Source organism: Phyllostomus discolor, chromosome 12, assembly GCF_004126475.2.
Source record: "Phyllostomus discolor isolate MPI-MPIP mPhyDis1 chromosome 12, mPhyDis1.pri.v3, whole genome shotgun sequence".
In the NCBI taxonomy this organism is placed as follows: Eukaryota; Metazoa; Chordata; class Mammalia; order Chiroptera; family Phyllostomidae; genus Phyllostomus; species Phyllostomus discolor.
In genome coordinates this window covers 73,401,551-73,462,498 of record NC_040914.2, presented here as the reverse complement: position 1 = coordinate 73,462,498, position 60,948 = coordinate 73,401,551, and the positions used below count along the sequence as shown (strand labels likewise).

Genomic DNA, 60,948 nt, shown 5'->3' with positions numbered 1-60,948 from the left:
GGAGAGGAAAGAGGGGGAAGAGGGAGGAGGGAGATGCAAGGTAGAGGAGTGAAAAGTAGGGAAGGAGAAGGGAAGGGGAAGGATGGGAGGAGGAAGACAGTGTAGAGAAGAGGAAGGAGCTGGGGATGAGGATGAAGAAAGGAAAGGAGGAGGGGAGAAAGGAGGAGGGGGACCCACAAGAAGGGGAGGGGAGGAGGAGGAAGGAGAGAGTAGAGAAGGGCAGTGGGAGGAGGAAGAGGACTTGGGGAGGAGGCAGTGGGGAAAGAAAGAGTTGGGGCAGTGGGAGAACGGGGTTGGGGTTGGGAGGAGTGGAGCGGGAGGGCGAGGGAGAAGAGAAAAGGAGGGAGGAGGGAGAGGGAGGAGCAATAAGCCCCTTCTTTAGCCCCCACTGCGAAGTTGCGCAACCCACCTGAGCTGAGATTGGCCACCAAGGAGTAGGGATGCCCCGCCCCCAAATCTAGGGGACCAATGATGAAGGGGGGGCGTGTCGGCCGCGGTTTGAGCGACGAATGGTTGGAGGGGGCCCGGGCTGTGCGGCCGGGGGGCGGTGCGGCGCGGCCTTGGTCCAGGAGCGCGCCTGGACGCTCTCGCAGCTGCCGGGGCGCTGGAGCTTGGAGCTTGCCACTCCGTGTCTCTCTAGCCGCTGTTGTCGTCCGCCGCAGCCTCTCTCTAGCTTTCCGCGCTACCCCGCAGTGCTCCGAACCCTGCGACTGGCCCAGGGCGTGCTCAGTTTCTCTGGACAGAGTGTCCCCGCGGCCCCGCGGCGATGGCCACCAAGATCGACAAAGAGGCTTGCCGGGAGGCGTACAACCTGGTGCGCGACGACAGCTCGGCCGTCATCTGGTGAGGAACTTTCCATTGCTCTCCAGGCCCCGCTTCCCGAGCTCGCGAGGGGCTGGTGCACTGAGCCGTCTTCCAGATGGGACGGATTAAGGGTCATCCTGTGCTGTCTTCCGCAGCCTTAACCCAGGACAGCGTGGAAAGCCAGCGCTGGCTTTTCCCCAGCCAGAGCATCTTTTAGATTGTCCTGCTGGAAGCTCGGCACCATGCAGCTACCAACGCTGATGTGTGTGTGTGTTTTTTCTTCTCCCAATCCAAAGGGTGACTTTTAAATATGACGGCTCCACCATCGTCCCAGGCGAGCAGGGAGAGGAATATCAGGACTTCATCCAACAGTGCACAGGTAGGAGACATGCCCTTTGGGGGAATTCCTGAATTTTTGGGAAATTGTCTACCTCTTGGGGAGGAGCCTGTCGCCACCTTTTGTGCCTCTGACCCTGGAGGAACCAGTTTTGAGCATTTTAAAGCCTCATAAAGCCTTCTCCCTTCTGGACATTCAGAACAACCAGAAGTGACTTCCTGGCTTTTTGTTTCTCATTAGCTTTTCCAGGCGGGACAGCTCCTTTGCCCCCTGCGGATCACTGGTTTTCCACAGTGAACTCACAAGGTTCCAAATGCCAGTGTTCAGCCCTCCAACCTTCTTGCCCTTTGGTCTGTCAGTGAGCCAAGATAAAAATCCTGGAGCTTACTGCAAGAGAAACAAATGATCAGCTGCATCCTCCTTCCAGCCATAATCATGTCAGTGTTCCATATACATATTATTTGAAGAATATAGAACCAGGTGTGAAAGAGTACGCTCCATATGATCCCATTTGTGTGAAGCTGTAGAAAAGGCAATGCAAATCTGTGGTGTGGAAAGTCAGAATAGTGGTCATAGTTTGGAGTAGATAGCCACTGACATGGCTGGGGGCACATGGAAGGCTGGGGTGGGGGTGGAAAGGTCCTGTATTTTCATCCGGGGGGGTATTACACAAGTGTGCACATATGTAAGAAATCATTAAGCAAAATACTTAAGATGTTTAAACTCTGTGCACTTTCCTGGTGTGTGTTGAACCATTAAAAGGAAAGAGCACGTGGTATGTATAACCATAAACCCCTCAAAAGAAGCAAAGGCAAAGCATTGCTGGTGATAGGACCTTTAAAAGCTGAGTTTGGCGAGCGGGTTCTCTCTGGCCTCTGCTCTCTACCTTGGAAACAGATATATTCAGACAAAGACAGTGCAGCCTGAAGGTTTGGGTGGGGACTCCGAGTCAGCCTGGTGGGTGGGTTTGAATCCCCAAGTGGCCATTTCCTAGCTGTGTGGCTCAGGGCAAGTCGCTTCACCTCTCAGCCCCTCAGTTTCCTCACCTGTAATCTTGGAGGGCTGTTATAAGTGAGTCGGTGTGTGCCAAATGCTCAGGACCGTGTCCATGCAAATTACACGGTTATTTGTGAAATAAATAAAAGTACAAAATTGTGCCAAGAACCACATGGCTGCTCCTTTCCTTAACTGCTCCCTTAATCAAACGATATTTTGCATTTAATCTAATTCAAAGAATATTTATGAAGTATATGCTATATATGCTATATGCTATAGGGTGGCACTGGGGTTTTTTAAAAAAATGCTTTTCTGACTAAAATGTCTCCCTGAGAGCTGCCTCTAGACATTCACTCATTGCTTTTGTAAAGGATTCATTTCTAATACCAGTTGCATAAAATGCTCTGACAACTCACATTTCATAAGGCGCACAGGGCCTCTTGTGGAGAGGTGGTGGGATTGGGATTTGGGCCCAGGACCCTGGCTCCGGACTTCTATCCTCCCACCACCCTGGTGAATGCTTTTGCAAGTGGAATAAGTGCAAGCTCTTGACTTTTCCCATATTTTCCCCATAATTTGGAGATTCAGCAGTATTTTTTGCCTTGCCGGCTCTGAAGCTTTGTCTCACAGGCCAGCTTCCCTCCTCCCTGAACTTGAGGACAGTCAAGTAGCAATTTCTTTCCTCTCGTTGGCCATCCATCACCCCACCCCCCATCAGAATGGGTTCCACCTCTGAAGCTATTGTTTCCTCCACCAAGTAGGAGAAGGTGACCTGGGGAAGACAGACCATCCGGTCAGTGGATTCCTAAGAGACGCTCCTGGGCGGTGGGCCTGCAGGGCTGGAAAGGCTTGCTTGGGTCAGAGAACACTTCCTTCCTCCCTTGGGCTTTGTGGTTTTCTACTCTGACCCTTCCCCCAAGCAGGGGGATGGGAGTGGGGAGTGTCTGGCCGGGGGAGCTAAAAATGCTTTCCCTGCTGCTTGTTGATCTTATGAATGGACCATGGAATCTGAAGGCTCCGTCTGCTTTGGCTGGAAGGCTGCCTTCCTTCCTCACCCATCTGTTGGACAAATATATAGGCGAGTATGGGTTCTGTGTCTGCTCTTGTTCCTCTTGGAGAAGCGTGTTCCCTCCCACTGTTGTGTCCTCATAACCCAGTGACAAAGGAATTGGAACACCAACTAGGAACTTTATACCTCGGTCGCTGCACTTGGCATGCCTTGCTACTGAGATTTGTTGCCCTTCCACAGATGTGTAGACCAAGGCCTAGAGAGATTAAGTGACTCGCCCGAGATCACACAGCTAACCTGGCTCCAAGGCCCATGCTCCTGGCCTCTTCGCTCTAAGGAAGTGGTTTAGATTCTCATCTCCAAGCCATGAGGCTTCCTAAGTGGTACAGCAGGTTCTCATTGGGGCTTGTGTGATTGCTTGCAGTTACAAAAGACATGTTTACCCACTTTTGCGATGCAGGGAGGGCTCTTTGTGGCCCTAAGTAGACTTCCTGTTTCCAAACATCTCACAAGGCGCACAAAGGATGGGGAAGTCTGGAAAGCATACCCAGCCTCTGTCTCCATGGCTCCGGGACTGTAGGGGTAGGAGTAGGGGATTTCTGCCCGGGCTCTCTCCCCTCCCTGACAGTCCCTCCTGGGCCATTATCTCTCAAACACCCCCCTTCTCCTTCCCTTCCTCCTCTGGCTACTGACTTCCTTCTTCCGTCCTTCCCCACCCAGCATTTTCTAGGATAGAATATACCTGTCCCGCCTCCTGCTCTCATTGCTCCTTAGCTCCCAGCCTGCTCTCTCCTTGTCCATTGCAGCTGTTTCCTGGAAGGCTACTGATCTGGAAAGTGGCTGGGCCCTCCTCTGCTCTGCTGACAGGATTTGGACCCTCTGTGGCCCCGCCCTGGCTTTGCTGGAGTGTAGGCGCACCTGGCCCCTCCTGTGCCAGTTGTTCCAACACCATGTCTACTTTTGCTTCTGCCCTATGCTTCAGTCTGTGTGGGTGGTCAGTGGTCAGAGATCTTTCAGGTCCTGTGAGAGAAGCCCTATGCAAATTAGCTTAAGCCAAAACCCCCCACAAAAAAGTAAAAACACCCCCCCCCCCACACACAAAACTTGTCTGTAGCTTCTGTGGTTGGAAAGCCCAGGGGAAGTGCTAGCTGCAGGTGAGGTTGCCTGAACTCAGGCCCCTCTCCTCCTCCTCCCAGCTCTGCCTTCCTCTTTTATTGCCCTTCTTGCAGTCAGGAGCCTAGTTTTTCCCTGAGTGGTGATACAGATGGCCGCCAGCTGCCCCAGCTTCCAGGCCATCCCAACGGGGGAAGAGAGCCGCTTTGCCAATGATTTCAGAAGTCTCCAGGCTGACAAACTCTCCTTGGCATGGCTGGGTTCCTGTGCCCATCCTGAGCCAACCCCTGGGACTCTGGCTGGCTAGGCTTGGATCAGTGCCCACCCCTGGAGTGGGTGAGGGGCAGCCCCACCCAACACCAAAATCAGGAGACAGAGTGGGGGAGAGTGGTGTCCTAAGGGAAGGTCAGGGTGGTAGGTGCGTACTGCTTCTAGAAGAGGGGCAAACCGAAAGCAAGTCTATTGCCCCTCACCCCACCATTTTATTGCAAGTCTCTTAGCCCTTGCTCTTTCTTATCTTATGTTCACTCTACCCTCCCCACCTCCCATTGCTGGGTTAACTCTAACACAAATCTCCAATCAAGTCACTCCTCTGCTCATTAAGCTTCTATGACTCCTTTCTGCCCATTGAAGTAAAGCAGGCTGTCTGATTGCTGTTCCAACCAGTTTGTCTCAACCCATATCTCCTGCCCAATAGCTCCCCACACCCTTCTGTGTGCACCCGCAGCCTCAGACTAACACTCCCAGCCTCCAGGACTTCAATTTTGGAGATTCCCTCCAGGTGGAATTCTTCTTCTCCAGCTCAGCCCAACTAAACAGGATTCAGCCACCTACCCAGTCCAGGGTGAGCCCTTTTATTTCAACAGCCAGGACACTTTGTGGTCAGAAAAGCTCTAGTTTCACATCCCAGCTCTGCTTCTTGCAGGCTGTGTGTGGTCTTGGGCCAGGACATCCCTTCCTCTGTGCATCGGTTTGCTGGCCTGTAAAATGGGGATCCTGACAGTCCTTGTCTCTGAGGGTGGCTGGGAGGGCTAGAAATATTACATCTAAAATGACAGCACAGGCCCCTGGTGTACATTGACTATCGTTACTGTTATTTTGTGTCACTGATTTTACTCTTACTGCTCTTATGATGACATTGTGCTTTCTCATGCCCCAGCTCAGCACACAGTAGGTGCTCCATCCTCCTAGGCTGGCTGGCATGCAGTAGGCATCAGGCCCCATGTAGGCACGCATTAGACATTTGCCCCCAGTGCACAGGCAGTGGCTGCTTAGTGCCCGGTAAGAGGTGGTTAGCATAGTGATTGAAGGTTTGGGCTGCACTGGACGGCCTGGGTTCCAATACTTGCCAGCTGTGTTATCCAGAGCGGGTGAGTGACCCACTTGGACATCCCTTCTGCTATAATGTGGTCATTAGGAGGAGTAAGGAGGCAATTCTGTGGTACCTAGGACAGAGTTATGCTCCATAAATGTTAAATACTACGGTTGTTATCTTACTGGTGGAATTTAATCAATGTTGAAGTGGTGTATGTGGTCTGAGAGCACCAGAAAGGTGGGAGGGTGAGGAGATGGTGGGGAGGAGATGGGTCAAACTGCTGGAGGGTCTCTGGTTCCTCTGACAGAGCCACCGGGAGGCAGGAGGAGCCAGCGTTCCGCTGACAGAGGTCGCAGAAAAGGAGCCATTTAGCAGACTGACTGGACACACGATCTCTCCGACTGAAGCAGAAAGGGCTTACAGACCACATACGTGTGACGAGGCAGTGGCTGGGCTACCTATGAAATCATGTTTTATTTTTGCGCCTTAATATAATACCTGTTCCTTGTAGAATATTCAGAAGCCAAGACTAAGAGAAAGGAGGAGAATAAAAATCGGATATAATTCAGATATAGCCATAGTTTCACTATGTGAAATTTGTTCACTTGTTTGCTCATTCCTTCCTTCATTCTTTTCTTCCTTTCTCCGCCCCCTTCTTATCTCCTTCCTTCCCATGGGCATGACTAGCTGCTCTGAAGGGCACTGTTTACAGGCACTGAGAACAGCAAAGCAGAGAAGGCCCCTGTCCTCATGGAGCTGATACTTTATGGTCATCACCCAGCTTTTAAAGTGACTGTTGCCTCATATAAATGTAACACTGTTTAACCGGTCCTCTATTGATGGACCCCAACGTACTCTGTTGTAAGCAGTTTTATTTTGGAAAAAATCCTGGCATCTGGGAATGAATCCAGTTTTCTGTTGATGCAAATTTTAGAGCTGATGGGTTGTGAGCGTCAGAGGTGGAGCCAGGGTGTCTTGCCTTGACTTGTACCCTTGCTGTGCTGTGTGACCTTAGGCAAATCTCTCAGATTCTCTGTTTCCTTGTCTGGAAGACGGGGATTATGATTGCAAATAATGCCCAGGTTATGGTGAGGATAAACTGACATACTACATATAAAACTTGCAGGGTGGTTCCTGGTATAGAGTCGGTGCTCGATGAATGTGGTTATTGCTAATGCAGCACCTTCTTGGAAGGTGTTGCACCTCAATGGATAGGTTGAAAGAAACTTGATGTATGGGGTGGTTACCAGAGAAGGGGTGTTCATAGAGGCTAATGTCAGCACGAAGTTTTATTTGGGGTAGATGCCCTGTGATGTTGGCCAGGCGATGATGGTCTGGGTGCAGATAATATTCCTGTGATGCTCTGGTAAGCCTGGAGTGTTCAGCTCAACCATCACTCCACACACAGAGAGGTGTGGAGGTTGATGTTTTTGTCTGTTCAGCATCCCATATTTTAGGGGAAACTTCTCCCTCTTATTTTGCAATAATCCTGCTCAGCCAATGTAGTTCCAGGATGTCTGACTGATCCTCCCCACTGGGAGGGCACATGACCAAGACCTGGACAATGAGAGTAATCTATCCGCTCTGTTAACTGATTGGTTCAGGATTGGGTCCATGTGACTCCAGTTGAGCCAGATTCATCTTTGGATAGAGTTAGTCAGAAAGAATCTATCTTTCTCTGGGGTTAAGACCTATAAGCATAAAAGGCTTAGTACTTACTGGACCCATCTGCCGTTTGGAGAGGGAACCTGTCTGAGAACTCAGGGACAGAGCCAAAGGTGGGGAATGGAGACCAGATGACATGGCTTAAACCCTTGGTTCCAGCCATTGGAGTTTTTTTTGAGCCAGCTGAATTTTTTTCCTTGAGCCAGTTTGACTGAGTTCTTTATCATTTCCATCTAAAAGAGTCCTGGCCATAGTTCCTAGGGTAGGCAGCTGGTAACAGGCTAAGAAAGGAGACTCCAGATTGGGCAAGGAATCCAAAGCCTTTCGTGTGAGAGCTGACTGAGGAAATTGGCATATTTAAGCTGGAGGAGTGATACTTCAGGGGACACGAGTGTTGCCTTCAGCTGTCTGCAGTGCTGTCATTTGAATGACATGAGCTTCTTCTACCCAGTGTGGTAGAGGAGAACCAAATAGTAAATATTTCAGGGGTAGATTTGGGGTTCACAAGCAGGAGAATTGTCCTTAAGTTAGAATGGGCTGTCCCTGGTGGTAGTGAGGCCCCCCTCGTGGAAATGATGTCAGGAGAGGTCGCTCAGCCACGTGACATAGATGTTTAAGAAAGGGATTAAAAGAGGCCCTCCTTGACTGTGCACTCGCTTCTCTCGCACAGCCCCTCCTCTGGTCTATGCTACCTCAGGAAGAGTAACAAAAGCCATTAACTTGGGCCTGGGCAATTTCCCTTTTGGATGGGAAGAGCCTGACCAGGCACTGAGAGTGGCAGTGGGATGGGTCCTAAGAAGAATGGGGGAGTGTTTACTGTTAAGGGAAAAATTACTTGTTCTGATACTTGTTGAAGAATGGTAAGGCAGACTTAATTCAGGGGGACTGTTGTGATCGGTGTAGGGACCACTGCAATGAGGTTTTGCAGTAGGGAAGAAAAATTAGGCTCAACTCAATTTGACAAGGAAAGGTGGGAATTTATACTCAAGGAGCAGGTTGGGGGGGTCAGGAGATGGAAAATTACCAAGAGGAAACATCAGGGGTAAAGGCGCTCTGGCTAAACTGACCAACCTAACACGATTCTTGCTGAAGGTAGGCCAGAGTGATCAGAAATACAGAGGATGGTGGAGAATGGAGAACATGCTTAGGTATCACAGGTGATTGATCAGATATGGAACGTGGAGGATTTTGGCTACACTGAGTTGAGGAGGATTGTTGCTAAAATCAGATAATGCAGAGACAAACACAACCACACAAGCCCACAAGTTGAAACTTCTTGAAAAAGCTCCGAAAAGCCAGCCTAGAGTTTGGTCAAGCTGAGAATCTTTGCCATGACTAAAAGAAGGGGGGTGGGATTCCATGTTCCGTGACAAATAGACGCGCTCTCCATGGCACTGCATGCATTGTACAACACACGTGCAATGGGCAGCCTGTGTATTGTGCTGCTCTGCGCTAGGATTTTTTGCCCCTGGCTTCACATACACGTATGGATTTCAGAAATTTGAGTGAGAAGGGAAGGGGAGAAATCCTCTTATGAGTCTAAGGGAATATGAGGTGAAAAGAAAGCTTTAAATCCATGGCAGTGCTTTGGACATTGTAAGGTGCTAAATAGTCTGTCAGTGGTGCATTTAACAAACATTGCTATTGCATGGGCTTTCTTCAAGGAACAATGTTGGGTTATGACTTTTACGTAGAACCCCAAAGGGCTATTGAGCCATTGCCTTCATCATTTTCTGCAACGTTCAGTCTTCCATTGCCTTCTTTCCACACACCTGTTCCTGGGAGGTCCGGAGTCCCACTGCGTGGTCTGTGTCGTAAGGTGCACAGGCTTGGGACAGCTCTTTTCTGGATTGCCTCTTGGTGACATTTGTGTCTGCTTTTGAGTTTGTACCCAGACATGCCGTGGGAAAGTTGCTAGCTGTCTATCTTCCCAGTAGGAGGGTGTCTCTTGTTCAGAAAAAGTGTTCAATTAGTTGAATTGAATTGAGTTTTTAATCCTTGAAAATCTTTAGGAGTTAACACTAACTTTTTGAAAGTATTGCTTGTGGGTTGTACAGATATTACGTCCACATGCTTACCTCCCCTCCTTTCTTTACCTCCTTATTCGGAGTCTGGCAGAAATAAGGTCTGCTTGAGTGTGGCTGGTAGGGTAATAATATGGATGTAATAATTTATAGTTTTAATTTGAACATTTCACCTAAAATGTCATATGGTGTGCTTGAGTATGATATTGTTATATTACAGAATTGCATGCTTATGATTTTGTCATAAAAGATTTTGTAATGAAAAAGCAGTGTTATTTGTGCCGGACCCAGTATTTTGATATACCCTCACACCCAGAGCATGGAATCCCACGAATAGGTCTTTGTTATCTTCTGGTTGCTAAATTTAGTGGCAATCCCTTTGTCTTTATTCCACTTTACCTCCCTCAGGAATTTGTCAGTGACCTGGACTTACTGGAGATATAATTTCCTTCCCTCTGCTCCTGCCCTGCGGAGCTTCCCTCTGCGTCTCTCATCGCTCATTCCTCGTTCTCACTTCCTTCTGCTGGTTCTCCTTTCCCTTCCTGCCCCGCCAGTGTAGGTGTGTCCCAGGGCTCCACCCCCGCTCATGGTGTTTCCTTCTCCAGGACCTTTGTTGAGTGCCTACTGTGTGCCAAGCCCTTTGCTGAATTCTGAGCGGGGCACTTTCCCTGACTCCGGTGAACGTGCAGTCCAGGCCCATGGTGGCTCTCTAAAGCAGACATCAGGTTGCACCAACTTCTCTCCCCATAAGGACTTTTTGTAACTTTCGTCCATAAGGTCCAAATGCTTAGAGATGACATGGATGCCCCTTATGGCAGGATGCTATGAGGCAAAATGGTTTCTAGTGCTTGACGTGACCAATGTCACTTTCATTTTAAGAAGTTTCTTCTAGTGACTTGAAATCATCTCAGGGTGTGTGGGCTTTGGAATATGCAGTTCCTTTTTTTTTAAGATTTTATTTATTTATTTTTAGAGAGAGAAGAAGAAAGGGATAAGACAGGGAGTGAAACATTGATGGGTGAGAGAGAAACATAGAATTGGTTGCCTCTTGCACAGGCCCAGCTGGTGACCTGGCCTGCCACCCAGGCACGCGCCCTAGCCAGGAATCAAACCAGCGACCCTTCAGTTCACAGGCCAGCACTCAATCCGCTGAGCCTCCCCAGCCATAGCGGAATATGAGTTCTTAACAAGCATGTGCTCATTGGCTACTAGCCTTCTGTGTTCCCAGAGGCTCGATATACCAAGCCCCTGTCCCATTTTGGGCTGTGGTGATCCACCATCTTGCCACTGCCCAAGTTGTCTGTAAGTTCTGTTTGGTTTAACTCTGGAGTTGTCAGGCTCTTTCTTCGGTCTCTTGGCTGTGTCCTGCTCTGGAGTTTTCCAGTGCACCTGGGGAAATTTCCCCAACAGATGATCATCAGCTACCTCCACCCCTCACGAAGGCACATCCCCAACACCTAAGGTTCTGACCTCAGGGATGACCTAATGCTAGGCAGTATGAGGATGCTGTGCATGTGTTACCTCTAACATCTTTTTTTTCCATGAGGGATATGGGTGGACTGAGTGCAATGACACCCGTAAGTGGGAGTTGTCCCCATTTTACTGATGAGAAAGCTGATGATTTCCTTAGAGAGTCAAAATTAACTGGCTTGAGATGGCACAGTAAGTGGGAAAATGGGACTTTGAACCCAGATCTGATTGAGGTTCCCAGCTTTACCCCTGTTCTGTGCTGCTCCCACCCACCTGTTTTTTTTTATCCTCACCCAAGGATATATTTGTTGATTTTAGAGAGAGGGGAAGGTGGAGAGAGAGGAACGTTGATCAGTTTTCTCCTGTATGTGCCCCGACTGGGAATTGAACCATTAGCCTTTTGGTGTATGGGACAATGCTCCAATCACCTGAGCCACCCAGCTAGGGACCCTCCCCCTTTCATATGATTTGCGGATCTGCACTGTCCTCATCCATTTTGCTTTCCTGGAGAACTTCTATATATCCATCAAAGCCCAGTGTAAATGCCCCGTCAGCTCAGATGCCTTCCTTGCCTTTGTGATGCCACCACATTGTGCAGTGCTTGTGTGTTTATCTGTTTCTTCAATTCCATGGGGAGATCCTGGACAGAGGGACTTTGTCATTATGGTCACCTTGGTGGAGAATCCTTACCTCTTATGGCTAACCAGTCCCAATCTCTTTTTGGTCAGGGGGTGTGTTGCTCCCCTGTGTGGGCCCAAGCTGTGGGCTGTAGCACTTTCAAATTTCTCAAGTTACATGCACGTGAGTATTCCTGTATCTGTTTGTCATCTGTCTTCCTGCTGGAGTGAGCTCCTGGGGTGAGGGCTGGGACAGAATCCGGGTCTGCTTGGTTCTCCGCTGTACAGTCAGCACCTAGAACAGCACCTGGCATTCTCCCCCAAGGCATTTGTTGGGTTGATGGATGTGCATACATGAGTGAACGCCAGTCCCCTGATACAGGCCCCTCCCCTAGGCTCCCTGGCTGATGTCCGCCCCCGCTGGCCTGTGGCCATGGTCTCCTGCCCAGAGCCATTGTGTGGTTGTATTCCTCACCGATTTGATTTTATGTGTTTGGCTTTTCAGATTCAGTCCAGTGGCCACAACAGGGACAGGTCCCCAGAGGCCCGTGTTTGAAGGTGCTGTGACGTCAGCATTTTGTATTTTATTTTTTCAGTCCATGTTGAAATTAACCTGCTTTAGATCCTATGTTAGTTTTGGACTTAGTTTATGGTCATCTATCTCATTTTTTTCTTGTGCACTTATTCTTATTTTATCTTCTATGCATTTGTGTAATCTTCTTTGCTGATAATAGATGATAATAATACTTTAAAAAATAATGGTGAACTCTGAACCTTTAATGTGCCAGCCATTGTGCTGGGTCATTGTATGAGTTTCCAATGGCTGCTGCGACAAATGTTCACAAATTTGGTGGCTTAAAACAACATAATCTTATCATCTTATAGCTTGGGAGGTCAGAAGCCCAAAATCAGTTTCTCAGGGCTAAGACCGAGGAGTCAGCAGGGCTGGTTCGTCCTGGAGGCTTGTGGGGAGAGTCCGTTTCCTTGCCCTTTTCGGTTTCTAGAGTAAACCGGCATCCCTTGGCTCACGGCCCCCCACCCCCCGCCCCACCATCATCCAGGTCAGCAGCGCTATCTCGGTGGTTCCGATTCTCCTACTGCCCTTTTTTCCCTTTGAAGATGCTTGTGGGTCTGCCTTTGAGATCCTCCAGGATCATCTCTCCATGTTGGGATCATGAACTGAGTTACATCTCCACAGTCCCTTTTGCCTTGCCAGTCCTGTCACTGGTTCTGGAGATCAGGGTGCGGGCATCTTTGGGGCCAGCGTTTTGCCAGCTCCTATCATCTAGTCATGATTTCATTTAATCTACACTGTAACCAGTGTGGTCGGCCCTGTTGTTACTCCCATTTCATAGACGGGAAAATCAAGGCTCAGAGACGGGAAGGCACTGGCCCAGGGTGGTGCGGAGGCTGAGCAGTGTGCCTCACCCAGTACCTGACCACCCCTCCTGACACCCTGCTGCTTTCTGACCCTTCAGCTGAAATTCTTTTGAAACAAGGAGGGAAGACCACAGGCAAGCTCTTTTTCCTGTTTTTCCAGTTTTATTGAGAAATAATTGACGTACATCATTGTATATCTTTAAGGTACAGCATGATGGTTTAATTTGCACATAGTATTGTGAAGTGATTACCATAATAGGTTCAGCTCACATTCATCATCTGATACAGATACACTAAAAAGAAAGGGAAAAATAATTTCTCCTGGTGATGAGAACTGTTAAGATCTACTCTCCTAAGAACTTTCTACACGCTCTTTTCTTGACCGCTAAGGGACAGCCCTAGGTCTGTGCCTCTGGCTGGCATCACGTTAGTGGGAATACACAGCTCAGAGGTAATTTTTCTGCCTTTGTTGAAGTGGAAATCCTGGGATGGTCTCCGGGGAGCAGCACTCTGTAATTCAAACACCTTCATCCCTCCCAGTGTGAAATACTGACTTCACTACTTTGGTCTGAAAGGATCTCCCTTGGAGTCATCTCATCTGACCTGGAAGTGGCTTTCTTCTCTTTTTGGCTGTAACTCCACTCTGGCTACAGAATGGAGCATATTGTTCATGGTTTGCAGATGAAGGAAGGTGCTGACTCAGGCAGGCCAGGGGCCCCTCTGGGTCACGCTGGGGCTTCTGGGGAGGAGTGAGAAGCACCAGCCCCTGTGTGAGCCCAGGCGCCCCGTGCCCCTGGCCTCTGCCGGCCGGACAGAGGAGGGCCTGTGTTCTGTCTTGCAGGCTGAACTGGATGCCACTGGCTCTGTTCCTGATTTGGTAAAACCTACTGCCATGTGTCTGATTCCAGGAAAGTGACCTACTCTCTTCTTTGGTGATTTGTAATTGCTCATTCATCCAACAAATTTAAAATGAGGACCTACTGTGTGTCAGGAACTCTGGGTCCTGGGAAATTAAGGGATCTAAGTCACAGAATTTACATTCTGTTGGAAGTGCAGGGACAGGTAGTAGACAAGCCAGCCAGTCAGATCATTTCAGGAGATGAGCATCATAAAGAAAACAAAATGAAACAATGGGCTACAGACCGACTGCAGGGAAGCCACCGTTAGCAAGCGTGGTCCAGGGAGGAAAGGGAGGGGATGCCAAGGAGAGGCCTGACTGAGAAGGACACAGATATGCAGGTATCTGGGTGATGAGTGGGCCCAGCAAAACCCTCAAGTCATATATATGGTAATTGTCTGGTGTCCAGAATGTATATAAAGAGCTCTTACTGCCCAACAATAACAAGACGACAACCCAATTAAAAACGGGCAAGGGATTTGAATATCCCCAAAGAAGATGTACAAATAGTCAATAAACACATGAAAATGTGCTCAGCGTCATGAGTAGTAGGGAGATGCCAATCGATCCCCAGTGAGAGAATGTGTCCAACACTCTAGGAGGCTGTAATTACTGGTGTTGGGGGGCATGTAGAGAATCGGAACCCTCTGGTCGGGGTGGAAAATGGTACAGCGGCTGTGGCAAGTCAGTTTCTGGAAAGGTGAAGCCTAGTAATTCTGCTCCTTAGTAGACACACCCTAGGGAAACGTGTCCACAGAAAATCTTGCACATGAGAGCTCACAGCAGTGTTATTTACAATAGCCCCAAACTAGAAACCCCCCAAATGTCCATCAGCTGATGAATGGATAAACAAAATGTGGTCTGTCTGCACAATGGAATATTACTCAGTCATGAAAAGGAACGAGGTACTGATTCATCCACGCTACAACATGGATGAACCTTAAAACCATCATGCTTGGTGAAAGAGGCCAGACATGAAAGGTATGGTTCCTTCACACATTGTATGGTTCCATTTACTCGAAGTCTCCAGAACAAGCAATCCATGGAGATAAAAAGCAGGTTAGTTAGTGGTTGCCAGGGGCGGGGACGGGAGGTGAGGAGTGGCGGCAAATGGGTACGGGGTCTCATTTTGGGGCGATGAAGTGCCGTGGAACTGGACGGCAATGATGGTCGCACAGCTTGTGAATGCACTAAAAACCAATGAATGGTACATGTAAAGGGTATAATTCGCAAAAGGGATGAATTTTATGGTATGTAAATAAAATCTCAATCTTTAAAATGTAAAGAGAAGGGGTGAGCAGGGGGCAGAGGTCAAGAAGGCCCGTGATACCAAGTGTACAGGGTCGGGGGTGGGGCAGGCAAGGTGCAGAGCATGGCCGGCTCCACAGGCCATGGTGAGGACTCTGGATTTTATGGAGCAGCATGCGTATTATCCCCACTACTTGTGTTCTGTGGCCTTCTAGAATTTCACCTTTGTCCTTTCTGCAGTTATTCCCTAGGTCAGCATTTTTAGTTCTGTCACTTGCCCCTCCCTGTCAGACCTGCCTGCCCTGAAGCCCCACTGCCCCCTGGCACCACATGCTCTGCATAGTCTCCATTGTGTGCACTCTCGTTTCCCCGCGCTACCATTTGCTCCGCGATAGTTACCATCATCCTTGTCAGCATCCCTGTCTGGCGTTTTTGATCACTTGTCTTGTTCTGAGGGCTTTACACCATCTACTGTTTCCGATGAGGACTGACATCCAGGTACAGCATGGTTCCCTTGGCTGTGTTTCCATCTTCCCGTCCAGCCCGGTGCAGAGCTGGTGCCGAGGATCTCTTTCATTGCCTTAATCCCCTGCGTCAGAAATGAGTACTTAAAGAAGACTTGAAGGGCCCTGGCCAGGTAGCTTAGTCGGTTAGAGCATCGTCCCAGTACCCCAAGGTTGTGGGTTCAATCCCCATTTAGAGCATGTACAAAAATTAACCAATAAATGCATAAAAAGTGGAATAACAAATCAGTGTTTCTCTCTCTCAAATCATTAAATAATAAAAGAAAAGAGGAGATTCTGTCTTGGATATTAGTGTGGGTTGATAAATAAGTGAATCAATAGAGTAAAATGAGTCAGCTGTACTTGTGTGGGCACACTCAAGGGCTGGGAATGTCATTAGCAGCCAGAGGGGTGGCAAGCTGTCTGTGCGTGTGTCCCCAGCACTCAGGGAGCCTGAGGCAGAGATGGAGAAGCCACCCTCCAGCCCAGAGAACCGAGGATCTGAGGGGGGCAGGGCAGCTGGGACAAGAACCCAGTCTGGCGGTTCCCTCGGGCTGCTCAGGGCTGGAGTGTGCTTTGCCCCCCTGCGCATCGTACTCGGCGAGGTGAGCGTGAAAGGTCAAGAACCCCCACGTAATGCAGACATTGCTGATTCTAGGAACACCCCGTTGTCGCTCTGCCCTTCCCACACGCTTTCATTTGTAACGGACAGATTTGTCCAGTCCAGTTATGTGTTACCTGTCTGCCCACCTCTGCTCTTCCCTGCAAGTGGAAGCCGCACCTTTAAAGTCCAGGAAATTTGTTTTTCAATCCTTATGTGAAGATATGTTTATTGATTTTAGAGAGGGGGACATAGAAAGAGAGAGAGAAAAAAACATCATTCTGCGAGAGAAGCATCAATCGGTCCCCTCCCGAATGTGCCCCCCCTGGGGATCGGACCCACAGCCTTTTGGTGCACGGGGCAACGCCCATCCAGCTGAGCCACGCTGCCTGGGCTGGCTTTATTCTCATAAAATGGCATCTCCCACTGAACTGAATGCAGCCAAAAACTGGGGACTGAAAAGTGGCTACAGGAGATGGAGCAAAGGCTCTTCGTCTACTCGGGAAATGTTTTTGAGCGTGGCCAGTGTGTCAGGCGCCATTGTGGGCACTCGGATACAGTCGGGACAAGGTGCCCGCTGTCCTGGAGTAGGGGTGCGCAGGCTGGAGGAGCCCTCGGGGAAGTCATTTTAAGCCTTTAAACTCTTATTTTACACACAGTAATGATAAGCTAATTTATATGCCTTCCCTGCAGCCTGTGGCAAGTCAAAAATGGAAGGGTTGGTGGAGGCAGGCGCTCTGAACTTGTCCACAGAAGCTGTTGCTTTTGTCTGTGTAGTTCTGTCAGAGTCTCACCCAAGTTGTAATATGAGCCCCCTGTGTACTTACCCTGTTAGCTGATGAACTCCAAGCCACCCTTCAAGTCCCAGGTCAAACATCACCTCCTCTGTGAAGCCTGCCCTGATCACCAAGCCCCAGGCAGAGTAAATTTCCGTCCGTCTTAATGTTCTTATTCACCCTGTGCTCTCATTGCTACGGCACTGACTACATTGTGCTCACATACTTTTTTTTTTCCAGGCTGGATTTTGTGTGCGTATGTTTATATACATGTTTTAATCCCATCCAAGGATATATCCATTGATTCCAGAGAAAGGAGGGGAGATAGAGAACCCTTGATTGGTTGCCTCCCGCATGTGCCCTGACAGGAGACAGAAGCCGCAACCTAGGTGTGTGCCCTGACCACTTTATGGGACGATGCTCCAGCCAACTTATCTGCACCCGTGGGCTAGATGGCATACTTCTGAGCACAGAGACTGTGTCTCTGGACCGCAGATTGTCGATACACATTTGTCAGATTACTAACTGTCAGCAACAGAAAACGGCAAAATTATGAAAAGCAGATGCAAGAATGCAGAGCAGCGCACACCAGGGGCATTTCCTGCGCAGGCCGCCTGACCCTGACTCCACCAGTGTCCCCAGAGTGTCTCACTGTAGACGCTGCAGGGAGGGACTCAGAGCCTCCAGCACCCGGTACGGCCTCTGATCTCCAAGTCAGAAGGTGGAGTCGCATAGAACACACTGACTGCCATTTAAGGAAGTAAAAGTCATCATTGAAAAAAAGGTTCTGGTGCTTTGTCACTGGGGGGAAACCACTGGCTGTCCGGTAGTCTGGGGATCCAGATCAGCCCGCCCCCTGAGGGTTCCACTGGGGTAATCGTCTTTCTTCTCCTCCAGCTGGCCTGTACTCCGTTTTCTGGTGTTCTTGGTCAAACTAGGGAAGCTGGGTCATTCCACATTTAATGTGAATTCAGTGAGGGAGGGGTCGTTTGTGAAGCCTATGCTTTGAGGATGGGTGGAAAAAGTATCAAACTGCACGTACAGTGTGGTCTCGGCGCAGACTGTGTGTGTGCGCAAGTATGCAGAGAACGTAGGTCATGTCAGCCAGCAAACTCTCTGTTTGTCCTCTCTGAGGAAGGGACACACCAAGATGTACACGGGGCTGTTGTCCCTGGGATGAGTTGTCTTTATTTTGTATACTCTTTTATTTTTTCAAAACATGTTTTGAGTGGGACAGGAGGGTTTTTTGTTGTTTTATCTGTTGGGGCAAACAATACGAGTCACTTTGAAAAAGAGCGAGTGCTATGGGCCTTTTCGATCATTGGTAGCTCTCCCTCCAGGAGAGAAAGCCAGAAAGCAGGCTCCTGTCACCCTCCGGCTGTGGTCCCCTGGGCAGGGTGGGGGTGCACCCAACAAGACTCCTGGGTCCTCTTTGTCCCTGAGAGGAAGGACATTTTCTGCTTCTGAAGTCCCCCTCCTGTCCTGTGGTCCCTGCCTGGGCCCCCCCAAGTGCAGCCTGCTGGAAGTGAGCGCTGTGTGGCTACCGCCCCGCGGTCGCCTGGCCCTGGGTGGCAGGATGTTAGAATGCTCTCCCATTTCCTTTCATACCTCCTCCAGGGAGCTCACTTGGTGGAAGCTGACAGCTCAGCTTTTTGGTGTGTGGGTTGTTTTCTCCTTGCTGAGCCGTGTCTGCATAACTTCTTAGTGAGACTGTATAAGGTCAGGTCAGCGTTAGAGCAACCACAGGCTTACAGAGCCCGGGGACAGTTTCCTCCCCGTTCTCCTTCCCCCTTTCTTTGTCTTGCTCTGAAGGTCAGTGTTAGATGGAAATTATGAAATGATTACTTCTCTCTCTCACTCTCTCTTTCTTTTCTGTTGACCAGCAGATATTTATCAGGCTCCTACAAGGCGTTTCGTACACGGTGCGATGTAACAGGAACTAGAAAATGTGAAAGTAGTTAGAAAGGCCAAAAGGACATGCATCAAAATGTTTACGGGGTTCTGTGGGTGGTAAGACCCTTATTTTCTCTTACTCATACTTCTAATTATTTTATACTCAGGATGTGTTTTGTGAGTAACAAAAAAAATTGTTCAAAGTATTTGTGAAGGTGTGAAAAGCTTGCACACCACTTGGCCCATTGCAGACACTTGGTCTCTGGGCTTTGTCCTTCTCCAGCCAGGGCTGGCTTAGGGGGCGGGCAGAGGGGAAGACTAGGTCCTTTTTGAGAGAAGGCAGGGCCCTCGATCAGTGTGGATCCCATTTCTTTTTTCTTACTTTTTTTGAGAGAGGGGAAGGAAGGGAGAAAGAGAGGAAGAGAAACATTGATGTGTGAGAGAAGCATCAGTCAGTTACCTCTTGCACACTCCCAACTGGGGACCCGGCCTGCAACCCAGGCATGTGCCCTGACTGGGAATCGAACCAGTGACCTTTTGGTTCACAGGCTGGTGCTCAAGCCGCTGAGCCATACCAGCCAGGACAGGATCCCGTTTTGAGGTCACCCTGATGAGAATAATGGCAAGGTTTGGGCAGAATGTGCCCCTTAGGGATTCCCGGAGTCTGGGAGATGTGAAAGGTGGCAGGGGAGGCGAGGGAGGTCCCTGAAAGGTTGGTGTGGATTATATGCCATGATAGTTTTTGGGAAAGCATTGAAGCATCTCATCCTGGTGGCCTTGGTGATTCCAGAGAAATCTGACTCCCCCTTTTCTCCTTGCTATTCTCACGCCCTTTTGTGGTCACCTCCCCTCTTTGTGTTATTGTTTCTTCCCGTGGTCCCTTGTATAAGGGTTTAGCGTCAGCTCCTGCCTTCGCTGTCTCTCTTCCTAAATTCCTCCCTCCTGTCTGGTCTTAGACAGAGTGCAGGAGGAGGGAGGAGAGGGGGAAAGAGGCACAGATGGTGGGGAGGTGAGGTGGTGGGGAGGCACGAGAGAAAGAAGGAAAATGTAGGGTCTTGGAGGGAGGGGGTTAGAGGAGAGCTAGAGGGAGGAAGGGGCTGCAGGGGAGAGAACTCAACACCGTGGCAGCTGGTGCTTGTGAGCCCTTACTCTGTGCCAGGCAGTGCTGAGGACTTTACCTGTGATGACTTCATGCTGCGTGTTAACTTAGTAAACAAAGGTGAGGGGCTTGGAAGGGAGAAGTAGGACATTGAACCGACTGGGCCCAGCCTAGGGTTTCTAAGGGGTCCTTGAAGCTGGTGGGATGGGCTGGTCCAGGAGCTCCTTCAGGCTGATAACCCTTCATTGCCTGTGATGAGGCTGCATAGGCTACCCAAAGGGTCAAGTTCTTTTGAGGTTGGAGTTTTATGAGCATCATGTGAGGACCCATCTTTTCATGAATGAGACTCTCATGGGGTGGGAAGGGGAGGGTGCCCACAGCCTCAAATCAGGGACACTCAACGTGCAGTCAGCCTGGACTGTGAGCTCTTGGCGCTGGCCATCCTCAGAGACACGGCCCCTGACCTCGCTTTGTCATTGGTTGACACTTTTCCTAGGTGAGGCTCCATGGGATTTTGGGATGCCTTTGCAAATCCTTGTTAATGACAGCTTATGTCAAATAGATGATTTTACCCAGTGCCATGGTTCAGCAGCTTTTTTCTTTTTTTTTTTTTAGAGAGAGAGCGGGAGAGCGGGAGAGGGAGAAACATCAATTTGTTGTTCCACTTATTTATGCATTCACTGGTTGTTTCTTGTATGTGTCCTGACCAGGGATTGAACCTGCAACCTTAGCATATCAGGATGATGCTCTAACTAACTGAGCTACCCAGCCAGGGCCTCAGTTGCTCTTTTTCTAAATATGCTCTGCTCTTTCTTGGGCTGTGGGATTTGGGCAGAGAGAGAGTCTCTTGGGGGACAGTCCTGATGGTCTTTAATGGTAAGATACTCAGGAACCACACCTAATATGTCTAACTCTGTAAATTACAATGTTGAGAACTAGGCCACACAGGAAGCTCCTTTACATGATCACTTCCTTAAAGTGAAAGGTGTGCAGCTGGGGAGGAAGCGGGTGGAGGCTGAACTTTGAGCACTTCAGCTTTTCTGCCCACGAGGCCTTTTGCCTCACCCTCTTGCCCTGCTAGGCGTGGAGCAAGTTCATGCTACAAGCCTGGTGGTTCCTCTCCTCTTCCTCTGGGTCAGTGCTTCTCAAGGTTTGGGGGCAGCAGGATGCCCCTGGGAGCTCGTTTAAACTCAGTCCACAGGCCTCAGTCATGGAGTGTGTGAATTCACGTTCGGATGTGTCCTTGGGCTTGCTGGTTTGGAGGGCCACACGTTGAGAACTTCTTCAGACGTAACCAGGTCTATACCGGGCAGGGGAGGAATCATCTGGCTCTTTTGCACTTCACCTCTCTGAGCCGTAGTTTCTTCGCCTGTAAAATGGGACTGTGAGCAGTGCTAAAATGTGCAAATACATGTAAGTGCCTAGCACATGGTATGTGCTCAGTAAATACTGGCCTCTATTATCTTCAGGACCCTCCTCCGTCTTATCTGTACCCTCTGTGCTTAGCTGGGCTTGGCACATAGTAGGCCCTCAAGAAATACATTATGAGTGACTAAATGGCTGTGTGCTCCCTGAAGAGCTGCTGCTTTGAAACCCAGAGCAGAAAGCCTGTGAAGAAGGCAGAGGCTAGTGCGCTCCGTGTCAGGCTCAGCAGGTTGGAGGCCACTGCAGACCTCGGAGAGCAGTTTCACTGGAGAGGTGGGGTAGGAGGAAGAGAGCAACCATCCCATCCGCCAAGACCTGCACAGCCCATTTCTTCCATTTAATCCTCACAAGTTCCTCATGAGGCAGGTATGTGACCCAGAGAGTCACATATCAGATGAGGAAGCAGAGACTTACAGACATTCCAAGTCACAGAGCCGGTACAAAGTGGAGGAGAACTCCTAAGGGGTTTTGGACCTTGGACTCAACCTGGATGCCATAGAGCTGAAGTGGGAGGGTGAGCAGCCCCGGAGCAGCAGGCGCAGGCAGCCGCGCTGAGGCCTCTGACAGCTGGGCTTGGGGTGTCTGCTCCTGGTGTGTGTGTTTGCGCTTCTCCCATTGGGGTCACCCAGACCTGCACCCTCAACTCCTGAACCTCTTCTGAAAAGAGATGCCATTGGCCCTGTTGGGGACTGAGTGACACAATGAGGGTGACAGCAACCTCAAGTGTCAACTGTCTCCTGGCCAGTTTTGCCATCTTAGTGCACAAACACATACACGGAAGCACACACATGCACACATCCAGACATGTGCACACGCAGGGGCACACGCACACAGACGTGCACAAGCACACCATATACATGCATGGTGAGGTGTTGCTATGCTTTTCTCAGTTGGTGTGCCCCCATTTTCTGGGGTGGGAGAGTAACACTAGCAGGCGATAAATGAGGGGGGTGCCATGTTTGCCATTTCTGGTGTGGTGCCGTGGCTGTGCATGCGTGCTTGCTCTGCTACTTTGTCCAGAAGAGGGAAGGCCTTCCCCACAGTGTCTAAGAACTAGAACTTCCTCCTGCACAGGCCAGCTTGAGGTCAAAATGGCCTCACAGCCTCCCTCAGGGTGAGTGCGGGGAGAGAGGCTTCAGGCCTGTGTGGGCGGCTAGGAAAATGACTTCTCAATGTTGGGCCAAATCTTGAGCAGCAAACATTCGTTAGCATCACATGACTCTTGGATTTTCAAAACATAAGCAACCTTCTGGGTTAAACCGTTGTCAGATAAGTGCCCCAAATCCATTCAGGGAAATAGCCTCATCTGCCACAGTAACTTAAATGACATTGGCCTACAGTCCTGGGAGATCCAGGAAGGCCAGGTCCCCCGTGTCCTTGAGGTGGGGGGTGTGACTTAACCTACCTTGTGCCAGGTTCTGAGTTGGTCCTTTGCAACTTTGGGCAGTTGGGACCCAAATGCTGTCACAGAACCCAAATGTCCAGGCTGATCTACATGGAAATGGTAGCGTGGTTCCCATGGAAGTAGACTGCCTGCTTTTTTGTTTGTTTGTTTGTTTGTTTGTTTGTTTGTTTGTTTTTGCTGTGTTGCCTTGGCATCTGATGTGTGTCCCCACCTCCCCCTCAGGTCAAAGCTGCAATTTAATTAAACACTTTGGTACTAGTTCTCCTTTTCCTCCAATAACACTACTCAAAACAGAGCGCTGGCTTCCCAGACACTGCTGTGAATGCTGGGAGAAGCTCGGAAGCTTACCCCCACTCTCTGTGTCTGCAAAACCCACGTGTGGCTGGCTGTGTGAATTTCAGTTCCTCAGTCCCACTGGCCTCATTTCCTGTGCTCATGACCCACCTGGCAGCTCCTCCCCGTGGCTGCAGCTTCAGGGGAAAGGTTCTACCTCATCAGACAGAGGCTTGAAACGCAGGCGGGTTTCATAGTGAATATACTTAATCCTCATGACCAGCTAATGAGGGTGGTATAAAATCTTTGCAAACATCCCGAATGTCCATCAACAGATGAGTGGATGAACAGGTTGTGGCATATCCGTACAATGAAGTAGTATTCAACCGTAAACAGAGTGAAGTACTGACCAGGCTACAATGTGGCTGAACCTGGAAACCATGCTGAGTGAAAGAAGCCAGACACAAAAGACCACAGAGTGTATGACTCCATCTGTGTGAAATGTCCAGAACAGGCAAATCCAGAGACAGGAGGCAGATTTGTGTTGCTTTAGGTTGGGGGAGGGGAGGGTATGGAGTGATTGCCACTGGGTATGGGCTTTCATTTCGGGGTGATGCAAATGATCTGGAATTTGATATTGGTGATGATGCCACAACAGTGTGAATGTACTAAATGCCACTGAACTTTATGCTTTAAAATAGTTAAAATGGTGAATTTTACATTATGTGACTTTTGTGTCAATAAAGAAAAAAGTGGGAAGGACAAAAAATAATCACCTCATTTTACAGATGAGGCGGCTGTGGCTCAGCTGTCTGGGGACTAGGCAAGCCAGAGTCCTTGGGAGTGAGAGACAGAGCTCCCGCCCCCATGTGGGAGTCTCCTTCTTTACTCCCCATGGCTAGTTGGCCACGAAGCCCTCTTGATTTGGCCTGTGAGGTGCCCTTGAGACCATCTTTCCTCTCTGTCCCCACTGCCTTGTGGTCTTTTTTAAAAAAATATTTTATTTATTTATTTTTAGAGAGAGGGGAAGGGAAGGAGAAAGACAGGGAGAAGAACATTAACGTGTGAGAAATACATAGATCGGTTGCCTCTTGCACACCCCCAACTGAGGACATGGCCCTCAACCCAGGCATGTGCTCTGACTGGGAATTGAACCTGCAACCTTTCGGTTTGCAGGCTGGCACTCAGTCCACCGAGCCACACCATCCAGGGTCCCACTGCCTTGTTATCCGCTGACCCCATTGTCAGGTCCCACGAAGGGTACCCACTGAACTCCTGTGGCCAGGTAGGCAGACACACCCAAGCTGTCTAGGTCCTTGGCTTCAAGGCTGGCTTTGTCATTAGTATGTTCCTTTGGGCGTATCACACGACTTCTGAGGCTCCTCTATCCAATGGTGATTTGGATGTTGGTGAAGGTGATGGCAGTAACCCTGCCCCACCCGCACCATCAGCACTGTGGTGAAGACCGAATGAGATAGTGAAACGTAAGTGTGCTTTATAAACTGAGGTTCTGTGCCAGTGTGAACAGTCATAATGATCTGTTTCCTTTAAGAAATAAACATTGGGAGTCCCCTGGCCTAGACTGTAGAGTCCAAATCCGGAGTCTGTGGCTTGCTGAGAACTGTTTCTTAGCTTCCATGGCGCAGGTGGTTCCGCATTAGACAGCAGAGTTGTTGTTCCACAGTGCTGAGGCTTGAGGTACTAACCAGGCAATGAGCTTGATCAGCTCCGTACTGTGTTCCCATTACACTCAGAGGGCTAGTGGTCTTAGTGTAAACCTATCCACATGTGGGATTCAGCATGGAGGCACCTAGAAAGATTCTGGGAAGAAAGGCACCTTGATTTAGAAAATAATTTAGAAACCTCATCAGCATTTCAGCACTACCATTGCATCAGCACTACCTGGGTGCTAGTTAGATCCCAGGGCCCCATCCTAGATCTGCTGAATCAGAATCTGTATCCTAGCAAGACCCCCAAGAGTCAAATGTACACAAATATATTTTTTAAATATTTTATTTATGTATTTATTTTTTAGAGAGAGGAGGGAGGGAGAAAGAGAGAGAGAAAGAGAGAGAGAAACATCAATGTGCGGTTGCTGGGGGCCGTGGTCTGCAACCTAGGCATGAGCCCTGACTGGGAATCGAACCGCGATACTTTGGTTTGCAGCCCGCGCTCAATCCACTGAGCTATGCCAGCCAGGGAAATGTACACAAATGTTTGAGAAGCACACCTCTACACTGTCAACAAGTGCCTGAGAGATTTTAAAGCTAGCAACCAAAAGCCATTAAGAATATCAGTCCTGAGCAGAGCAGCTGGTACAAAAATAACCCGAACCAGTAGCATCCCCACGTGCCAGCCTTTGCCTGTTAGGGACTATAATGAGATCTCATAATACGCATGCTTAGAATATGAACTATTTAGAAACTAAGTGGAGTAAGGATATGTGACTTCTCAATGAAGAGCACAGAATGTCGGTGGAAGACACAAAGGGGGTCCTAATTAAGTGGGACACTAACTGTAACTAGAAACTTGTCCTCGGCTAGGGGTGGCTCTGCCTCCTAGCGGACATGGGGCAATGTGTGGATACATTTTTGGTTATCATAACAGGTTGGGAAGTATGCTGCTGGCGTCTCGTAGGTGGAGGCTGAAGGTGCTGCTTAATATTCTATGAGGCCCAGGGCGCCCCACAACAAAGAACCCTCCAGCCCACTGTCCTCGAGGGACACACACACATGCACACACACTTTAAAAACTCTAGGATGTTTTGGTGACACAAGGAATGGTGGTCGGGGGAACTTCCCCTGTGGAAGACATTCTAAAGTGATGATAATGAAACAGGCATGGTAATGAAATGAAATGTAAGTGTAGTTCCTGGGAACAAACTAACCTCTAGAGCAAGGGCATCAAACTCATTTTCACTGGGGGGGACATCAGCCTCGCTGTTGCCTTCAAAGGGCCGAATGTAATTTTAGGACCGTAGAAATGTAACTACTCCTTAACAGTTAAGCGAGAACTCAGCGCTGCCCCCTGGGTGGAAACAAGGTGCCGGGCCAGATAAAACACGGCGGAGGGCTGGATTTGGCCTGCGGGCCTTGTGTTTGCCACCTGTGCTCTAGAGTCATTTTAATACAGATGAATATATAAGCTATAACAAGCAGAATGCACCCAATGGAGGAACACTCAGAATTCTTAGTGGTCTAGTTGTCTCGCCACAAGCTAGACATTCCCAGTGGGCCCAGAGCTGTATCCCAGGCCAAAATAAGGGCCACTTCCTTTGCATCTGACTCCTCCCCAACCCAGTTCCCATCTCCACGTGGCTTTCCTATTCCTAGTCCTAGTGGGGTCTTCAAGACTGGGGATAAGACAAGTTGACAAACTTCTCCCTGAGTAAGATCCAGAGCTTGAGCCTTGATGGTGTGAGAGTCAGGAGGGTGGCAGGTATAGCAGCCAGAGAGGCTGGCTTCACATCCCAGTGTGGCCTCCCACTGCCTGTGTGGCCTTGGGAGTGTCAGGTGACCCTTCTGAACCTTCATTGCCTATCTGTGAAATGGCATCAAAGCCAGGGTGCTGTTGTCGTGATCAAATGACAGAATGTTGGCCAAGGTCAGTGTTAGGTCCCAGCTGCGCTGCTCTGGGCGCACCCATGGCTTATAGCCCCTCCTTGGAGATGTGGTTTTGGGGTATTTTAACCCAATCCTATGCCCTCTTTTTGCTTTTGGCTGCAGATGATATCCGATTCTTTGCCTTTGTGCGCTTCACCACTGGGGACGCCATGAGCAAGAGGTCCAAGTTCGCCCTCATCACATGGATTGGTGAGAATGTCAGCGGGCTGCAGCGAGCCAAAACTGGCACAGACAAGACCCTGGTGAAGGAGGTTGTGCAGGTAATTGGCCTCGGGTTTCCTCTGGACTTGGGGGTCACATCCAGAATGGGTCAGCAGCCAGCAGGGACTGAGAGGGCTGAGTTTGACTCCTAGGTCTGTAACTTAGCCATGACTGCAGGCAAGCTGTGCTTTGTCTCTGCACCACACAGCCACTGGTGAAATGCTACCAAAATTGTTTTCAGCATGGGGGCTAGGAGGCAAGTGGCTGCATTTGTGATCCCGCCCATCCATCACCTGCTAGAAGCATGGTGGCTGGGGGTTTACCTTTGAGGTTGGGCAGGTGCCTCATGGAGAAGGGGGCTGGAGGGAGGGCTGGGATGGTGGCCACTACCTGTTTGCATCGTCAATGATCATGGTTGACTTCCAGTTGTGGCCATGGGGACTCAGTGTGAGAATTCATGCATGCCCTCTCTGAATGGTGCGTAGAACACAGTAGGCACTTGGTAACACTTGTTGAAGGAACAAATGTCAACCTTCTGAGGGCCAGCAGGGATGTTATGATAATCCTGATGGCTGTAATGACAAAGGCTGTATTTCGATGGCACAGATTCCAGACTGGATAGCTGGGTACTGCTCAGGGCTGGCTTATTCCCAAGTCTGTCTTTGCCTGAAAGGAAAGAGGGAAAGTCGGGCTTGCCCTCGGTTTTGCCTCTGAGCTTCTGAAAAATTCTATTTGTAGAGTTCCCAATTGTAAAATATTTTTCATTCTGGACATAATGAAAACTGACACTTGGGAACTTCAAAGGTTGAGGCTAGGGCCTGTGGGCATGTGAGAAAAGAAGATGTGAATTCCAGAAAGAAAAACCAAGGACAGGGAGCTGAGGGAGAAAGTTCTCTTCTTACCAAAGGGTTCTCCATTTTGCAAAAAGATTTTTTTCAAAACCCACGTGAGGGAGGTGTGGTAGCTATTGGTTAGGGGCTTCCTTCTTCAGGCGATGAAAATAGTCTAAAATTGACTATAGTGGCGGCTGTACATATCCGTGACTATACCAAAAGCCACTACATTGTAAAAAAACAAAACACATGCACGAATAGGCTGTGTTCCATGTGGCACCCTGGATTGGACCCTGGAACAGAAAAACCAGTGGAATCAGAATGAAGCTGGAGTTCAGTCACAGCACCATGCCAGTGCTGGCCTCCTCATTGCGACAGACATGCCACAGTGACACCAGAGGTTCGTAATTGTGAAACTGGGTGCCGGGTATGGGGGAACTTTTGGTACTGTCTCTTGCAACTTTTCTGTAAGTCAAAAATTATCCCAAGATAAACGTTTATTAAGAAAATAAGAAGAAAGGAAAAAATTCCTGTCATTCCATTATCACAGCCTATTTTTCCATCCTCCCTACCAGCTCTGCAGGCGAGCTCAGCACCTCTGTGCACTGATGCAGACACAGCCTGCAAACCATGCTCTCGCTGGCTTCTGTTTTATTTTTCCACTTAACATAATTTCATAAAGTATGGGACCGCAAAGCTGCAGCAATGAACGCTTTCTGGAGGCCGGCTGTCCCCTGTCCCAGGTGGGCTGCAGTGTCCTGAGTGTTCCTCGGCTGCTGGCCTCCTGACTTGCCTCCCATTCTCATCTGTATAAATACTGTTTCACCACCAGTCTCATACATGCAGCTCCTTCCTCTCTGCCGATGGGTTGTTTCTTTAGAATATGTTTTCAGGTGGTAGGGCTCCAGAATTAATAGGTGTGATGATCGCTTTAAAAAGGTATGAGTTGTCAGCCCTGGCTGAGTGGCTCAGTTGATTAGAGCGTTGTTCTATACACAAGGTTGTAAGTTCGATCCCCGGTTGAGGTGTGTATGCGAGAAAACCAATTGATGTTTTTTTTCTCTCTCCCTTCCTCTCTCTCTAAAATCAATAAATACACCCTCAGATGAGGATTTAAAAAATAATAAAAATAAAAAGGTATGGGTTGTCAGATTACCTTCTAAAAGGGTTAGTACCATGTCTGGGACATAGTAAGTACTCAATAAATGGTTTTAATGGTTAACCAGCTCTCGGGGTTCTTTTATGACAGCAGAATGGACAATGCAAACAATGCATGTCCCATGGCCAGCGTCTCCTGCTGGAGTCTGCCATCCACGCTCGGTTAGCTCTCTCCGTTGGCCAACCCAGGGAGTGTCCAGGAGATGAGGGAACAAGCAAGGAGAGAGCATTTGCCAGGATGTGTCCAATGAGGGCAGTGTTTTGAATCTTGTGAATTGTGTTGATAAATGGTAAAGCATACAGTTCAGTCTCATTAAGTACATTCACTGTGTTGTGCAATCGCCACCATTGTTAGCACCAGAACTATGTCACCACCCCTCCAAAAAAGCTCTGTGCCCATAGCAACCTGCTGACTTCCTTTTAATCTAGAACTCATCTCAGGTTGGTGAAGCGGGCCGGTGAATGAGAGTGATTTGGGGAAATATGATTTTTTGGTGGGAACCCTCAGTTGCTGGTATTGGCTATAATTATTTTGTTTGTGAACTCAGTTACATTGCAGCAAAAAGGGAAATTGTCTGACTCTCTTGTCTGGGAAGTACAAACAGGGTTTTCTGGCTTTAGGTATGGCTGGGTCCAGGGCTGAAGCAGGATCTTCCTTTCATCTCTCTTTTCTCAGGGTTTGGCCTCAAGTGGTCTCTGAATATCAGGGAGAATGGTCTGGGCATGGTGGTTCTTCTTGTCTTGATCCCTCCTCCCCCAATGTCAATCATTCCTTTAAAATGATCCCGATTGGCCCAGCTTAGGTCACATGTACGTCCTGTGGGACAAGGAGGTGGGGCTTCATGACTGGCAGCTCTGGCATGATTCCAGTTTAAAGAAAGGGATGCTGGTATGTAGATGGAGAGTGTAGATGTCCCCTCCAGAGGGGCGCTTGGGTGCATCTGGAACCGAAGGTGCAATGTAATATTTTGACCATTACCTTTTGCATTTCCACCTATGCATTTAAAAAGGTTTATTACCTGAAAGTATTATAAAACCTCACATTATACTACAGTTGTGAATATAGCCATTTAGGTTACAAAGGGTACGTTTTGCTGGCATAGTGGTGTCTTTTGACAGTCACAGAAATCAGGCCGATCCTGGCGTGTGTGTATGTTTCCCCTTTGTTTAACGGGCACTCGGACCCGACGTCCTCTAACGGACCCTGCAGGTGAGCCATTCTGGATTCCGTGTTCTGGGAACTGGACCCCTTTCCCAGCTTTTGCCATGATTTCCACATGAAGAATAAGTGGGTTGACTTTTAGTCTAAGATTATTAATATACCCTTGGTTTTTAATGTAACAGAGGTAGTATGCCCACATCCTTACCCTCTGTGTGAAACGTAGAGAATGTGGATTGGTGTGGATACAGTGGAGTCAAGAAGGCGGGTCTCCTGCCTGCCTGACTGTGAGCAAGTCTTTCTTCCCCCCTGGACCCCTGTTTCCCCACTTACAAAATGAGTCGGGTGAGTTGACTTGCTGTGTCATATTATGTTTTGACATGTTCTGAAATTTTGCATTTTTTAAGAGGTGCTCTGACAACATCTTACCTTTAAAGGAACCTTATTTTACTTTGTTGGTCAAAAAGACAGGGTGTGCGGTGGTCTGGAGTGCAGTCTTTGGAACCAGATGGGGTGGGTTCTGGTTTCAGCTCCACCACTTACTGTGTGGCCTTGGGTACACTGCTCACCCTCTCTGGGCCTCAACCCCCCTGAGATCCAAAACAGGGGTAATGTAGTATCTGCTTCTTTGGGTTGCTATTTAGAGAAAGTGTTTAGAACTGGGTTTGGTGAAGACCCAGAAGGAGTAGTTATAGTTATTCCAAGCTGTCCCTTTTAGACCTCAGAGTGATGCCCAGTTTAGTATGCTGTGAATTGTTTCCTTCAAAGATGGTAGGCCCACATGGTGAGCCATGGGTGTAGGGCACAAATCTTGACCCAAGTTGCCTAATTCTTTACAAATGGCTTAGACCAGAGTCAAAGCCATATCAACACGCAAGGTCCTGGCCTCACCCACCCATGCCAGTGCTGACCTCAGATGACCTGTACTTCCCTGAGGCCTGCCATACAGGTGCATCAGCATATAGAGAAACTGAAGCCCAGAGCAGTGCACAGCACTTGCCCTGAACCCACGGGCTAGCAAAGCAGCAGGTCCTGGGCTGGAGCTCAGAGGAGTTAGAAGTCAGAAGGTTTAACTTTGGGTGTCTTGGCCTGTGTTCAGAGCCAGGCTGAGAAACTGAGTCACGTTAGTGGCTGGGGTGGGGGAGGGGGGGTGGAAATAGGCTGCCAGGCCGGTGGGGCTAGAGGAGGACGGCAACACCGGACTCGAGTCCCGGGAATGTGATGATCACACAGGACGCACGGCTGCTTCTCTGCCACTGTCATCTGCCTCACAGAAGCGCCAGACTGGTGCTGAGGACAAATGGCTCATCCCATTGTTCTGTCACCTCTGTGGGATTATGGGGACAATGCAGTTGCCACCACTAGAGACCTGCCTGTGCCAGGCCAGGCTGCCTTGATTTGGAGCCAGCCTTGGTCAGTGATGCATCAGGCTTGCCTTGCAGGATGGCTTTATTCACGTGATCTTTTTATTTATTTTTTAACATATATGCATGTCCACGGGGCCAAGTAACCAGAGGGGACATCTCTGCCTTCAGAGCTGGGAAAAGAGCGGAGTATTTCCTCCAAGAAGCCATGGAGGAAGGAAGGACACACATATTGGAGACAGTGTACAGTTATCAGCTTAATATATACCTGATGGCTTCTAAACCCCAGGAGCAGGGTTGTCTTAAATTCTGGACCTCATCCCACCCCTCAGGGCCAGATGTACCCAGTATTCCTCCGGGAGAGTCACTTTTGTGTACCAGTATGGTAATACTATTAGTAGCAATGGTTTTATTGTATCCCTACCATGTGTCTGACACTTTTAAGGACCTTTCACGTGTTTTTGAAGATTTTAAAGATCACTTTTTTAAAAGATTTTATTTATTTATTTTTAGAGAGGGAAGGGAGGGAGATAGAGAGAGAGAAACATCAATGTGTGGTTGCTGGGAGTCATGGCCTGCAACCCAGGCATGTACCCTGACTGGGAATCGAACCTGCAACACTGTGGTTCTCAGCCTGTGCTCAATCCACTGAGCTATGCCAGCCAGGGCTAAATCACTTATTCTTGAAAGCAGTACCATTGCTGTCATAATCCCTGTTTTATAAATGACAAGCCTGGGGCCTGGGAGAGTTGGGTGACTCGCTCCAGGTCCCCGTGCTTGGACACGCAGAGCTCTGCCCGGACCCCAGACTGTCTGGTCCCAAAGGCCCGACTCGATCATGTCACCTCATCACATGCTTCCCCAAAAGCCTGAAGCACCAAGTAAAACTCTACTGTGTAGACTCACACGGCACAGCAAAGGCTCTGCGAAGTTCTGCAGGAAACAAACCTTTAATGTTTTTTTAAAAATTGTACTGCTTCTCAATTTTACTTATGGTTGAAACTTTTTATTTTTTTTATCCTTACCCAAGGACATTTTTCAAGCGGACACTAAACGTGGTTGCTTTGTGCTTATTTTTTTAAAAAATGCTGAGCCCTGGCTGGTTGGCTCAGTTGGTCGGAGTATCGTCTGTATACCAGAAACATTGTGAGTTCGATTCCCAGTCAGGGCACGTATGAGAGGCACCTGATTGACGTTTCTCTCTCTGTCCTTTCTTCTTTCTCTAAAATCAATGAAGTGTATCCTTGGGTGAGGATTAAAAACATTTTTTTTAAAATGCTACAGTGTCCAATAGAAAGATAATGGGCTCAGGGGGAGCGAGGCCCACGCTGATACTGCAGCTCCATCAGCTGTCAGTTTGAGGACCTTGGGCAAGTAACTTGATCTCTAGAATCTGTTCTCACTCATGAACAGGAGAATATAAATTTCCACGGAGCTGTCGGAAGGACTGAAGAAAAACAATGGCTGTGAAAAGAGGTTCTCCATTTTGGTAACCGGTGAACTCCTATTCATTCTTCAAAAGCCCAATCCTTTACCCCACTCTACCAGCCTCGGTCAGAGTTAATTACTTCTTTATCTGTGTTTCTACTAGGATCCAGATTCCACAAATTATAAATTATAAATAAATGTCTCTAGAAAGTAACCTTGAGGGGAGGGGCCACGGCCACTCTTTATTCTGTACGAGGCACATAACAGGTACTACTAACAAGAAAAAAGACAACAACAAAAAATGAAGGAAAGGATCTCATTACATGGGCTCTAGACTGTGTCTTATTCTTTGTATATTCCTAAGACAGAGGCTAGTAACTCTTCCATAAATGTCCTTGGGGTTGAATTAAACTATGGGATCCAATTACACCCCGGGAGGGCTATGGGCGTTGGTTGGGGTTCCCAAAGGCTCTGACTCTGTTTCAATAGAAAGCAGAGGGGAGCCCTGGCTGGGTCCGCTGGGAGTATCCGCACTCCTCCGTTTAACGAGATTTGCGGGCTGCTGCTCCCCCGTGCAGAGAATTGGCTGTCACCCAGCACTCGGGGACTGTCCACGACTCCTCGTGTCTCTCCTGAGGATTTCAGCTGTTTGTGTTTATGCTTCATCAAGCCCGTGGTTCACGGTAAGGCCCTTGCTCTCCTCAGAGCCAGGAAAGGCCTCCGTGTTGGTGCATCTCACCTGGGCCTGGGCCTGGGCTCAGGCAATGGGGCTTTGTTGCTTGTGTCATTTATGTATAATTTTTAAATTTTATTTTATTTATTGACTGATTTTTAGAGAGAGAGAGGGAGAGAAATTTTGACTCTCGCCACTCATTTTTTATGCATTCATTAGATGACCCTTGTAGGTGCCCTGACTGGCGATCAAACTGGCAACCTTGGCGTATCAGGATGACACTAACTCACTGAGCCACCTGGCCAGGAGCCATGTAAAATACAACCACCTGATGATGACAAGTGTGGAGCTCCTCGGCAGCCTGTGATAGGTGACGCCAGGTGGCGTGTTTGGAGGGCCAGGCTTATTAATCATGAGCCATGTGCTGTTAGCACCCCCAACACACAGAGAAGGAGATAAAGGTTTGGAGGGATGAGTCCTTGAGCCAAGGGGAGTGTCGAGTCGGAAGTCAGATGGTGGGGCATGGGAGACCCCTTTAACAGGGGGCTGGCCAGTCAGAGCCCTGCGGCCGGCTCTGTGCTCCACAGTTCTTTTAACCAAGCTCTCTGAAAATTTGGGGTCATAATATACCTCATGGAATTGTAAAAACTAAATAAGGTACTGTATATATATATATACAGTGTTCACTGTAGGTACTATTTACTTATTTATTCAACTTCTGTTGAAAGTGAAAATAGTTCGGTATTTACCGACAGTGAACATCTGTGACTATGAGTTGTCCTTTAAAAAAATCTGTTGACCCTGGCTGGTGTGGCTCAGTGGATTGAGCGTGGGCCTGCAAACCAAAAGGCTGCAGGTTCAATTCCTAGTCAGAGCACATGCCTGGGTTGCAGGCCAGGTCCCTTGGTGGGGGGCTCATGAGAGGCAACCACACATTGATGTTTCTCTCCCTCTCTTTCTCCTTCCCTTCCCCTCTCTCTAAAAATAAATAAGTAAAATCTTTTAAAAAATAAATAAGAAATTTAAAAAATCTGCTGAATTATTGCTTTGGGAAAAGTTCCCCAAAGTGGGCATGGCTAGGGAACAAGAAATGCTAGGTACAAATTGGACTGGATAGAAATGGAAGGCCTAAACTTGGATTTAATCTTGCTTATCAACTGATTGCTAGCAGGGGCTAGTTAGAGCTCTGGGTTAAGAGGATTTGAAGGTTAAGTCTGAATTTAGTGGGAAGGTACATAATTGATTTGTGATGTCTTCCAAAGATATAGGAGGAGAAAGGTGCGAATATTTTCCCCATTCTTGGAATGGGGGAAACAGCCTCCCATAGCTGGAGCCATAGTCAGAAATCAGGCTAGGTGGAGTCAGATTCCAAGCAGTCCCCCGAATGCTACTGAGGTGGGTGGCCCTGCAGGGTGAGGATGTGAGGCATATGGACGGCTGCCCGTTTGTGGCCCAGAGCTACCCACACCATACTTTAGGGTGTCACGTCCTCTGCTCTCCTTCTGCACCGGATGGTTACCCTGTGCCCATCAGAAATGGGACTGCATGCCCCTCTCCTGTCCTTTGTTCTCTCCTTGGTGAAGTCGGGTCTCATCATTGCTGAACTATGGTGGTGACGCAGATGCCTTTGTTACCAAATCTGTCAAACACGAGACCACAGCATTTTGATGTTTGTTTTTCGCTTTTCTGCGATGACTCATGCCTATTGTAAGAACTTGTTCTTTCTGAGTAAATTACACCTTGCTGGAAGGATTTTTCAGACCTTGCTCTTTGAAGCACTTCGGAACAGTTGTAGGAGGGACGTGTAGGAGGCCCAGGAGGGGTTGGCAGCTGAATGCCCAGCAGGTCTGATGCTGCGCTTTTCCATCCGGCTCTTGTTCCAGCTGCTGGGGTCCGATTGCTTTTCTTCAGCACACCGAGGTCTTTGGTTTATAATACAGTCTTTGCCCACTCAGGGAAAAATACATTTTTGTGGACAGCATGTGGACAGGTCCACCCCTGCTCCACCTCTCACACGTGGGAGGAGAGAGTCCGTCCCCTGCACTGTTCTGCAGGGGTTTGGGACAGGCCTGCCACGAGTATGCAGCTTTCCTGTAGAAAGCCAAACTCTGATCCCAAAGTTGACTTTTCTGTGCCACTTTTCCCCATTGCCCCTTGGATTCTGGTGTCCAATTCTACGTGCTCTGGGTGCAAATCCATGGGTGACTGGTGGGAAAAGGTCCCGGAGAACCAGTTGTCCAGCATGCTTTCACGGAGACGGAAACCAGGGCCCTGAGCCATTGACTGCTTCCTTCAGGGCACTGTAGAGCCCCTGAGTTCTCTTCTTCTGCTCTCAGAGAGACCCCTAAGAACCAGAATTTTGACTTCTGAGGACTTAACAAGTGCCGGACATATAATAGGTGTTCGGTAAGCATGTGTTTGCTGGAAGAATGAATTGCATTAGCTCATATTGTCTTTGGATACAATGAAGGTCATGCTTCCTACCTGGCTCCGCTTTGTAGAAATGTGCATTGCTGACATCACAGATGCATCTGTCAAAGCCTCCCCACTCATTTTAATTCCTTCCCCGACCTCCCCCCACATTCTCTAGCCACCCACTTAGACCTAATGTTCTAAGTAGAAGACCTGACAGATCTTCTCAACAGACCCTGTCCCTGTCTTCCGGTGGCTGAACCCTGCCCCCTGGTTCTGGGCGTGCAGCTGGACTTGGCATCTTCTCTCTGCACGGGCAGGGAGGTGGCACTCCCCAGTCTTCCTTTCGTTAACAAAATCAGTGGTGGGGATGGAGACATCAGCGTGGGGTGAGAGAAGAGGAGCCAGCCACTCCCTGTGCCTGCATGCCGTGTGGTTCAGAAAACTCCTGTATAGCTTAGACCCTGCTAACAATCTGCAGAATGAAGGCGAACCTGGGGTCATTTCAAATATCATGTACTCATCCTTGAGCACTTACTCTAAGCGGACTGGCACGCTTGCAGAGTGCCCTGGTGCTTTGCACACTCATCAGATCCTCACAGCAGCCCTGGGATGTGGGTCCTCTGATTGTCCCCATTTGCAGGTGAGGAAACTAAGGCTCAGGGCAGGCCAGTAAGGCTGCTGGAGATGCACACGGACAATTGTCCCTATTTGTCTTTGGCCCAAATCTACTTCCAGCATGCTTTAGAACTGAAGCTGGGGTTTCAACTCAGGCATTTGGGAGCTGCTTAAAAAATGAGATGATTTAAAATGAAGAATAGGAAAATATTTGTGCACTTTGAAACCGGCCTTGCGAATAGATTCTTGACTGTGTACAGAGTCCCGGTTCCTAACCCTGCTCCTTCTCTAGAGTTGCCTTCCTCGGAAGGAGGCTGGTGTCTGTCTCACATCTCTGAAGTGTGAGCATATGTGCACTTGAGAAAAGTCACAGGGACAAAACGTGTCCTGAACTTGGTTGGTGTGCGTTTCCGAACCATCTTGGAGTCATATTTAGCTGGATGGGGACTCTTCCTTTGACAAGCCCTGCTGTAGCAGAAAAGGGTGAGACCCTGCCTGAAAGCTGTTAGCCAGGGACACAGCATTCCCGGACATGACAAAGATCTTTCTAGAACCAGACAGGCTCCTTTGGCTTAGAAGTGTGTGACGTTTGGCTTAGGCAGCTTTGACATGCTGACATGGCGGGCCAGGCAGTCGGGTGCAGCCCGGGAGGTGGGTTGCAAAGCAGAGAGGATGTGAGACAGACCAAGGCCAGGCCTCACCCCGGGCCCCTGCCTGGAGGCTGCCCTGGGCCCCGGGGGAACCGATCCCTGCCTCTCGGTCTCTTGTAGTTGCTTCTCCATCAAATGAGGTAGTGACTGCCAGGGTTTCGAAGGCTCTTTCAGCTCCACCCCCTCCCCTCTCTTTTTGTTAATGAAAGTGTAATTTACATAGAGGAAAATGCATGAATCTTAGGTGTACAGATTGATAAAATTTGAATCTTACAGTTTTGAATTCTTGTGCACACCTGTGAAACCGCCACCCAGATCAAGACCTGGCATGTTCCCAGCCCTCGGAAGGGCCCCCCTACCCCACTGGGGTCGGCTCTGGTGTTTTATGACTAAAGATTCCCCGTGACTGAGCACAGTAGTCTTTCAGAATCGCTCCTGTTCTGCCTAGACCGGCACTGTCACCAGCCACCTGTGGTTGCCGTCCTGCTGTGTGACGCATGAGTACAGGGCGCTCTGGCTCTGGGAGACTCGGTGCGGAGGGAAGGAGGTAGAAGAGCTCGTTGATGATTTTATACACTGATCACGTTAAAGTGGCAATATTTTAAATATAGAGAGTTAGACAAAGTATTTTTACAATCAATGTCACCTGTTTCTCTTTAGCTTTCCTCAAAAGGGGTTCCTGGAAAACTTGAAGTTCTCGACATGTTAGTGTCGTCCTGGGGCCTGACAGTCCCCTCCCTAGTAAGGAACCGTCTCTTGAGTAGTGTTCCCTACATCTGCCCCGGTCGCCATTTGACGGCTCCCTGAGAGTGTCGGGGGCAGTGGCTGAGGGTGTGGAGGTGTGAGCGTGGTGGGGAGCTGGCGGCACTTTGCAGACGTGTTCTTGTGCTTTTTAGTGTGGGTAAGTCCTTGCAGGCTTCTGCAGGTCTCAGGTCTTGCCCCCAGGTCAGGGTCTGGCTGTCCACAGGCCCCTTTTGGCTCATATCTATCTCTTTTAATTAATTAACTTATTTATTTTAAATCTTCACCCAAGGACATGCTTATTGATTTTAGAGAGAGAGGAAGGGAGAAAGAGAGACAGAGCAACATCAGTGGGTCGCCTCCTGCATGTGCTCTGACCAGGGATCGAACCCACAGCCTTTTGGTGTATGGGATGCCACTCCAACTGACCGAGCCATGTGGCCAGGGCTCTGCCTCTTTTTAAAAACACACAATGAAGTCCATGTGTGGGGGCGCTGGCGTCTCCATTGCCAAGTCCAAGGCCCACTTTGCGAGGACTGCTGGTGGTGGAGAAATGTGAGGATCTTTTTGAGTTGGGTTTTAGGATGAATCAGACCTTTTGGGGACTTTCGAAGAGTCCACATCCTGAGGGGAAGAATCGACTCAGTTTTGAAGCCCCTGAGGGTGCGTGCGCATCCCGGGTGTGGGGAGGCCTGTGAGGCCTCCTGGGACTGCCCCTGCGTGGCCGTCACCTCCCATCTGCCCTTTGGGTGCTGGTCCCCGTAGTACGGGGTGGATAAGTTTGCTTTTCTAGGTACTTTTGTTTGGTAGAATAATTTGTTGCTAATTTCCTGGTTTTAAACATGCCTCTGGTATATAGCATCGGGTTTGGGGTTGCTTTTTTTGGAGTTTGAGACAGCCTTTTTTAAAAGGTAGTTTTGTTCATTTGCATTTATTTATTGTTTTCATTAGTCTCTTTTATCCTGTTTGGTTCCTCATTTCGGCCATACTTTGATTTCCCATATACCTGTGATTTAGGTTGGACTGTGTGCTCCCTATAGACTTCTTAGCCCTTATCAAACTTACTTCTTAATCTAAACCTTCTAATGGCTAATCCACACACACAGGAGTGTCCGTCCTTATTGCTCTAGATTGCCATATATAGCCATTGCTGGCAGCGAGACTTTGGGCTTCCTTCTCCCGAGTCTGCCCTCTGCCCTTCCTCCGTGCCACTGGGGCCCTGGGTTGAGAAACACACTCATTCCCAGTTCTCCTTTCTGGCCCTTTCATCCAGCTAGGGTTCGCTCGCACTGAGGATGTGCACAGACCCGGGGCAGCGCAGGGGGGAATAGAAACAATGTTTAGTCATCCGGGGCGAGTTACACAATCACGCCAAGCCCAACTCTCGGGTCTTATCACGAACAAAAAGCTAATATACTGAGGGAGGGTTAAGTGAGAGAAGGTGTGAGGCAGTGCCTGGCCCATACTAGCTGCATGATAAACAGTAACCTCCCCCTCCTCCCTCCCTGTTCATATTCTTAGTGGCTTGGCATGGCAAATGGTTTGTGTTGATACTGTAAAACTTGATCTTGAGTGCTCTCCTGGCTTAGTCATTCTGCTTGGAGGGATGGTGACTTATGTTTGTATTCATGTTTTTTTTTTGAATTGAAGTAAAACTCACATAACATAAAATGAACCATTTTAAAATAGACAATCCAGTGGCACTTAGTACATTCACAGTGCTGTGCTACCACCACCTCTGTTTCGTTCCCGATATTTTCATCACCCCCCAGAAACCTCAGGCACTTTAGTAGTCATTCCCTGTTCCCCCTCCAGCCCCTGGCAGCCACTTACCTGGTCAATACTTCCTGTCCCCGTGGATTTGCCTCTTATGGACATTTTATATGAGTGGAATTCTCCACTACGTGCTCTTTCATGGCTGGCTTCTTTCATTTACTGTGATGGCCTTGAGGTTCATCCATGTTGTAGCATGAATCAACACTTCATTCTTTTCATGGCTGAGTAGTATTCCATTGTGCGGACAGATCATATTTTGCTTATCTGTTCATCTGTCGATGGACATTTGAATTGTTTCCACTCTTCGGCTGTTATGAATAGTGCTGCTAGGAGCATTTGTGTGTCAGTGTGCAGATGCATGCTTTCGTTTTGCTTGGGTAGATCTCTAGGAGATCTGTTGGGGTTTAGTACAGGGTTTTAAGAATTAAGTTTGCCAATGTGTGGCGGCATCTGGCACACACAGGTGTGTAATAAATGGTTGTCATTATTGATGTTATGTCCTTGTGGAGTTTGTTCATGAGGTTGATTTTCTGATTTTCAGACTTGTTATTTATATTTTGGTAAAATTTTCTGTATCTGCCACCACTCTCAGGTTTATTTTGTTTATTAAAGTCTTATGATCCACATGTTAAAATAGCTGTCGATTCCTCATGGCTCAGAATTATCTGATAAGCCAGATCACCTGCTTCACTCATTCATGCCACAGGTGTTTACCAAGTGCCTCGTGTGTGCCTGGCCTGTGGAGGTTTGTGGTTGATACGTGCACCCGAAGAGGGCACAGTACCCGAGTTGAGCATATCACTGAAGCCCTGTCACATGGCATGACGTTTGTTAAGTGAATACAAACCTCTGCCCACAGGTAGCTGCATGTGGCTGAGAGCTCAGGACATGCTTCGTGCACTCGGTGCCTGGGCTGATCACTCGGACCTGGGACTGGAAACCCTGCCCCATTGTGACGGGGGCCGGGGGCTAGCTTATACCAGGTCGTGAGAGCCAATCACGTGTCTCTTTCCAACTCCATGGACAGTGATGTCATGTTGGTAGATTGAAATCAACCACCACAGGGATATTTACACCATGGAAATGGGCAAAAGCTAGAAATCAGGGCTTCTCTCTGCTCTCTCTCTCCCTCACTCTCTCTTTTTGAGAGCCTGGTGTTAAACATTTACTAGCATAACAGCCTTCCTTTCTAATCTTATCTCCTATTATTCTCCTAATGGTGGCTTTTCACAAATGGGGCAACTGAGGCACAGAAAGTTGGAGCAACTTGTCCAAAGTAACATAGTCAGGAAATGACAGAGCCGGAATTCAAACCCACATCTGATGTTGGCCTATCTCCGTGGCCTTGGGACGACACAGTACCTTGACTTTACCCATTTCCTGATCTTTAGTCATTTTTTTTTTCTGCCAAACTATTTTGCCACAAGATTTTTATTTTGATCATTTCTTAGCATTTTAGGTGCCGAGACTTCCTGGTGTGTTGCCTGAGCAATGCGTAGATCCTGTCCCTTCTCACCAGGAACTCTGTTTTATTTTGTTCTTGCAGAATTTCGCTAAAGAGTTTGTGATCAGTGATCGGAAGGAGCTGGATGAAGATTTCATCAAGAATGAGCTCAAGAAGGCTGGAGGAGCCAATTACGACGCCCAGACCGAGTAACCCCAGCCCTCCCCCTGCCCCTTGCCAAAGTCATTTGCCTGCTCTCCGGGGGAGGGGACCTCGGCTTCAGCTACCAGCCCATCAGGGAGAGGAGACGCAATGAGAGGCAACAACCCACCACCCCGTCTGCGACCCAGCTCCCCTGCCCTGCTTCCCTCCTGAGTCCTGATATGTCCTATCTCGCAAAGCTCATGGAACATCTTTCTTTTTTACCTTCTTTCTCTTTTGTCCCCCCCCCCGCCCCCCTTTCTTGTTCTGAAGAAAAATCATTGTGATGCCAAGATCAGATCTTGGTGCCTCCTGCGGTGACATCGTCAGATCTGAGGCACCTCCCGTGGTGACCCCTTTCCCTGGCATTTCTGCTAGCCTGCCTGGCCTCCTCTGCCGCAGCCTCGTGTTGCTCTGGAGCCCACGCCAGTGCTGCCGTCTTGGTTTTCCTCAGCTCTCCCACTCGCCCAGTGCTGAGGAGGCAGCTGTGCCCGGAGCCACGCTATTGCCGGCGGCCGGCATGAGCACACACGTTCGCCCCGCATGTCAGGCTCAGACCTCCTGGAATGTGCTCCAGGGCCCCTCCCCCACCTCATTCAGAGTTGCCTAAGCTGCAGAGATGGTGCTTGGTGGTGAGAGGTGTAGGCCTGACTCAGACCGAAAGGGAAGAGAGAAAACTTGCCTTAAAAGTTGCCTGGCGTTTGCTTTCCCACCCTTTGATTGGAGTCCCACTACGGCACGGAGTGGGGGGAAGGTCTGAGTCCAGACTCGACAGAGGGAGTCTTTCAGGGTCAGTTCAGAGGCTCCCCAAGGGACGAGAACGGTAGGGAGAGAGGCCCGGGTGCGCAACAGGAACGCAGGCAGAACTGGGAACTGGTTCTTTACTTTCGGGTCCTCTGCTGACAGCAGGGGCCTCTCGGGCCAGAGGTCCTCTCTGCCACCTTTGCTGGGTGTGCAGCGGCGCCCAGCCTTGGCCTTGGCCTTGGGGTGGGGGGGGGGGGGGTGGGGACCAGAACACCTGTGGTTTTGATCCTGCGTCTGCACCATGCATTCAGAGGGTTATTATTATTTTTTTCAAAGAAAGATGAGATTGGCTTGGTTCTTCATGAGCATATTTTATATTGTTCTCTTTCTCTTTTTCCTTGTTTGTTTTGTTTGTGGGGAGGAAATCTGTGCTGTGTTGGGGTTGTGAACATCTGCACTCAAACAGTTTACAGAAATAAATTTTTTTTGTTTTTCAAAAAACAAGTTTGTCTGATTTGCCTTATAAAGCTTTTTTTTTTTAATTACAAAAACAAAGGCCATTGTCATCCTCAGATTTAATAGGTGTCTATGCAGCTAGTGGTGGCTGGGCACATTCCCACTGAGAATCTTATTTTAGTTTTTAACAGCCACCTTAAGAAATTGGTGCTGTTTGTGTCCCCATTTCCTGGAAACAGAGGCTCAGAGAGGCTGATTCCCCTGAGGCCACCCAGGTAGAAAGAGGCAGAGCTGGGATTTGAACCTAGGTCTCCTGATGGCTCTGAGCTGAGGCTTTTGAGGGAAGTAGAGAGGCCCTGGAATTGAGAGGATGGTGCGACAGCAGGATCTGGATATTTCCTGCGTGGCCAGAAGCTTCCCCTCTGTCTTTTCAGGAAAAGCTGGGCTGTGACATCCTTTCCGAGGTTGTCGTGGAGCTTCAAACCCAGACTTCCAGCGCGCTGGACCTGCTGGGACCTCAGAATCAGGCCGGAGGAGTTTCCGACTCAGGCAGCTGGGCCGGGTGGGGAGGGTGTGGGGACAGGGCAGAAACCAAAGTCAGCGCAGGAAGGAGTCCTGCCATGCGTGGCCAAGGCCACGATTAAGCTGCCCTGCTGCAGCGCAAAGCTGAAGGTCGGTTCCTGGCCCATGGCAGCCATATCTGGGTTCTAATACCTGCTCCTCTGCTCTCAGCTGTGTGGCTTTAGGCAAGTGAGTTAACCTCTCTCAGCCTTAGTTTCTTCATTTGCAAAATCAGCAACAATATTACCCTCTCTGATAGGTGGGAAGGCCAAAGGAGCAGCACGATTCTGAGGGTGCCCAGTAGGCGCTCAGTCATTACATCACACCTGCCACTAGTCTTAAAATGCTGCCTGCCCCAGTGGTTCCTACACGCAGAGCACAGGGGCTCATTACATCATGCCTGCCACTAGTCTTACCCATGCTGCCTGCCCCGGTGGTTCCTATGCACAGAGCACAGGGGGCCAAACTGGGCCTCTGGCTTCCTGGCCTGTGGGCTTTTAGCTCTGGTCAGAGAACTTGGGACAATCACAGGTAAGGATAAACCCTGCTTCGAAGAAAAGCCGGGTCCTGTGGGAGAAAATGACAAGGGGACTAGGCCTGGCCAGAGGCATCAAGGAGGGCTTCCCCCAGGAAGCAACACCTCAGAACTGGAGGAGAGAAGGGGTGAGCAGGCCAAGACGAGGGGACTATAGACAAAGGCTCCACGGGGCTGCTGCTGAGGGGAAGAGCAAAGAGGCTGGAGCTGGGTTTGTGTGTCAAGGAGCTTGTTTTTATTTATCTTAAATGTATTTTACTGATTATGCTATTACAGTTGTCCTGATTTTCCCCCTTTGCCCCCCTCCACCCAGGATCCCCCTCCACCCCCTCAAGCAGTTGTCCCACCATTGTTCATGTCCACGGGTCATGCGCATACATTCTTCCGCTTCTCCACTTCCTATACTGTGCTTTACATCCCGTGGCTATTCTGTAACTACCTATTCGTGCTTCTTCATCCCTCACCTGTTCACTCATTCTCTCCTTCCCCCGTCTCATCTGGCAACCTTCTGGTAACTAACTTCTTTTCTCTTGCTTTTAAGAGTTTCTCTATCTTTAACCTTTGGCCCTTTAATAATGATGTGTCTTGGAGTGGGCCTCTTTGCATCCATCATAATCGGGACTCTGCTTTTCCTGGACTTTCATGTCTATTTCCTTCACCAAATTAGGGAAGTTTTCTTTGACTATTTTTTTTTGGATAGATTTCCAATTTCTTGCTCTTCTCCTTCTGGCACACCTATGAGGCAAATGTTGGAACTCTTAAACTTGCCCTAGAGCCTGTTTATGCTATCCTCATTTTTTTGGATTCTTTTTTTTTCTTGTTCTAAGTGGTTGTGTTTTGCTTCCTTATGTTCCAAATCATTTATTTGATTCTCAGCTTCATCCATTCTACTGTTGTTTCCCTGTAAATTGTTCTTTATTTCAATTAGTGTATCCTTTGTTTCTGACTGTATCTTTTTTATGCTGCTGAGATCTTCACTAAGTTCCCTGGGCATCCTTATAACCAGTGTTTTGCAATCTGTATCTGAGAGATTGCTTATCTCCATTGCATTTAGCTCTTTTTCTGGAGTTTTTACAGCTCAGGGATTTGCTGAGATTCCAGAGGGTGTTTGATGGGATCATGAGGTCTTCAAAGGCAGAGAGACCTTGACTTTACCATCTCTTTATCCCCTGTAACCAGCACCTGCTAGATGCCCAGTATTTCCTGGCCTCCATCAGGGCCTGGTAGGGGTTAAGGATGAAGCTCCGGGTGCTTGAGTCTCCTTGCTAAGACACAACTCTGAATTACTTCATGCATTGCTCATTCAACTGCTATTCCAGATTACCCACATGGAATAGTGCAAAACCACTATTTTATTTTGCCTTTGATATTGTGGGACATGAGTTTAGGAAGGGTTCTTGCTAGTGGGGGTCTCTCGTTTGGCTGTGTTCAGATTGACTGGGCAGGGTGTCCAAGCTGGCCCACTCACGTAGCCAGCAGCTGACACTGTGGTCCAGGAGGTCAGCTGGGCTGTGGATCAGAGCACCTGACGTGGCCTCTTTGGCAAGACGGTGTCAGGGGTGTGGACTTAGGTGGTGGCTGCTGCTCACAGAGAAAGTGTCCCAGAGGGCGAGGGAGAAGCTGCATAGCCTTTTCTGACCAAGACTCGAGTCACGTGGCAGCATTTCCATAGTACTGTACTGGGGAAAGTGGTCATGAACTCCCAAGGTCAAGGGAAGGGGACATTGACTCTTCCTCTCAATGGGAGGAGTATCAAGACCTGTGTGACCTTTTTAAAGCACCACACTTGATGTGACCAGGCCCTGTGCTAGGCCTGGGGTACCCTCATGCTCAGGGGCTTGCAAGGGGGGTTGGGGCGGGGCAGAGCAGATCTACAGTAAAATAAGCCAGTAATTGCAGTGGGTATTCCTGTGTCCTCAGGGAGGTAGCTGCTCCTGGCTGACAGATCCCAGGGGAGGCATCTGTTTCTCAACCTCGTGGCCCTCCTGCTGGGTATTTACTCTCCAGGGGACTATCTGAGCTGGAAAGGGGAGCCCAGCCCCAGGGGCTGCCCCCACCCCCAGGACAGGCTGCCCTCATGACAGTCTCCCTGCTGCTTCCTGTTCTCTGTGTCTCAGTGAGCCACAGAGAGAGGCAAAGACATGAAGCAAAAACAGTCACTGCAAGGAGATGACTCACTGGGGGACAGGAGGCAGCCCAGCGTGCAGGCTGAGTCAGGTCGGAGGTGGCCAGCCAGGCAGCCTCAGTTTCCTCCTCTGTGAACTGGGGCCTTATCTAAGTCTGCGGCACTGCTGTCACAAAATACCGCAGTCTAGGTGACTAATAACGGCAGAAGTTGATTTTGTATAGTTTGGAGGCCGGAAATCTAAAATCAGGGTGTCAGCATGGTCAGGACTGAGCCCTCTTCTGGGTCACAGATATCTTACTGTGTCCTCACAGGGCAGGGCCCGGGGAGCTCTGTGGGGTCTCTTTTACAGGGGCACTAGTCCTATTCAGGGGGGTTCCACACTCGTGACCTGATCACCCCACAGAAGCCACACCCAGTGCCGTCGCATGGGGGTTTAGGATTCCAACGTGTGAATCTGGGACGCACCTTCTGACCACAGCCTTCCTTTACGTATTTGTGTGAGGACTAAGCGAGGTGAGCGGTGCAAGCTGCTTAACGTGATGATGGCTGCCCTCTGCGTAGTCCTGGGAGACCCTCCTTGTTCTGGGGAAGTGCTGGCCCTGAGCACCTCCCAGCCTAACACCAAAGCAGAGACGGATTTCTAGATCCTTCTGCCCCTGCTTGTCAGCACCACCACCGTGGGCCACCACTAGAGCTCTGGGTTTGGCAGTCATCATGTTGAGGACTGGAGCACGCTGACTGACATCTGCATGAGCTTTGGGAAGGGCTCTCAGAGGCCCTGGTGGGGCGAGGGGGCTGGTACTGGGCACCAGCACAGGGTGACAGGAAGGGTTCAAATCCCACCTCTGCTGTGTGGCTGTGTGACCTCACATAGGATATTTGACCTCTCTGAAGTGTACCCAGGCATTTCAAAGGTGTGTTAACCCAGATCAAGAACAATGGACAAGGCTGGCTTAAAACCTTTCACTAAAAAGGTCATAGGCCTAAGGCGTGACTGCCCACCATGACCTGCCTGGTTAGGAATTTATGATCCATCACCCTGTGAGGTTACTGTCCATAGAACCCTTTTTTTGTCCACATATTTCTGTTGTTTTCAGCCCCCTAGACAGTGCTCATTTCTTTTTAATTTTTTAAAAGATTTTATTTATTTTTAAAGATGGGGAAGGGAGGAAGAAAGAGAGGGAGCGAAACATCAGTGTATGGTTGCCTCTCATGTGTCCCTACTAGGGACCTAGCCTACAACCCAGGCATGTGCCCTGACTGGGAATCAAACCAGCAACCCTTTGGTTCGAAGGCCAGCACTCAATCCACTAGCCAAGGTCTAGTGGTCATTTCTTACAGGAGCCCCAGGAACCTTCCCTCTCTCATTGGCTTTACCACTCCCCTACTAACTGAACCTCGTCAGGGCAGAGACAAGTCCTCAGTGCCTGGCACACAGGTGCTCAGTAAACAGTCCATGAGCAGGACCTTGCTGGAGCGGGAGGGGCCCTGCCTGGCTCTAAGCCCACAGCCCTCTCAGACCAGGGTCAGACCTGTTCTGTGCTGAACTGGGCAAAGAAGCTGGGGGCTTCCTCTGCCTGGGAGCTGCCTCTACCTCTATCTGTCCCCAGTCTTGTGCCTGATGGGTAGCAGTGTATCTTGTGTACCTGTCCACCTGCTTTGAGCACCTGTCCAGTTCCTCCACCTTCAGGGTCTAGAACCTGTTACTTTGACTACTTCCCCCTTTTAACCACCTCTGGAGACACCACCGGGAGGGTGGAGTGTGCTCCAGGGCCGGGGCTGCTGTGGGGCCAAGGGCAGCACAGGGCATCTGGGCCTCCACAGGACTTGGCTACAGAGACCTGCTAACCTCCTTGGGAAGGGGACACCTTCCCGCCATGTGAGCCTGGGGAGGAGGCTGTGTCTGCCTGTGCTGGAGCCCTGGTCTGGGGGACTGCCCCTGCAGCTGGGGGTGAGAGAGAAATGAGGCCCTCATGAACAGAGGGCTAGCAGTCTGCCAGGGGTTATTTCTGGTAAATCCGAGAGCACCGGCGCAGACCTCGACATGGGTGCTTTCCTCGTTGGCAATTCCCGAGTCTCCTGTTGCTGCCGAGGACGTGCAAAGCCGTGGGTGGCGTGCACAGGCAGGACAGGCCGCCGTTCTTCCCATAAATCCCAAAGCTCAAGGGGGGTGTAAAAGGCAATTTGCAAAACGGTGATGATTACAGAATGAGAACAATGAAGCTAAATTTTCAAACAGAACAATATGCATATATACACAGGAGCGAAATTACATGAATGCCATGAGAATGAGGGGTGAGCCCTGGGGAGGGAGAGAGGAGGGAGAGAGAGTGTCAGAGCGGGACTCCAGCTGTGTGTTTGTTTCACTTATTTTTTAAAGAGCTGGAGGAAATGTATACAATAAAATGTAAGCATCTATGTAATGGGCAGGTGGGACTTTGTTAAGTTAGTTTCTGTTTTCCTGTTGGTTTAGACGTTTAGAAATGGTTTTGCAATGGGCAAGCGAAAGAATTTACACAGCGTCCCCAGTGACCACAGGGAGGAAGGCGAGGCTGCTCACCGGCAGCTGAGGACCCGGTTTAAGTAGAGCTGATGGAAGGGGCCGGTGGCTGCTAAGGAAAAAGTGGTGAGTGCTTGTGGAGGTCCAACCCCATGGGTGCTGCTCAGTGGCACGAGTTCTGAGTTTGAAGATTCAAATGCCAGCCGATGGGAGCCAAACTGTTGGTCTGAAAGATCAAGAGGAAGAGTGTCTCCAGATACTTGCAGCACCCTCCTCAAGGTGCCTCCCTCAGTAACACCGGGGGCACCCGCTACCCAGGCCCCACGTCCTATCACCCTGCACCCCCTCTCATCGGCCTCCTCAGAAGCCTTCCATCGGGGTACTAGCTGCTCTGGCATCTGCCTGGCTCTCACAGCTCTTAACACAGTGCCTGGCATATAGTAGGAGCCCAATGAATGCTCACTTAACAAATGGGTGCCACCTAAGTGGGTTCGCTCCACAAAGTGTCCTGCTCCTCAAAGGGTGTCTCCAGATACTCATAGCAAAACCATCTGGCAAATTTGCCGAAATGTAGATTCCTGGGCCCCACCCCAGGCTTACTGAGTCAGGATCTTTGGGATCGTCCCAGAATCTGCTTCTTTAAGCAAATTTACTAAGCAATTCTTACATACTCTAACAAGAAGGTCTTTGCAGAGCATAGAACCCAATGATGCCTTTTGACCATGGTTCTTAATGTGTCTGGTCGAGACTGCATTAGCGTCACCTGGAACTCGGTGAAAGGTGAGTTTCTCAAGCCCCACCCCTGGCCCGTGGAGGCTGAACGTGGACGGGGGGCTGGAAGTCTGTGTTGAAACACACCTGCAGGGCAAGGCTGAGGGGTGTTTGAGTTTGGGAACCACTACTGTTGACCACACTGTCCTCCCTTTGGTTGAAAAAGAAAACTGCCATTCCATTTTACAAGACTTTTGGAAATAAACTTGAATTTTTCCATTTTATAAGTATTACTTATCATCATAAAAATATTTAGAAAGCAGAGATAAAGAAAATAAAAATACAAATGATCTGAAACTCAGCCTCCCAGAGGTAACTCTGTCACATTTAGGGGGACAGCCTTGCAGACTTTATTAACAGAGCAACACAATTTTATGTTCAAAAATCGAGGTTATATTGTGTTCCTGTTTTATAACCCACTCTTTTCCCTTACCAATGCAGGATGAGATCTTCCCACATCCGTGAGTACTACCATAGTCATCTTTTGTGTGTGTGTGTGGCTCATTCCGGGCAGTGCACAGTCTTTATTAGTTCAGCCAACCCTCTATGACTAGATAGCTGGAGTTTGAATTGGCAAGCCGGGGACTCATGAGCCGGAGTTGGCCCCCAGTGTGATCGGACTGGACACGTGCAGCTGCACGATTTGCCGATGCACAGTGGCCGGCGCGCTGCCCACTGGGGCTGGTGTGAGACCGGGGACCCCTGAGTTGTAGCGGGCACAGCCCGCACAACAGTACTCAGAAGCCCCCCTCCCCAAATTTTGAATTCGTTGCTAATGTTTAAAAAGGAAAAGCTTTCACGTAAAAGTCCAGCTCTCGATTTTTTTTTTTTTGACAAATCTGGAGTTCCGATAACATGTGGACTACATTCCTGCCGAGCAAGGAGGGGCTGGGACTGAGTCACGCCTGCCCGTACAGACCGTGTGGGGTGCGCTCTGCGGGGCCCCGCGGCCCCCAGCTCTCCGGTTGACTCCCCTTGCCAACCTTTGATGCGAACTCCTCTATGTTAACTGTCTGATTCCTATGCGCATTTGTTTGCGGCCCCTGGAGGACACTTTTAGATATTTGTTGGATGAAGGAAGGAATCCCTCTTCAAAGACACAATTGCCTAGAGACAGAGGATGCTTCCTCTATGTTATTTAGACAGCCCATATGGGGAGTTGCTATGGCAACTGTGAGACCGTATAATAGATTGCTTTGGGATGATCCGAGTATCCTCCAAGAAACGGCACCCCCGCCCCCCACTCCCTAACCCCGTGGGTCCAGGCGGGTGGTCACTTCCAGCGGGGATCAGGTTGCGGTGGTTCGGCAGGGTCAGTCGGCTTGCTTTCAGAACGGAGTTAGCTCCCAGCAGAAGCACAAGCGCTGTCTACAGTGCAGATTCTGGTTTCTCCCCACAATTCCTTTTATTATTTACCTCCCCGTGTATTCCATACTCTGGAACAATTGTGTGAAACAAATCGCATTTAGGGAAGCACCGATTCGTTTCTCATTTAAAAAGAAGATCAAAGGCGAGTAGTGGCAGCTAATGTCATGTCATGGTTAAGTACACGGGTTCTAATTCGGGCCCTGCCATTCGCTTGCTGTGTGGCCATGGGCAAGTCACAAAACCCCTCTGAACCGCAGTTTCACCCCCTTTCCCAGGCTCCCGTCTAGATCCTTGACCTTCCGTGGCATGTGGTCCCACTCCTGGGCCATAACTCTTGGCACCAGCATTCATTCTCACCTCCTTCTAGTGCTGCCGATGCTCTAAGTTAACAATGAATTCCCCGAACTCTCTCAGAGCCAGGGTCTGGGTGCAGATGTGGTTGTGCCAACTAGATGCATCCATGTCAGATTTGGAAGGAAGGAGAGGGGGCGAGGCCATCTCTCTGTGGCCTGTTTTCTCTTGGCAAGTGAGCTCCTCGGGATGCTGGTGTCCAGCCTCCAGCTCTGTGGGTGTTCCAAGCACGTGCAGGGCAGCGGAGGGGCTCTGACCCTGGGTTGCAGCTCTGAGGGCGTGTTCTGGACCCAACTGTCCCCTCATCAGCTCTCTGGTTCTCCACCCTCCTGGCAGTGGCAGCTCCCTGGGTGGGTCGGCTCTGCGGCGTCTGCAGCTGATTACCGCAGATGAACTGGAGTCGCTCCGGCTCCAGCCCTCAGGGTTGTAAGCACCTTGTACTGCATGCTTTCTGCCTGAAATACTTAGATCATTTCTGCACTGAGCCTGACCCTTGCCACCTCCCTGGGTACCCATCCCTGCTGGCTGCCTGCTGTGTGTGCCACCCTGAGCTCCCATCTCAGTGGGGGCTTGACTCCCAGCCTGAGCCTGAGGTCAGGGACTCTGCTTATCTACAGTGTAAACTGCTCACTTCAGACTGTGCGCTGCAGGCAGAGCCACTGGGGACCCTCCGCCAGGAAAGTGCCCTGTCTGGTGTGGTTCCGGGTTCTCCCTATACTTGGATTCCCAGGATCTCTCACTTAGCACTGAGTAAGCTCAATAGCCATTAAGGAATATTTAAAAATATTTCAAAACTACAATAACGAATCTGTCTTGAAAATGACTCCTAGGGTCATAACATCGAAAGGCCAGCGAGGGCAGACCAGTGCTCCCTTATGTGCCTTAAAAATGTAGTGCTTAAACTCGTGGTTAAATGGTGAGCTTTTTCTTCTTAATGTAGTCTTTTTAACTACAGAAGTAGCACTCGCTGTGGGCCAAGCACTCCCACCCCGTGTGACAGGGAGATGTCCCAGGCGGGATTATCCTGGTGGAGTTATAACACCCGAGCAGATGCTGTGGGCGGGCTCTGGCCTCCCCCGCCTGGGAGATTGTGCTGAGACAGCACAAGGGGCTGGGCAGGCCCTGGGCTGAGGGAAAAGCCTAACCGCCTTTCTTGGGGGTGGGGAGGCTGGGGACCCACCAGCTGCAAGGGAGAATACCCTCTAGTCCCCAGGGTCCACGGTCACAGTGACTCAGGATCTCAGGTTGCATTTACGTGTGGGAAAGACTCACTCTGCGCCTCCCAGGGAGCCTCAGCCTTAAAGCCTCAGTGCTGAGATGAGAAACTGGTTGGTAGTTTGGGGAAGGGGAGCAAGAACCCTTCCCTTGCAGGAGGAGTCCCCATTTTAATTGAGGGCCTGCTGTATGAGAAGCACATATCATTTTCATCTACGAGGGATGAGATATTGCCAAACCATGTTATAGAGGAGGAAATTGAGGCTCAGAGAAGTGAGGCTACTTGCCTAAGATCACAAAACTAGGAAGTGGCAGAGCGGGGATTTGAACCCAAGTCTGTTGGTTCCAAAGTCTATACTTCGGTTTTTTTCTTCCTCCCTCCCTTCTTCCCTTCCTCCCATCCATTCTTCTCTCCTCTTCTTCCTCCTCCTCCACCTTCTCCTTTTCTCTGTCCCTCTCTCCCTCTCCTTCTCTCTCTCCCTTTCTTCTTCCTTTCCTCTCCCTTTCTTCCCTCCCTGTAGAATACGGAGGTGGCATGTGCAGCACCCAGGGCCCCAGCCTGGCCTCCAGGCCTCTCTGCCCCCAGAGGGCTTTCTTTTCTTTGCAGCCCTGCTCCCTTCCTTTCTCTATTCCTAGCACCTAGGAGGGCACCCAGGCCGTAGGGCGTGCTCAGTGCATGGGGCTGTCTTTGTGCTAAAATATCGGCCATGTGACAAGGCCTGGGAGGGTACATGGGGACATAATCAAGACTTGTGGTGATTAAGCTTTGTGACATGCAAACAGGGGGGAACTGAGAACGGCTGTGAATAGATTTCTCCAAAGATCAACCTGGGGACTTTGATAGTTACTTGTACTGAAGTAAAAGGAATTTTTAATGAACCTGGAAAGAGAGGGTGGGGGATGGGTAAGAGCACCAGGTTGGGCGGAAGATGCTGCAGATGCTTGTAATAAACATCCCCCCTTGGGGCCCCAGCGGTGACAACCCTCTCCTGGGGACCCCGGCAATGATGAACGACTCCTGGTAGTGACAACCCACATCAAGACACCCCCAAATGCTCTGAGAATCCATCATAAGACCAGGACACGACAAGTCTTTAATTATTCATGATCTGCACTTTATTTCAGTTAAAAAAAAATGCTAATGGCAGAGGCCATTTTCCTAGTATCCTCCTAGTCCAATCTTTAAATGCTGCTCTGGGCTCTGGTTTCAGAGTTTCCGATTTCAACTCTGGGATGACCTTAGGGCCAGCGTGCCCCCGGGTGCCAGGTGTTGGCGCAGCCTGTCCTGGGCGAGCCAGGTGTCCCCACCTGCTGGGTGAGGAGCTCAAACTGGGAATGGCCTGCCCACCCATCCAAGGTCACACAGCCAGAAGCGGTATTGCTAGCACGTGAAAGCTGTCTGAACCCCTAGCCTGCGCTTTCTCACATGAAATCATGTTGCCTTCACACAGGGGGCTTTTGAGAATTGACAAACCCCACCAACTAAGAAAAGTCAGAAGGCCAAAGGCGTCAGATGAACCGCAACAAACACCGGAGACAGGGTCTCAGGCAGAGAACAGAGGGAGTGTGGGTGCCTGGCTCTGATTCTGGTTCTGCCTCCAACAAGCTTTGCGGCCCTGGGGCTGTCCCTCTGCTTCTACGGGCTCTCAATGTCCCCCAGTATTAGGACCGTCTTCCTAAAAGGTGATGAATATCAGACTGGCGATTTTTGCAGTGACTTCAGGGCACACAGAGAACAGTCGTTCTGTTAATTGCTGTGCAATTCTTGGGGTGTACTAAAATACACAATACCAGAAGCGAACCTTTCCATCAGCAGCTCTGCCACTTGAACACGCACCAAATCACCTGGAGGGCATGATAAAATGCAGATTCCTCAGGCCTATCTGGAGCATTTCTGATCCAGCGGGCCTGGGTGGAGCCCAAGAATCTGCATTTCTAGCAAGGCCTCAGGTGGTGCGGATGCTGCAGGTCCAGGGCCTCCACTTTGAGAACCGCTGACTAACCTAACACTCCCAGGTGCTCTGTGCTCAATGGTGTGCTGGATTCAGCTATTACTGATGGGGGAGTTCAAGAGTTAACGGCTTTAGCTTTAGTTATAGTTGATAGGCTTAAGTGATTGAAGCAGGTGGAAAGCTGTTGTTCCAGGAAGTGGAATTTGTGACCTACATGACTCCAGGAGGTAGACAGCAATTCAACCTTTGTGCCCTGCGGGTCTGCCAGCAACAGAGGTGGCGTCTGAGCCGCTGTGTCAGAGCCATTGAGCAGCAGGTAAAGAAGTGCTAGGAAACCCACTGGACTACAGCTCTTATCTGATTAACCTTTTTTCCAAACCCCTTCCCTACCCTTTTCTTCTCCTTATAAAAAGGCTGGCTTCAGATGGGATGTTATCATGGTTTTTAGGGTACTGAACCCACCATCTTCTCAGATCACCAACATCTGCATAAATCACCCATAAAGATTCACAAAGATTTAATCCTTGTCTCCACTTACTGGTCCTGGCAGTGACGGGCAGCATGAATGCCGACTTTTCCAGTTTCATTACTACTGGCTTACAGGAACCAAATGTGTTCATCCCTTCCCAGCTCCATGTCTGGGGACTTCACCTTGGTAGCTGAAACCAGCCCTGATGGAAGCATTTATACCAGGGAGACTGGATATCAGCAAACACTGCAAAGCAGGGCTCACCTCAGAGCCAGTCGTTAAAATAGCATAGGGCAGTTCTAAGCACTTCGCCTATAAAAACACATTTTTAATCCTTTCAGCCACCTTCTGTAGTACATGCTATTGCTAGTCCCATTCTGCAGATGTGGAAATGGAGGCCCAGGATATGTAAGTATCTTGCCCAAGGTCACACAGCTGTAGAGGACCCAGGGTTTCCACATCGATGTTCTGAATCATTGATCTACACAGCTCGCCCAAACTCCAGCTTCACAGATATTGCCTGGGATAAGGCTAAGAAGAGAAACACCGCAGGAGGTTGATTTTTTAAGTATGAACTAAATGATAGTGCTGCTGCGTGGTGAACAATAGCGTTAGCACAGATGGCAGATAGAGTTTCCTGGGTTTCTTTACAAGGGAAGGGAGTGACTCCCTTGGGAGAAGAGGTCCCAAAGCACTTCCGCAGTGGTAGAGGGTCGTACCAGGGGTAAGCTGGGGCTCGTGTCAGGAGAACAGTGCCCGCCCGACGAGCAGGGGACTTGGGGACCAGCACGTTGAGACAGTGTGTCTAGATGTCTGAGATGCACACTGTGGCTTCAGCTCTTAGGTAGCGGTGCTAGCTCCAACTCAACCTAAAATTTCTATGGGATCTATGTACATCCCTTCAAGGTCTCCTCATTAGGTATATAGAAAACAAGGAGACTTTAGAAATCCACCCTCCGGTAGCACCTGGAAATGGGAGGACCTGCCAAGGTGGCCTTGAATGAAGAGGTCTGTGGGATGCCACGTGCTCTCTGAGTCCTTCCAGCTCTGCTAGTGTGGGAATACCCCGGCTGTGGGTTTTCCGTGGGGGAAGGTCAGGGCAGGACCAGAACCGGGGTTGGTGGCGTGCCGAGGGTGTGCTGGGCATTCTGTGGGCATTAACCGCATACATTACGTTTTATGGACTATCTGATGACAGAGGCTGAGGGAAGCTAAAAATAGAGAAATAAGAGAGAAATCCATAAGTCAAACTCAGGACTCTCTGACCTCAAATGCCTGAAAAGCCCCTGTGGATGATGAAGATCAGGCTGAAATCTGAAGGCTTGGGCAGGTGTTGTACGTATAAGATCTGGGGCATTTTGGGGAAATCCATGGTGGGTTGAAAAATGGCTTCCAAAGATGTCCAGGTCCTAATCCTTGAAAACTGTGGCTAATTTTATATGGCCAAAGGGACTCTGTGGTTGTGATTAAATTGAGATTCTTGAAAGGGGGGATCGCCCTAGATTATCCAGGTGGGCACTCTGTAACAACACGTGTCCTTATAAAAGGGAGGTCTGACTACAGAAGTAGAGACGGCTGATGGGAGTGGGGCTGGGGGGAGAAGAAACAGGAGGCAAGTTTTCCCTGTGGTCACAAGCCAGAGGCTAAACACGTGGATTTATCCTCTAATTCTGCCTTGGTTTATCATCTAATCACTCACCTCCTCATTCACTCCTTCACTCCTTGCTTCATGGGCTTTATCAGGCATTCACTCACTTCATTCATGTATTTATTCTGAGCGCACTCTCTGAGCTAGGCACTGGGTGAGTGAGGAAACACTCTTCTTGCTCTCAGAGAACTCATTCCTGTATGGTGCTAAGAGGCTTCTGGGGTATGAGGGTGTGTGAGGGATACAGGGGCTACAGGAGCCCAGGGGAGGGAGCAATCAGTGGCTCCAGAGAGGAAGTGCCATTTGAACTAGCCTTGGAAGGTGCATCATTCATTCATTCATTCAGTGTCAGCGAAGCACTTACTGAGTGTCAGCTATGTGCAGGCACTATTCTAGATGCTGGAGATACACTGGGGAGATAAGAAGGTTCCAGTCCTCCTGGGGTTTCTAGGCTAGGGGATTGGATTGACCAAGTAGAGAGGGGGTTATAGCTTGCTGCCAGTATCTGGGCCAACAATGCTTGTGGGTAAGACTGTCGGTGAAAGCCACCAGGCAGGGGGCCAGCTGTAGGGACAACCATAACACCTCCTCCCTCTGGCATTTATTGAGCACCTACTGTGTGCCAGGCACCATGCTAGTGCTTCCTCTGACTTTCTCATCCAGGCTTCACAACAGTCCTCCTCAGCAGGCACCCGTATTAGCCTCTCTTTGCAGATAAGGCAACTGAGGCTTAGTGAGGTTAAGCCACTTGAAACTTCTTCCCACCCAAGTGGTTTGCCCTCTGTTCTATGCACCCAGAACATTTGTCTGTCATTCTCTTTTAGTCCTCCATCAATCCGATGCCCACTCTGCAGGGCAAAGACCTGACTTGAACACAGAAAGTGCTCTATACACATTTTTGGAGGGGACTAGTGTCTTCCCAGGGCCCCGCTCTCCCGTCCTTCCTCGCCCCCTGATCTCCGGTGCCTGGCCTCCCACCTTGGAGCACTTGCTCTCGGTTCCTTCCCCGCCCCCAGTGAGGCACCAAGGACTGGGAAGAGAAGTGCCAACAGAAATGGCAGCTTCCATGGTGGAATTTCAGGCATCGGGGAAGGAGACTGTTTTAAGCAACCCCTGTCTCTGCTCCCGGCAGTCTCCCCCTGGAATCGGTTGCAATAGGAGGACACAGGTTGTGGAAAGAGTCAAACACGAGACTTTCCACTTCCCTGTCACTGTGAGTTGCCTGTGGGACACCTGCCTGCATTAGTGTCCATAGGTCTCGCCGTCTTGGGGAGGTTACCCAGGGCTCCTGCTCTCAGCAAAGTCGCCCCTCAGCTTAGGCCTCAGCAGGGGGTCAGTACCCCTTTCTCAGTGGGTCCCAGTTGCTTTGCACATGAGAGAAAGGTGGAGAGCAGCAGGCCTTGAAACCACGTGCCCTCCCAGTAGTCAAGGGGTTTAGAATCTGGGGGCAGGCCCCGCTGGCCTCCATTCCCATTCACCGAAGCCACAACAAGGAGGCAGCTCTAACCTGAGTGAGCCGTTTCCTCCTTCCAGCCCCGATGGAGTTGGCCTGACCCACTTGGGGTGATGGCCTGGAGGCAAGCCACTTCCTCCCTCTGGGCCTCAGCTTCCTCAGCTCACACGGGAGAGACTGCACACATGGGTTTCTTCCAGGGCCGGGGTGGGGGAGGCAGACAGGGAGCCTGTGCTGGGCTAGGGTAACCTGGGAGACCATGCAGCCTTCCCGGGCCACAAGCGCTTAAGTTTCTGGAGCTTCGGATTCTTCAAGAGAAACCAGAACTTCAGATTTTTTTAAATGTTAAGGTTTTATCATATTGACTTTTGTCATTTTAATAAAATGTCATTTTATTAATGTGTGACATTCATGCCTAAACAAGTGTTCACTTGAAAGTGTACAGTTGGGCCTGACTGGTATGGCTCAGTTGGTTGGGCATCATTTTGCAAAACAAAAGGTTGCCAGTTCGATTCCCGGTCAGGGCACATGCCTGGGATGTGGGTATGGCCCTCAGCTGGGGAGGGCACAAAGGCAACTGATCTATGTTTCTTTCCCTTTCTTTCTCCCTCCTTTAACTTCTCTTTAAAAATCAATAAATATGTATAGTAAAATGACAGCAAACTCACAATTATTAACAACCACACCTAAAACAAAAACAAACTAAGCAAACAACTAGAACAGGAACGGAACCACAGAAATGGAAATCACATGGAGGGTTAGCAACAGGGGAGTGGGAGGGGAGAGAGGGGGGAAAGGTATGGAGAATAAGTAGCATAGATGGTAGGTAGAAAATAGACGGGGGGAGGGCAAGAATAGTATGGGAAATGTAGAAGCTAAAGAACTTATGACACATGGACATGAACTAAAGGAGGAGAATGTGGGTGGGAGATGGTGTGCAAGGTGGAGGGGAGTGAAAGGGGAGAAAATGGGACAACTGTAATAGCATAATCAATAAAATATATTTTAAAATAAATAAACTCCTTTTTTCAAGGGTGTGCTGCTAGATGGATTTTCAGAACCTGAACACACAGTCCAGCATCATGTCAGGAAACAGAGCACGTCTGATCCCACAAATCCCCCCCCCCCCACCCCGGGGAGGTGAGCACGGCCCCAGCCTCTAGCACTGGACATCCGCTCAGTGGGTGTGGATTCATGCTTCACCTGCAGGGCGTTCTTCTGCATCTGGCTTCTTTCTCTCCGTGTTACAGTTTTGGGACAAGTTGTGGATTATCCTCTGTCAACTTCTGTGCAGAATTCCATGGTGTGAATGAATGCACCACAGGTTGTATAGCCACTGCGCTGTGGTGGGCATTTGGGTGGTTTCCGGTGGGGGCTACTACGAGTGGAGATGCTATGCACGTTCTCCGACACACCTTTGGTGTGCCCGTGGCCACGCTTCTGTCGAATGTATCCCAGGAGTGGAACTGCTGGGTCAAAAGAAGGCAAGCATTTCGAGGAAGATGGATTTTATCTAAAGTATTTCTATTTTATAGTGACACAAAACAATGAATATTAGTTTAAACGAGGGTTCAGCCAAGGAAAACATTCCAAGGGCTGATCAGGCCTGCTGGCGGCACCTCCAGGCTCTGGTCTGGATTGGGCTTCGCATTCCCTACCCGCCCTCGCAGCCTCATTAGCTTCATTTGTGTGCTGTCTTCTTAAATTTTTATAGCTTTTTTGTTAACTAAGAACTATGCTCACATTGTAGATAATTCACAAAATGGAGAAAAGAAAAAAAATCACCAGTGCAGCCCCTAAAGCAAACACAGCAGTATCTTTGTATGTGTGTTGTGGTGCTTTTTTTCCTGTGTGTATATGTATTTTATTCCTACAAATTTGCAATATTTCTCTGTATAAAGTGTGTATTTTGCCTTTTGACTTAGTCATAAACCCATATTATTACACAGTTTTCCAGCTATGATTGGTTTTGGATTCCTTTAATTTTCTGGATGGAGAGAAAAATAGACAATTCCTGTCTATTTTTAGATTTATTATTGTATCTATTAAAAATGGCTGGTAAGCATGTTTTTATTTTGTGATAGTCAGGCTTTATCTGAGGTGCGTAGGAAAGTGGTTTCAGGAGCCACACCAGTTGGGTTCAGAATCCAGCTGGACGGACTCCCCACCCCAGGCCTCAGCTTGCTTTATCTGGAAAACGGGGATATAAAGTGCACTACCTTGTAGGTCATTGTGAGGATTCAACCAGGTGGTAGAAGTAATGTGCTTAGAACAAGACTTGGCATTTTGCAAACAAATTGCAAGAGCTAAATATTTATTCTTAGCTACAGCAATAACTATTTTTATGTTTCTTTTTTCTCCCTATGACAGTAATTCTTGTTCATTATAGAAGGTTTAGAATATGCAGAGACAACCCCTGTGAACGCTTGTGGTGTACAAGAGGCGTTCCCCCAAAATGGAATTTATTTATAAAAAGTTGTGTATTTATTCTTACATGTTTAAACTTCAGCTGCCTTCAAAGTACTCTCCATTTGATGCAATACACCTATCAAGACATTTTTTTCCACTGCTCAAAACAGTTTTTGAACTTGTTGATACCTTTTAGCGCTTCTGCCATTTTTTTGTTTTGCCTCTTTCTCATGGGCAAAACGTTTCCCTTTGAGGACTTTTTCATCTGGGGAAACAGAAAGAAGTCCCTCGGGGAGAGATCGAATGAATAGGAAGGATGGGGCACGGGTGTCATTTTTGGTCAAAAACTGCTGAACACTCAGCCTGGTGTAGGGCAGGTGAGCTCATAAATCACTCATCATGAAATGGGCAAATGTATGGAAAGAGTCTTCCAAAAAAATTCACTGAAGCCGAACACAGCCTCTCACAACAACACCAGCTGGCACATGGCTACCGATGGGTTCCTAGAACACTCACCAGGCAGGGGACGCCTGTACTGCAAGGGTCCGCCTTGGTTCCCCCTTGTATTTTGCCAGTCTTGTGTTAGTGCTTACGTGATATGCATGTGTGTGTGTCCTCACGCAAGATTATAACACAGGGACTGTTTTGTAACCTGTTTCTCAGTGATCCCAACATTTCTCTCTAAGTCATTGATGGGACACAGTCCTCTGTGGGTCTCTCAGGTTTCTGCATGTGTTACAAGCAGAAGCACTGACCGTCTTTGCAAGAAGGTTTGCATAGTAAACAGCCTTGGTGATCCCACATGGTGCCCCCGCCTCCCCAAGAGAAGAGCAAGTTCTTTTCTGCCTCGTGTCATACAGAGCCTCCCAGCAGGACAAAGCCCAGGCAGGCTTCCTGCCCAGCAGAAGTCTGGGTTCCCCAAGCTCAGCATTCCTCAGTGGGGAGGAACATGTCATGTGTGTGATACTCACATCACCCCCGGGGCCCAGGGCAAGGACAACTGATGGGACCCTAGAGTTTACACTGCTCACTGCTCTGTTAGTCGTGAGGTCCTTTGTCTCTGACCCAGGAGTGTTGTGTCTTCTGCCAGCAGCTGTGGAACTGGCTGGCTAAGGGCTGGCTTGCACGTAGGGCACAAGCCCTGCTCATTCACTGTCCTTGACGCTCTGCAGCAGTTTTCTCAGGGTTAGCCCCAGTTTCCCTCAAAAACACAGGTTTCCCTCATCTTGCTTTTCCATCACTTCCAAGAAGATCAA

The 60,948-nt window shown here is 49.4% G+C and overlaps 1 protein-coding gene across 1 annotated transcript; it reads left to right on the top strand.

The window, feature by feature from the left end:
• Positions 1-506: 506 nt before the first annotated feature.
• Positions 507-41,809, top strand: COTL1 (coactosin like F-actin binding protein 1). Its single transcript, XM_028502122.2, has 4 exons — positions 507-843; positions 1,101-1,183; positions 26,577-26,734; positions 41,034-41,809. The coding sequence occupies exons 1-4, from the start codon at positions 767-769 to the stop codon at positions 41,142-41,144; spliced, it is 429 nt and encodes a 142-aa protein (XP_028357923.1). The 5' UTR covers positions 507-766; the 3' UTR covers positions 41,145-41,809.
• Positions 41,810-60,948: the final 19,139 nt, after the last annotated feature.

What these genes read in the sequence shown, in the direction of transcription:
- COTL1 (XM_028502122.2), top strand. Translation starts at nt 767, where the DNA reads ATGGCCACCAAGATCGACAAAGAGGCTTGCCGGGAGGCGTACAACCTG. An exon ending in GACAGCTCGGCCGTCATCTG is followed by an intron (nt 844 to 1,100) that starts GTGAGGAACTTT and finishes CCCAATCCAAAG; the next exon opens with GGTGACTTTTAAATATGACG. An exon ending in TGGTGAAGGAGGTTGTGCAG is followed by an intron (nt 26,735 to 41,033) that starts GTAATTGGCCTC and finishes TTGTTCTTGCAG; the next exon opens with AATTTCGCTAAAGAGTTTGT.